Raw genomic sequence first — 72,089 nt, forward strand, 5'->3', positions numbered from 1 at the left:
CGCGAAATGCGAATTTTCAGTATCCCAAATGAGCCAACTTTGCTTGTTGACGAATCCATCCAAATGAAAGTGGCTTCGTCGCAAAATCAAAATATACTTACTGCGCATACTAATTCCCATCGTGCCCCGCGGCCAACCGTGCAGTTTCAACATCCTAACGCGAACCGTTCAGAAGTTTGACGATTTTATTTGATCATCATAATCACGGCTGTTGATATACTTTCCGGGATGTGAGGTCGTGGTCCAAGAACTTTTCTGCTCCTTACGTTTCGTTCAGGACTGCGCTGGACTTCCTCAGAGGCGCTGCTCCGCTGAGAGTCGGCAAGACTCAGCGGAGCAGCGCCTCTGAGGAAGTCCAGCGCAGTCCTGGACGAAACGTAAGGAGCAGAAAAGTTCTTGGACCACGACCTCACATCCCGGAAAGTATATCAATAGCCATGTCATCCGGTCGTGAAAGCCTTCATTCTACCATCATAATCACCATCTGTTTTCTGCTATTTTAGCAGGTCTTTTGCCTCTCCACTTTCTGCTATCCATCGCTTCCTTCTTAAGGCCGCTGTATGTTGTACCATCCATCACGTCATCCAGTATCTGAAATCTTTTCCTTCCTCGCTTCCTTTTTCCTTCTACACAACCGTCTAAAACTGTTTTTATCAGTCCATCGTTCTTTCTTAAAATATGCCCAATCCAATTTCTTTTTCTTCTTTTTATTACATCTAGTAAGTGTCTTTTCTTTCCTCTCTTCTCATTACGTCATCATTTTTTACTCTGTCCATCCAACTTATTCTTTCCATCCTCTGCCATGTCCACATCTCAAAAGCCTCCAGGTTTTCTCTGTCTTTCTTCCCCAAAGTCCATGTTTCAGCGTCGTACAGAAGAACACTCCATACAAGCCATTTTACGAGTCTCTTCCTGAGTTCTATGTCCAGACGGCTGCAGAGAATTCTCCTTTTCTTATAAAATGCCTCTTTTGCCATTGCTATCCTTGTTTTAATTTCTGTGGTGCACTTCCAGTCGGTGTCTACCGTGCTTCCAGGATACTTAAAATTTTGCATCTGTTCTGATATTTCTGCATTCAGCATAATTTTTATTTCTTAATTTCCTCCTAGTGCCAATAGTTAGCTTCAATGGTGTCCACCAAATCCTGTAATTCTTTTTCCCTTGTGGCTAGAAGGACCATGTAAACCTCAAACACCCTACTCTTCTTCCTCCAATTTCTACTCCTTTGTCATCTAATGAGCATTGGTCAATCACATTTTCCCACTAGAGGTTGAAAAGGGTAGGTTATAGACAGCATCCTTGTCTTACTGCTTTTCCGAGTCCGATCCAGTTTGTACTTTCTCCTCTCACTTTAACTGAAGCTTATTGATTGAGATATAATGAGTTTACAAGTCTTCTGCTTTTCCAGTTCACTCTATTTTCCCTCATTATAGTCGCCAGCTTGTCCCAAACCACATTGTCAAGTGCGTTTTCTATATCGATGAAGCACATAAATAGGTCTCTTCCTTTTTGAATGAACCTTTCTCTCAAGATTCTTGGGAGCCCTATTGCATCTCTGGTGCCAGTATTCCGTCTAAAGCTAAACTGCTCCTCGCCAATATTCTCCTCCATTACTTTTTCAAGTCTCTTATTAATTACTCTTAACATCACTTTGTCTGCATGTGAAATGAGGTTGATTGTCCTGTGCTCACTGCATTTCTTGATTCCTCGTTTTTTCGGTAATATAATCATTGCTGTTGTCAGAAAGTCCTCAGGCCATTCACCACTGTCATATATTTTATTACATAACCTCAATATTTCTCTTATTCTATCTATAGTGAAGTTCGGTGGCAGGAGGAACAAGACTTCTAGTCAGGTGACTACAGGGTTATAAACACAAAGTCAAATAGGGGTAATGCAAGAGTAGGTTTAATAATGAATAGGAAAATAGGAATGCGGGTAAGCTACTACAAACAGCATAGTGAACGCATTATTGTGGCCAAGATACATACGAAGCCCACGCCTACTACAGTAGTACAAGTTTATATGCCAACTAGCTCTGCAGAGGATGAAGAAATTGAAGAAATGTATGATGATATAAAAGAAATTATTCAGATAGTGAAGGGAGACGAAAATTTAATAGTCATGGGTGACTGGAATTCGAGTGTAGGAAAAGGGAGAGAAGGAAACGTAGTAGGAGAATATGGATTGGGGCTAAGAAATGAAAGAGGAAGCCGCCTGGTAGAATTTTGCACAGAGCAGAACTTAATCATAGCTAACACTTGGTTTAAGAATCATGATAGAAGGTTGTATACATGGAAGAACCCTGGAGATACTAAAAGGTATCAGATAGATTATATAATGGTAAGACAGAGATTTAGGAACCAGGTTTTAAATTGTAAGACATTTCTAGGGGCAGATGTGGACTCTGACCACAATCTATTGGTTATTACCTGTAGATTAAAACTGAATAAACTGCAAAAAGGTGGGAATTTAAGGAGATGGGACCTGGATAAACTGAAAGAACCAGAGGTTGTACAGAGTTTCAGGGAGAGCATAAGGGAACAATTGACAGGAATGGGGGAAAGAAATACAGTAGAAGAAGAATGGGTAGCTTTGAGGGATGAAGTAGTGAAGGCAGCAGAGGATCAAGTAGGTAAAAAGACGAGGGCTAGTAGAAATCCTTGGGAAACAGAAGAAATATTGAATTTAATTGATGAAAGGAGAAAATATAAAAATGCAGTAAATGAAGCAAGCAAAAAGGAATACAAACGTCTCAAAAATGAGATCGACAGGAAGTGCAAAATGGCTAAGCAGGGATGGCTAGAGGACAAATGTAAGGATGTAGAGGCTTATCTCACTAGGGGTAAGATAGATACTGCCTACAGGAAAATTAAAGAGACCTTTGGAGATAAGAGGACCACTTGTATGGACATCAAGAGCTCAGATAGAAACCCAGTTCTAAGCAAAGAAGGGAAAGCAGAAAGGTGGAAGGAGTATATAGAGGGTCTATACAAGGGCGATGTACTTGAGGACAATATTATGGAAATGGAAGAGGATGTAGATGAAGATGAAATGGGAGATACGATACTGCGCGAAGAGTTTGACAGAGCACTGAAAGACCTGAGCCGAAACAAGGCCCCCGGAGTAGACAACATTCCATTGGAACTACTGACGGCCTTGGGAGAACCTGTTCTGACAAAACTCTACCATCTGGTGAGCAAGATGTATGAAACAGGGGAAATACCCTCAGACTTCAAGAAGAATATAATAATTCCAATCCCAAAGAAAGCAGGTGTTGACAGATGTGAAAATTACCGAACAATCAGTTCAATAAGCCACAGCTGCAAAATACTAACACGAATTCTTTACAGACGAATGGAAAAACTAGTAGAAGCCGACCTCGGGGAAGATCAGTTTGGATTCCGTAGAAATACTGGAACACGTGAGGCAATACTGACCTTACGACTTATCTTAGAAGAAAGATTCAGGAAAGGCAAACCTACGTTTCTAGCATTTGTAGACTTAGAGAAAGCTTTTGACAATGTTGGCTGGAATACTCTCTTTCAAATTCTAAAGGTGGCAGGGGTAAAATACAGGGAGCGAAAGGCTATTTACAATTTGTACAGAAACCAGATGGCAGTTATAAGAGTCGAGGGACATGAAAGGGAAGCAATGGCTGGGAAGGGAGTAAGACAGGGTTGTAGCCTCCCCCCGATGTTATTCAATCTGTATATTGAGCAAGCAGTAAAGGAAACAAAAGAAAAATTCAGAGTAGGTATTAAAATCCATAGAGAAGAAATAAAAACTTTGAGGTTCGCCGATGACATTGTAATTCTGTCAGAGACAGCAAAGGACTTGGAAGAGCAGTTGAACGGAATGGATGGTGTCTTGAAGGGAGGATATAAGATGAACATCAACAAAAGCAAAACGAGGATAATGGAATGTAGTCGAATTAAGTCAGGTGATGCTGAGGGAATTAGATTAGGAAATGAGACACTTAAAGTAGTAAATGAGTTTTGCTATTTGGGGAGCAAAATAACTGAAGATTGTCGAAGTAGAGAGGATATAAAATGCAGACTGGCAGTGGCAAGGTAAGCGTTTCTGAAGAAGAGAAATTTGTTAACATCGAGTATAGATTTAAGTGTCAGGAAGTCATTTCTGAAAGTATTTTGTATGGAGTGTAGCCATGTATGAAAGTGAAACATGGACGGTAAATAGTTTGGACAAGAAGAGAATAGAAGCTTTCGAAATGTGGTGCTACAGAAGAATGCTGAAGATTAGATGGGTAGATCACATAACTAGTAAGGAAGTATTGAACAGGATTGGGGATAAGAGGAGTTTGTGGCACAACTTGACCAGAAGAAGGGATCAGTTGGTAGGACATGTTCTGAGGCATCAAGGGATCACCAATTTAGTATTGGAGGCCAGTGTGGCGGGTAAAAATCGTAGGGGGAGACCAAGAGATGAATACACTAAGCAGATTCAGAAGGATGTAGGTTGCAGTAGGTACTGGGCGATGTAGAAGCTTGCACAGGATAGAGTAGCCTGGAGAGCTGCATCAAACCAGTCTCAGGACTGAAGACCACAACAACAACAACATCTTGGTTCAAGCATTTTAATATTTCTCTGGGTATCGTATCTGTACCTACCGCTTTGCCATTTTTCATTGCAGGTATGGCAGACTTTACTTCTTCCATTATGATGGTTGGTCCTTTCTCGTCATCACTTACAGTGTTGAGTTATTCAAGTTCAAGAGTTTCTGGTTTGCGATCTGTGTCATATAGCTCCTTTAAATATTCTTCCCATCTGTGGAGGACATCGTGGCGATCTTTGTACACTATCTCTTCGTCTTTTCTCAAAATTTCCATAGTAGCATTTCCTGATCTGTTTTGATCCCATGTCATAGTCATCACTCTATTGTATAGCAAGTCGTATCATCCCTTCCTGTCCAGTTCTTCAATTGCATCACATTTCTCTTGTAGCCATTTTTTCCTAGCCTACTCTGTTTCTCATCACAATCCATTATTTAACCTTCGGTACATATTTCCTGCATCTTCAGTGTTCTTGTTTTTAAAATTTTCTTCCCTCCTCTATCTTGGATATCATTTCTTGTGTGACACATGGTGTTTTTTCCCTTTTCCCTTTTACATACCATATATTTTGCTGTCTTGCTTTAATGATTACTTCTTTCAGCATATTCCGGTACTCGTTACCATTATCAGGTGGTTCTTTGTCTCGTAATGCGTTTAGAAATTCCCGAGACAGCATTTCTGTAATTTTTCTTTGTTGGATCTTATCTTCTCTAGATCCCACTTTTCCACCATGATCGCCTTCTTCAGTTTTTTCATTCTTATTTCTTTTTCTGCCATAAGTAAGTTGTGGTCGCTATTAATACCTGCACCTGGTAATGTGTGCACCTTCTTGGTTCCATTCCTGTATCTTTCTTCTACCAGTATAAAATCGATTTGGTTTCTGTATTTATCCCCTGGTGATTTCTTCAACCATGTATTCGTCACTATCAGCTTCCTTTCCCTGAAGAAGTCAATTAGCTATTCATCTCGATCATTTCTCTTTCCAAGACCATGACTGCCTACTATGCTTCCCTCTTTCCGTTCTCCCACAATGGCGTTCCATTCTCCCATTACTATTTTGCAGCATTTTTTATTTTCGTCCATTATTCTCTCTATTACATTGTACGTTTCCTCTACAATTTGGTCGTCATGTTCTGAAGTTGGCATATACACTTGAACAATCAGTAAATCATTTTGTGCTCCTTTCAGTCTTACACCAGATTGTTTTGCATAGTCATCATTTGCATAGTCCACATATTCCACACATTTAGTCAATTCCTTTGTCATAATCATTTCTGCTCCATTCATTCCTTTTACTTCTCCACCTGAGTAGTACAGTACATATTCATCTGTCTGTCTCTCTCCACATCCATTTCATCTTACCTCAGCATATCCTACGAGGTCCATATGATTCTTGTCCATCTCTCTTTTAAGGTTTTCTAGTTTTCTAGCTTGTAGCAGAGTTCTAACAACCCAGGTACCAATTCTCGTTTTGATTTTTTGCCTCTTTTCAAGTTGTCCCCCCAGGAGACCCGATTGGGGGACTATTTTTTTGTGCATCAAATGGAGACTGCATTATGCATTCATTCATGGCTGTGTGCTCAGCAGTATATGCGGGTGACCTTGAACGAGTTTCAGTCAGCTGCCACTAGGGCGCGGAGGATCGCGCTAGAGTTCTAACTAAGCGCGATCCGCAGAATTGCTCCGTTTCCGGTGCCGCCATTGCGGTTTATCGGCGCTCTACTTCCTGCCGCGCCCACTTTATCAGTTGCTACATCCGCTTGGGGCTTAACGAGGCAGCTGCATCTCATTCGACTTGAGGCAGCCGCACGTTGCACACAGCCATGCCTTACAGGAGGAGAAGAGCATATCGTCGTTCCAGAATGCCTGTCTACAAGACTGTTAGCAGCTTTGATATTACACCTAACGACGTTTCTCAACAAGAATTACTTACTGGTCCACTCCCTTTTTTAGGGTGTAAGATTAATTTTTCTTGCACTACAAATGTGGTGATTACTGGTAATTCATGGATGACTTTGGCTGTAGTCAGAGGTGATGAGAAGCCACTGGCTGGGCTTGAGTCATACTACGACAGAGACATAATTGCCTACAGGACATTTGCTACTGGAGTTCTTGGTGACAGGAATTAGGGAACATGTGTTGTTATAACAGACAAGCCGTTTTCATTGTACACCAGGAACAGAAGAAGAATTAATGCAAATGAGAGGGTCAATATTTGGTGCAAGGTAGAAGGTGTATTGATGAAATATATTGTTGTACGAGGAGTTGTAACTGTATACTATCATCCTTAATAAACTAACCATCCTTATCTATCCCGTGAGATTAAAAAAAAAATAAAAAGCTCTTCTCATCATTATATTGAAGGGTGCGGAAGTTACGACTCCCGGGGAGGTGGGTGGGTATTCATTGATGGCTGTGTGCTCAGCAGTATATGCGGGTGACCTTGAACGAGTTTCAGTCAGCCGCCACTAGGGCGTGGAGGATCGCGCTAGAGTTCTAACTAAGCGCGATCCGCAGAATTGCTCCGTTTCCGGTGCCGCCATTGCGGTTTATCGGCGCTCTACTTCCTGCCGCGCCCACTTTATCAGTTGCTACATCCGCTTGGGGCTTAGCGAGGCAGCTGCATCTCATTCGACTCGAGGCAGCCGCACGTTGCACACAGCCATGCCTTACAGGAGGAGAAGAGCATATCGTCGTTCCAGAATGCCTGTCTACAAGACTGTTAGCAGCTTTGATATTACACCTAACGACGTTTCTCAACAAGAATTACTTACTGCTGCACTCACTTTTGTAGGATGTAAGATTAATTTTTCTTGCACTACAAATGAGGTGGTTACTGGTAATTCATGGATGACTTTGGCTGTAGTCAGAGGTGATGAGAAGCCACTTGCTGGGCTTGAGTCATACTACGACAGAGACATAATTGCCTACAGGACATTTGCTATTGGAGTTCTTGGTGACAGGAATTATGGAACATGTGTTGTTATAACAGACAAGCCGTTTTTATTGTACACCAAATTGGCTGTAGTCTGCGGTGGTATTCCGTTGCCTTCCGCAGTTCTGGAGGCGGCCCCTAACATGGGAAACAGACGCCTTTCGCACCACCCGCTCTGGGTCAGACGCTGCATGCGAAGTATAGGCTGGAAAATGAAAGACCCCTAGCCCTCGAAACCTAATAGCGTCAGGGTCGGAAAAGAACAAGAGCTGGCCGAGGGTGGCCAGATAGGAAAGGTAAAAGTGAGGAGCCTGGCATAAGTAAGTGGAAGCAATGCCAGGACTCGGATGGGCCCTGTGTTCGCCAGCGACGTACTCACTAGGTGTGAGTCCCTGAGGTGTTCAATAATTGTCACCCTGTACATAACACTGCACGTGCAAAATATCTGAACATTTCCCACTGATGTCCATTACACGTCACTTCCTCTTCATAGTTTAATTTCCATGCATCCGTTCATTTTATTTCAATGTGTGTTAGTCATTTTATTCATGCAAAAGACTATCACAGGAATCGAGTGCTGAGTTTGCAGCTGCGACACTCAGACAAAAGTTCAGTCATCACACTGGGTTGCTAAAGGAAATTCGTGGCATCTACGGGTCAGAAATGAACGGCTCTCGTGGTCCAGTGTCGGAAAGATGCTCAAAGTTTTTGCCATGTCGATGGAACTATGCATGAAAAAACTTTAGTCCCAAGGCGAAATACTCAATCGTTATTCACAAGCAATTGTTTTCAAAAGCTATCTGTGAAAAGTAAGCACAGGCAACTAATAGCTTTTTCACCATGACATAGCATCTGTCCTCAACTTCATCTGTTCGCTAGTTCACAGTCGATTGTCAGAACGTTGTAGGTAGGATAAAATATTCTTATAAAATTTCGGTTAGTTTCGAGGATGACCTCATATATCCCGAATTATAGCTATACAAAAAATAACTGAAATTGTTTTTAAATGTTTTAAGTTGCTTCTTTATAGTTACACTGTTGTAAATTAGTTTACTAATGTAGGTCAATACTGATATTTAATATAATAGATGCATATTCGAGGCCGGTGCAGGGTAAGAGTTTCATTATTCTAACCCCGAGGGACATAAACAATGATACGGAGTTGGCGGAAGACATTCACATGGTAAGAGTGTCGACTCACTCGGATAGTACCTTTGCACTCCCTTCAAGCCTCAGACGCTTGGAATACGTGGGCATTCCGTAGCTGAAGGCCGAGGAACCTGCCTGGTCCCACAGTTCGCTTCTATTTATCAAGCTGTCTTTGGTCTATACGCGCGGCTAACACTGTGAGATGGGGTTCTCTCTCTCTCTCTCTCTCTCTCTCTCTCTCCCTCTCTCTCTCTCTCTCTCCTTCACACACACACACACACACACACACAGACACACACACTCCCTCTCTCTCTCTCTCTCTCTCTCTCTCTCTCTCTCTCACACACACACACACACACACACACACACACACACACACACACAAACACATTCTTCTCCCTCTCTTCCTCTGCGTCTCTCTAACTGTCTTCTGCCTGGTTTGATTCGACACGCGACAAATTCCTGTGTAAACCTCTTCATCTCAGAGTAGCACATGCAAGCCAAGTCCGCAGTTATATGTCAGACACATTCCAGTCTAAGCCGTCCTGTACAGTTTCTGCTCTCTACTACTTAGTAAACTACGATCGAACATATTCCCCGACGTCTTAACATATGTATCCTATCAACTTTTCATTTTTCTTGTCAATATTTTACACCTGCTCCTGTCCTCGTCAATCCAGCAGAGAAACTCCTCAAAATGGATCTGAGCACTATGGGACTTAACTTCTGAGGTCATCAGTCCCGTAGAACTTAGAACTACTTAAACCTAACTAACCTAAGGACATCACACACATCCATGCCCGAGGTAGGATTCGAACCTGCTTCCGTAACGGTCGCGCGGTTCCAGAGTGTAGCGTCTAGAACCGCTCGGCCACTCCGGCCGGCGAAACACCTCATTTATTATGTTATCAGTCCACCTAATTTGCCACACTTTTGTGTAGCATCACAAGTGAAACGCACTGACTGTCTCTCTACGTAGTTTTCGCAATCAACTGTTAACTTCCATTCAATGCTGTGCTCCGAACGTACGTTTTCCCTCAAATTTACTCCAATGTTTGATACAAGTAGGCTTGTGTTCGCCAGGAATGCAAACCTGACCTACGCTAGTATACATTTTTGTCCCCCTTGTTTCTTACATCGTACGTTATTTTTTTTAATCGCGATAGCAGAATGCTTCCATTTCGTTATGTACGTGGCCCTCAACTTGATGTTAAGTTTACTGCTTATCTCATTTATGCTGGCCCTCATTGCTTTCGTCTTTCTTCGGTTTACTGCCAATCAAGATTGTGTGTTTACTAGATAATTCATTCAATTGAACAAATTATGCAGATATTTCTCGCACTCCGTGATTGTTATCACTGGCTTCCTTTCAGTCTGATTTTTAATTCCACTCCTGAACCTTTGTTTTCTTTCCATCACTGCTTCTTCGACGTGTACATTAGACATTAGAGGTGAAAGACGGCATTCCTGCCTACTACCCTACCTAATCTGTGCACTTCACTCATGATTTTCCATTCTTATAGCTTCCTTTCTTGTATATTACCAGTCTCCCATTTCCCTTATAATTTCGAGCATCTTGCAACATTTTACATCTTTGAACACTTTTTGCGGGCCTGTAAATCTTATAAACATGCCTTGAGTTTTGTTAATTGCTACTTCCTTTATCGGGTGCAACGTCAGAATCCGTCTCTGGTGTCTTTAGCTTTCCTGAAACCATGCTGATAGTGATCTAATAGACCCTCAATTTCCTTTTCCATTCTTCTGTGTATTTTTGCTGTCAACGACTTAGATGCTTGAGCTGTTAAGCTGACTGTGTGACAATCCTCGCACTTAATAGCTCATGCTATCTTCAGAATTGTGTGGGTGACGTTTCCCTGAAAGCCTGCTGGTGTTTCTCCAGACTCATAGTTTCTGCAAAGTAACTTGGATATTCTTATCACCAGCACTTCCGCCAATGATTTTACAAATTCCGCTGGCCGGGGTGGCCGAGCGGTTCTAGGCGCTACAGTTTGGATCCGCGCGACCGCTACGGTCGCAGGTTCGAATCCTGCCTCGGGCATGGATGTGTGCGATGTCCTTAGGTTGGTTAGGTTTAAGTAGTTCTAAGTTCTACGGGACTGATGACCTCAGAAGTTAAGTCCCATAGTGCTCAGAGCCGTTTCAGCCGTTTAGAAATTCCGAAGGAACTAATCTGTGTCACTCACCTTATTTACATCTTTATGTTTCCGCATTTGTTAGTGTCTATGTGTTTGAGGAAACTCTTTGCACCTGTAAACTTGTAACAGCGCTGTCGGGGATCTTCTTTCGCCATGTGGAGTACAGTGCACGCCATAAGTATCTGGTACTAACGACCCTCCTTCTGTGTCAGATTATTCTTTGGATATTACTGGACCATTTCCGTTAGCCATAAAAACCTTGGCTTTCGCACACTTCCTTTGAAACTTCTAGATGCGGAATAGACTGCACTTCCACTGCAATCTCGTATGTGATCCGCAAAGGATGGTATTGTGGTGTTCCTAAGAGACACAAGGGACATTCAACGAGTAACGCACCACTTTTTCTCAGATAAAAAATGTAAATGTCTTGTGACTAGGGCCTCCCTTCGAGTAGACCGTTCGCCGGGATTTGACGCCACTTCGGCGACTTGCGCGTCGATGGGGATGAAGTGATGGTGATTGGGACAACACCAAGTTCCTGAGCGGAGACAATCTCTGACCCAGCCGGGAATCGAGCCCGGGCCCTAAGGATTGACATTCGGCCGCGCTGACCACTAAGCTACCGGGGGCGGACTTTTTCTCAGATATCAGGTCGCGTTTATTCAAGATTCCAATACGCCTTCCTATTCCCCATTCTTTTGGCTACAAAACACTATTTTAGAACATAATGTATGTTCAGTGCGGCAGCCTTACGCAATCTTAATGGGAGGTCCAATTATGTCCTCATGGTAGCACTCTACTGGTCGAGGTAGGAGCCAACCTCTTAGTGCCTCAGTTGCCTCTGTATCAGTCATGTACTGCACCTTCATTGTGTCAAACAGATGTAAGTCGGAAGGTGGGATATCGGGGCTGTAGGGTGGGCGAGGAAGAAGAGTCCAATGAAATTTTGTGACCTCCTCTCGAGTGCGCAGACTTGTCTGAGGCCTTACGATGTCGGTCAAGGGAGAAGTGTGTTTGCGTTTTTGTGGCGACGAATACGTTGAAGTAGTTTCTTCAATCTCCTGAGGGTAACACTCTACACTTCAGAGTTGATCATTGAACTATCAGAGATGTCATGACAGAATAATCCCTTCAGAGACCCAAAAGACTGTGAGGTGGATTGGTGTTTGGCTTACTCGAAGTGAAAGACCCATGTTTCATCGCCTGTGAAAATTATCAAGAAAATTTTTCACGATAAATTTCATAACACGCATGCAACTCTCTACACACTGTATTTCGTTACTCCTTCTGGTCTCTTCTGTAGGGGACGAGGAACCCAGCGAGTACACACCTTCGAGTACTCCAAATGGGGAACGAGTGTATCACCACTACTAACAGAGCCATCCAAAGGTGCACCGATGTGTTTGACTGTGATCCATCTATCACCTCGAATGAGAGTGTCCATACGTTCCAACGTGCAGAAGTCACAGCTGTGTGCGGCCGTCCGGGGACGTGGGAGATCGGGCAGGTTTGTGCAACCTTGCTGTGACATTGACAGACGCCTCGTCCAACGATTGATCGTAGTTTTGTGCACTGCCAGGTCTCCGGAGACATACTGCAAGCGCCTATGAACGACTTAGATGCTCTGGATTTCCGCCAAAGGAAACTCTGTGACAGCTCTCTGCTCGGAACGGTTACAGACGCTACTTTTAGGGCTACGTATAGCGCCGCCCACAATAGGGGCTGAAGCGAGACTATTCGAAGATGTCGCACCATAAATTACGCATCGTTTCAACAGGACCTCGTCCCTTGTACGAAACTGTAATGAAGGAAGACGATAGAAGCCGGTAGATAACGTGCGCCTCAAGAATTGTCCAAAGGAAATCTCGAAGCTTGATGTGTTTCGCGTTAAAGAATGCCATAAAGAAATTTTTTCTTAATACTGACGCTGCAAAAGAAGTGTAAAAATGAGACGGGGCCGCCAGCAGGCTAGCACGGCGACTGCGGCGCCTCCGTCTCCAGCCCGAGCTTTCAAAGCGTGCGAAGATCCGCGTGTCAGACCAAAATGAGTTTCATTAAGTCCGCTCCGGGCCGCTTGTTCATTACATTTTATCATCCCGGCACTCTCTTTCTTTGCTCTCGCTCTCTCTCTCTTTCACCCTTTTTTTATCCTCCTAACTGCCGCTATAAAGATCGATTGTTGTTTGCGCTACTTAAATGAGGCCGAGCGCCGAACCCCTTTTTCGCGTATTTTAATTACGCAGCTGGTGCAGCGGCCCGCGCCACAATAAAGCCGGCAAATATGAGCCGCGGGCAGCGGGTGGGCCCCGGGCGGGCGCTAATATACCGCGCCGCGCCGGCCTGCGACTCTGGACGTAGCAGCGCCGCCGGGCGCCACGCTGCAGCCACTCTGCCCACCTGTCCTCACCTCACGAGCGCACTGCGAGGAATCATCAACAGGGGATACGGTAGTGGAAGCCAGTGTAGAGGCAGGGTTCCTACGAAAGTAATACACAACGGCCTGCCGTGGTGACCTAGCGGTTCTAGGCGCTTCAGTCTGGAACCGCGCGACTGCTACGGTCGCAGGTTCGAATCCTGCCTCGGGCATGGATGTGTGTGACGTCCTTAGGTTAGTTAGGCTTAAGTAGTACTAAGTTCTACGGGACTGATGACCTCAGATGTTAAGTCCCATAGTGCTCAGAGCCATTTGAACCATTTAATAATGCCTGAAGCATAGATGTGTCTGATTTATTATGAAAGTAGTAAATACATATAAGACACAAACAATTATGACAGAATTACATAGTTTCAAATGCAGATCAAAACACCTTCAGCCGTCTAAAATTCTAGCTGTTATTTTTTTTGAGAAACAAGTTTCAACGCTACATTACACCATCTTCAGGAGCCCTGGTTGGCGTGTAGGAAAAATCCCGTCTCTGGACCAGTTAAAATAGGGGCCAGTGAGTAATACCCGTCGATTTCTTCTTGACACAACGATCTCTCCGATTGTCACTTACCGTATACACTACTGGCCATTAAAATTGCTACACCAAGAAGAAATGCAGATGATAAACGGGTATTCATCGGACAAATATATTACACTAACACTGACATGTGATTACATTTTAACGCAATTTGGGTGCATAGATCCTGAGAAATCAGTACCCAGAACAACCACCTCTGGTCGTAATAACGGACGTTATACGACTGGGCATTTAGTCAAACAGAGCTTGGATGGCGTGTACAGGTACAGCTGCCCATGCAGTTTCAACACTATACAACAGTTCATCAAAAGTAGTGACTGGCGTATTGTGACGAGCCAGTTGGTGAGAGATCTGGAGAATGTGCTGGCCAGGGCTGCAGTCGAACATTTTCTGTATCCAGAAAGGCCAGTAAAGGCCCTGCAACATGCGGTCGTGCATTATCCTGCTGAAATGTAGGGTTTCGCAGGGATAGAATGGAGGGTAGAGCCACGGGTCGTAACACATCTGAAACGTAACGTCCACCGTTCAAAGTGTCGTCAATGAGAACAAGAGGTGACCGAGACCTGTAACCAATGGCACCCCATACCATCACGCATGGTAATACGCCAGTATGGCGATGACGAATACACGCTTCGAATGTGCGTTCACAGCGATGTCACCAAACACGGATGCGACCATCATGATGCTGTAAACAGAACCTGGATTCATCCGAAAAAATGACGTTTTGCCATTCGTGCACCCAGGTTCGTCGTTGAGTACACCATCGCAGGCACTCCTGTCTGTGATGCAGCATCAAAGGTAACTGCAGCCGTGGTCTCCGAGCTGATAGTCCACGCTGCTGCAAACGCCATCTAACTGTTCATGCAGATGGTTGTTGTCTTGCAAACGTCCGCATCTGTTGACTCAGGGATCTAGACGTGGCTGCACGATCCGTTACAGCCATGCGAATAAGATGCCTCTCATCTCGACTGCTAGTGGTACGAGGCCGTTGGGATCCAGCACGGCGTTCCATATTACCCTCCTGAACCCACCCATTCCATATTCTGCTAACAGTCATTGTATCTCGACCAACGCGAGCAGCAATGTCGCCATACGATAAACCGCAAACGCGATAGGCTTCAATCCGACCTCTATCAAAGTCGGAAACGTCATGGTACGCATTTCTCCTCCTTACACGAGGCATCACAACAACGTTTCACCAGGCAACGCCGGTCGACTGCTGTTTGTGTATGAGAAATCGGTTGGAAACTTTCGTCATGTCAGCACGTTGTAGGTGTCGCCACCGGCGCCAACCTTATGTGAATGCTCTGAAAAGCTAATCATTTGCATATCACAGCATCTTATTCCTGTCGGTTAAATTTCACATCTGTAGCATGTCGTCTTCGTGGTGTAGCAATTTTAATGGCCAGTAGTGTCTTTACAAAATGGACACAACAGCTTCAACGAGATATTCAAGATAAAAACCTAAAGCGAGATTTTTGTTAATTGTGTGCAAACACTATGGAGGACTTACAATAAATTATTATTATAAAACTGGTTATAAGAATACTGGACGTAAGGCACACATGGTGCTGATGATGAGGTCCCATACTCCGAGGAGCGTAGGGGACGATGCGGGAAACCTGCACCGCCGTACTAGGCAAGGTGCTAGTGGAGGTGGTTTGCCATTGCCTTCTTCCGAAGGCACACATACTGCAGGAAAAACATAGAATGGAAGTTTACAACAAATGCCTGTAATAGTATTAATTTCTATAATTTTATTCTAAGGCTGTGAAGAAAACTTTATATAACGCCGTCTTTAAAATCCACACCAATGGCAGAGATAGGATTTGAATCCAAGATCCTTGCTTCCAGATAGTGAGGGAATCCCGATAGCCTTTGAGATTGAATAGCCTGTCGTAGAAACTGTACCTGATGCTAACTGGGTAGCACAGAAACTATCCACCCTTGTTGTTTTTTAATAGCTTTTGTGTTCCAGAGCTTCTTAATGCGAGAGTCCTACATCTGCCACCGCATCCCAAATCTCTGTCGCCAAACGCCTCCATCTTTCATTCTTCCTCATTCTCTTCTACTCCTCTTCTCTCTATTGTTTCTTGGATACCCCTTAATCACCCTTTTTGTGGTCTTCTTGTCCTTCTCCTTCCAGACCGTTGCTACGAAAGTACCCTACTGGGCAGTGTCCCTTCTTCTACTTCTATCACACGTCCTTATCATCCTAGCTGCTTTTCTATTCTAACCGTAATACTATAATGAGTTTGCGTCCTTTCTCTTATTTTATTATGTAGGAAAATTATACATGCTCTTCCCAAGTGGTCCATCTCTAAAGCTCTAACTCTCTTTTTATTTCTTTCTGTGAGTAGCCGGCGCTCACTCCAGTATCTTATTACTGGTTCCAAAATTAATTATATGAAACGATCCTACTGTTTAAACAATTTTTGAGGACCAAAGTATAGGAATTAATTTCTGGATAGCCGCTCTACTATGCCTAATATGTTGTTGCATATCCCCCGTATAAAACTGTAGGTTAAAAATTATACATGTTCAAGAAGATCGTAAACTGAGTACTTTAGGCAAGGAATTAAATATCGAAATCTAATACTTAGATCTGAGAAATCACAATGGCACCTTTAATTATGAACGAAACAAGTTATTTCCGGGTTCTTTTCGGAATGTGAAGTTAGCTCTCAAGGATAGGATTCGCTAATGAAATTTCTATACAAAGTTTAAGATTGTTTAAGGTATGTTCATGGCTGCCACGTATGAAAGGCAGTGAAGTGTACTGCTGTCTGCGCCGCTCGCTGCCGACAAGTAAGATAACTCTCGTTCTATCTGGATTGACCTTCACCAATCAAACTCTCCCTATGCCTTGATGAAGTCAAGGACTCCTATTCGCCCCTAGTCTAACTATTGGCGTGGTACACTGGTCAGATAACCAGTCCACTGCGATGCCACTCAAAAATTCGCTCGCAGGCGTTAAACTATAACTCTGTCCGTTCACACCGCACGATAAGTGTGGCGGCCAACACAGTGAACAACGCTTAATCGCAAGGACTCAATATAGAGTCGCACTGTGATTCGCTCTCGACAGAGGTGGTCTCCCAGTGAAGTTATGAGGAGAGACTTGTTCCTCGCTCTTTGAGTACACATACGTAACACACTCTCGTTACGTGTTCACGCTCCAAGAGCGACAACGGAACGGCTCCTCTCCACGCCAGACGTGAAGGGGAATATCTTTCAGTCTCTTCCATTAACCCTTCAGCTGAAGGCGTCAGAAATATCGTCTGCCAATCAGCATTGCTCTTCTAAAACGGGAGAATGACGTTTCGTTTAAGGCGAACAATCCGGAAATATGTAGCATCGGCGTTTGGCGTTTGCTGTCTCCTTGTGAAAATCTCTGAAACTGCATGACATATTTGTAAAGATTGCGTAGGTTGAGCGCTCCCACACAATGTATCGGAATTTGCTTTAAAGCCGAACATGGGGTTGTTCCCCCTTTCACTCAGACACATGCTGTCCACTCCACGGGCAGTCACCGGCCGATGTAGATAGGTTGGGACCGGCCTCCTGGCGTGCGGTTGCTCTCCCGAACTAAAAGCTCCTGTGACCGTCGTGTCTGGAATGTATGTGTGTACGCCAGCCTGGAGTATTTCAATCACAGTGCGCTTACTTGTTATTTGCATATCGTTAACATGAATTCATACAACACTGACTTTATCTTATCGAGTCTGGGTTCGAATGAAGCGTCTTGATGTGCGGAATATGATTCTGAGGGCGGAATATGTAAGCAATGAAGGTCAGGAGACCACGACGTCTTACACTAATTGATAGCGGATCGTTCGTGATGATAACTCCGTTGCTAGCACACGTTGGCCATGATAGAGATGTAATTTCTGTTGTGTCAGTACGCTGCACAGTGTATACTTCGAGGTGTGCATCTTACAGACAAGTTCACGGATCCTTATTGTTGAACCTTCTCCCAAAAGAGCCAACATTCTCAAAGTCTGCTATGCGAACAATTCTATGCCCTCAATCTAGGGCAAGTCTTTGTGGTGTGAATGACGCAGTTTGTCATACGTCGCAATCTACCGTGATAAACTGTTTCGTTAGTATGACATGTGTTGCGGAAGTTTGCACTACACATTAGCTCTGTTTTTCGGGCATTACTTAATACAGTAATGTGCATTAAATGCATGTCTGTAAATTCATGTGATAAGTACTCCAGCTTTGACAACTATTCATGAACTGAACTGTAAACAATGGCAAGTGTAATCATGGACACACGACAGACAAACCAGAGACAAAAGTAACGTCAGAAAAGTGTGACAGGACCGTTCCTGTTCTCCGTGTACATAACCGATCTATTGGATGGGGTGTCTAGCAATCTAAGAGATAATTTGTTGATGATTCTGTTGTGTATGGCAAGCGTCCCCTTTGAGTGACTTTAGGGTTGGATTAACAACTAGTAGTTGCACAGAATTACTATATGGTGCAATGAAAGGTAAGTTGTCCTAATTGTGATAAACATGAGTTAATTCAGACTGGAAAGATCAAACGAAGTGGTGCTGTGGTTTGCGCACTGGACTCACATTCGGGAGGACGACGATTCATGTCCCCGTACAGCCATCTAGATTTAGATTTTCCATGATTTCCCTACAGAAGCAAAAGAGCTGAAGAATCAATTGGGTGGGACATGTAAGCCATATAATAAAAGAAAAACAGGTGAAGAAGGCACTTTTAGGGAAAGCAAACATCAGACGCCCCATAGGACGACAGAGGCAGTGCTGGATGAACGACCTGGAGAAGGAGCTGGCAGTCTTGAAGGTTGAAGGCACCTGGAGAAACTGCGTACAAAATAGAAAGGAATGGAGGCAGTTTGTGGAAGCAGCACGTGTTGTGCAGGGTCTGTGATTGCTGGATGTGTGTGTGTGTGTGTGTGTGTGTGTGTGTGTGTGTGTGTGTGTGTGTGCGTGTGTGTGTGGTGTGTGTGTCTGCGTGTATATGCATGTGTGTGCGTGCAATTTCTCTAAATCAGTCCAAGCAAACACAGGGATGGTTCCTTTGAAAAGGGCAGAACCGTTTTTCTTCCCCAGTCTTTGGTAAACTGAGTGTGTGCTCCGTCTCAAATGTCAACTCTTTCCACATGAAGTTAAATTCTAATCTTCCTTCCTTCCATCGAAATGGTAGGATAAATATCCCTGTAGTGTTTAAAGAGGATATTAATGCTATGTTACCTGAGTCAGTCACATCGATTTAAGGTCTAACCTAACATTGCGAAACGTCACGAAATGGAAGTTTCGCATAAGAATAATCGAAGGGAAAATCATTGTTCTACTACAGTTTATTGGTGGATCTCTTGGGATGTATAGCGCGCTATTAAGAAGGCAGTTCACTTGACGCTTGAGCTACGTACTGTCGAGGATTGCGCGAGTGTTGGGATCCGCACCAGGTGAGATAATAAACCATATCGACACAGTTCAGAAATGTGTTGTTCGATTTATTACAGGTTGCTTCAAACAGTGCAACCCTGTTACTGACATGCTTCGTGATTCTACCGAGATCGTATCCTTACAAAGAAGAAAATGGTAATTTCGGGAAAAGTTACGGAGTAAGATTAGAAAACCAGTATTTACGTCAGACTGCAGATTGAGTTTGCTGCATTCAACGTTATTCCGTGTAAGATTGTTAACGAAGACGTATGTGAGTTTAAAGTTCGTGCAACAGCAGACTCTCAATAATTTGTCCTTCGTCTCATTAGCTGACAGAACAAGAAAGGAACTCACTAGTAATGGTATATTTACTGCAGAGTGCTTTATGGAGTATGTATAACGAACTTCGACGCGGTCGACATTTATTTCTTACTAGCTGAGTATCCGGGGTTGCCTGGGTATTACCTATTCCAATTTTTCGTCCATATCTTCCTACATTTCTGTTCATCTCTTCCACCTCCTATCTCCTAGCACCTCCTCCACACATTCCTCCCACCCCTTCAGCCTCTGCCCATCTCCTCCTGCCCCTATCTCTGTTCATCTGCACTTCTTCCATCTGTCAGTCTGCTCCTTCCCCTCTGTCAATCTCCTCCTTGCCACCTCTCGTCTCCTCTTCCCCACCATCTCCTACTCCCACCTTTCTCCGCCTATCTCCTCCTCTCCTTCTATCTGTGCATCTCCTCCTCCCACATCACTGTCCATCTCTTCCTTCCTCGTCTCTCTGTCTATCTCCTCCTCTTTCCTTTCTTTGCCCATCACTTCCTCTCACCTGTCTTTGGTCATCTTCTCCTCTCCCCTCTTTGTGTATGTTTGCTGCTCCCCCCTGACCACCTGCTCCTCTTTCCTTTCTCTGTCCATCTCCTCTTCCCTCTCTATATCCATTTCCCCGTGGCCTCACCATTTCACCCTACCCCTCTCTCTGTCCATCTCTTCCTCCCCTCTATCTTTGTCCAACTCCTCCTTTATTCTCTGCTTGTGCATTTCAGCCTCTCCCCTTGCCCCTCCACCTTACTATCCCCAACGAAGCTAACCCCCACAGCGACTCTTTCCAGACAGTAAATGATGTGTCTACCAAGTTTGACTGAAATCGGTCCAGTGGTTTAGGAGGAGATGTGGAACACACACGGTCCATTGATTGTGACCGGGGCCAAATATCTCACGAAATAAGCGTCAAACGAAAAAACTACAAAGAACGAAACTTGTCTAGCTTGAAGGGGGAAACCAGATGGTGCTATGGTTGGCCCGCTAGATGGCGCTGCCATAGGTCAAACGCATATCAACTGCGTTTTTTTAAAATAGAAACCCCCATTTTTATTACATATTCGTGTAGTACGTAAGGAAATATGAATGTTTTAGTTGGATCACTTTTTTCGCTATGTGATAGATGGCGCTGTAATAGTCACAAACATATAGCTCACCATTTTAGACGAACAGTTGGTAACAGTTAGGTTTTTTAAAAAAAATACAGAACATAGGTACGTTTGAACATTTTATTTCGGTTGTTCCAATGTGATACATGTACCTTTGTGAACTTATCATTTCTGAGAACGCATGCTGTTACAGCGTGATTACCTGTAAATGCCACACAATGCAATAAATGCTCAAAATGATGTCCGTCAGCCTCCATGCATTTGGCAATACGTGTAACGACATTCCTCTCAACAGCGAGTAGTTCGCCTTCCGTAATGTTCGCACATGCATTGACAACGCGCTGACGCATGTTGTCAGGCGTTGTCGGTGGTTCACGGTAGCAAATATCCTTCAACTTTCCCCACAGAAAGAAATCCGGGGACGTCAGACCCGGTGAACGTGCGGGCCATGGTATGGTGCTTCGACGACCAATCCACCTATGATGAAATATGCTATTCAATACCACTTCAACCGCACGCGAGCTATGTGCTGGACATCAATCATGTTTTAAGTACATCGCCAGTCTGTCATGCAGTGAAACAGCTTGTGGTAACAACGGTAGAACATTAAGTAGGAAATCTGCATACATTGCACCATTTAGATTGCCATCGATAAAATGGGGGCCAATTATCCTTCCTCCCATAATGCCGCACCTTACATTAACCCGTCAAGGTCGCTGATATTCCACTTGTCGCAGCCATCGTGGATTTTCAGTTGCCCTAATAGTGGATATTATGCCGGTTTACGTTACCGCTGTTGGTGAATGACACTTCGTCGCTAAATAGAACGCGTGCAAAAAATCTGTCATCGTCCCGTAATTTCTCTTGTGCCCAGTGGCAGAACTGTACACGATGTTAAAAGTCGTCGCCATGCAATTCCTGATGCATCGAAATATGGTACGGGTGCAATCGATGTTGATGTAGCATTCTCAACACCGACGTTTTGTTTGAACTTCTTTTGTTTGATGCTTATTTCGTGAGATATTTCGCCCGGTCACTATCAACAGGCCATCATATATATATATATATATATATATATATATATATATATATATATATATATATATATATAGGGTGTCACAGCTATCTTGTCCACCCAAAATATCTCTGGAACAATAACAGCTTTTGGACAACGACTTTCACCGGTATCAATGTAGGGCTGGGGCTCATGAATGTACATATTTGGAAACATTCTAAAACGAAAGCATATGTGTTTTTTAACACAAACTTATGTTTTTTTAAATGGACCTCCTATATTTTTTCTTCAGCAATCCATATCATGACAAAGCACATCCACAATGGTGTTGATTGCATCGCAATATTCCCATTACATCCCGAGATATTGAGACGCGAAGTTGACGCCTGAAACACCCGACATGCGCTGCTAGCGCACGTCCTGACGCTCAGGCGTGAACCCCATGCTGCCCGTAATCGCGATGTGAGTGACATGTATAATCACACCTCCATACTTATCAAGAGGTCCGAAACGAATAATACGGTCTGCTACCATCAACTCTCATAAGCACATAATGGTTTCCCTCTTGCATGTTTTGCGTATACAATATGAACCAGTACCGATCGGTGTACACCCGTCAGGTTGTCTTATTTATCCTGCACACCCAAAATAAGGTTTATCTAATGCGTTATATGACCCATTGTGCCTGTCGCGCAGGGCCTGGCTCTACCTAATCAAGTGTCCAACGTAGTTCCCACTACTGTACTCCACCACCCTCCAAGCATCCCATTTGTTGTTGCTTTGGCGTGCAGTACACCGCTTGCCAGTGTAGTCGTGCATCAAAGTAATCTAGTGACGGCACGAAGGTAGTACACATTGTGAATAAACGTTGTGTTGTGGAACTTATACTGTACAGTATAATGTACACACATGAAGATATGGTAGAAATGCTGCTGATCTATGGAGAATGTACGTTGACGGGAAATACGTTATGAGATTGCTTGTTTGTTGATAGTACTGTTAGCGAACGTTATGATTATTAAGTTAATATGTCTGTTTTCTACCCTACTCTACATACCTGTACTGTACCCTGTTGTAGGTGGACGAAATGCTGTTCAGGCATAACGACTGTACAGAAGACGATTCCCTGACAAGCGATCGCCTTCGCGCCGGATGTTTGGTCGTCTCACATCTCGTCTACGTGAAACGGGAAGCTTAAATCCAAGACCTCGACATCGTCCTAGAACACGCATGGATGAACGTGCTGAAGTTGCTGTGCTCGCTACCATAGCTGTGAATCCTCAAATCAGCACACGTCAAATTGAACGTGAAGTTGGTGTGTCGAAATCAAGTGCACAGCGTATTCTTAAACGTCATAAATTTCATCGTTACCATGTTCATTTACACCAGGATCTTCATGGAAATGACTTCCGCAATAGGATAACATTTTGTCGGTGGGCTCAGCAAAAACTTCTGACTAATCCAAATTTTTTTGCAGATGTTCTCTTTACCGACGAGGCATCATTCTCAAACAAAGGAATGGTCAAATGAGGAATATGCATTATTGGTCCGCAGATAATCCAAAATGGGTCCGTCAGGTAGAGCATCAACGTCCGTGGAAAGTTAATGTTTGGTGTGGGATTATTGGAGATACTATTATCGGACCTTTCTTTATAAATGGCATCCAAAATGGCAGACAATACTCCAGATTTATACGACACAATCTTGCTGTTCTCTTGGACACCGTACATCTGAACCGGAGAATGGTCATGTGGTATCAGACTGACGGATGCCCTGCACATAACGCCTTACGAGGACGACGACTTCTGAACCGCAAGTTCCCTAGTAGGTGGATTGGACGAGGTGGCCCAGTTAGGTGGCTTGCCCGATCTCCGGACCTTACACCGCTGGATTATTTTCTTTGGGGAGTAGTGAAGGATGCTGTTTACCAACATGAACCAACAACACCAGATGACATGAAGCAACGCATTATTGATGCTTGTACAGGCATCAAAGAGGAAACAGTAGCACGAAGTAGGGCATCCTTCATCCGCAGAGTGACCCTATGTATGCAAGCCAATGGGCATCACTTTAAGCATGAGATGTGAACGCTATGTTTAGTATGTAGTGCTGGTATCACAGTGGAAGTTTCTACAAAGGGCCATTTTACCCAGCGACGTTAAGAAACATTTGTTTGTAACAATTTGTCATTTAACGCATTTGATAAACATAACATTGATAATTATGTGATAATAAAACTAATTGGTTCAACATGTTTACATTCATCTTCTATGTCCTGCCTGAACTTCCCAAATCAAAACATTTTTACCTAAACAACGGTAAAACTTTTAGTCCACTTGCTCGTTTCTCTAAAACCATCAACATGAATTTTACTATTACGAGTGAATGATTAACTGTCACTTGCGCTAGATCTACAGTAAAGTAAAGTTTTAACGTTGAACGGCATTACCTTTTTAGTAACGGATTAACGATAAGCGAAGTTAACTTTGTGACTAACGTTGCGGTACACAGATATGTTACAGAACCGCATCACCCCTAGCCTATGGGATAAATACCTGCTGGAATGTACGACGTTAATGCAGGATGGCAGCAGACCGTATCATTCGTTTCGGACCTCTTGATAAGTATGGAGGTGTGACTACGCATTTCAATCAAATCGCGATTACGGGCAGCATGGGGTTCACGCCTCAGCCTCAGGACGTGCGCTAGCAGCGCATGCCGGGTGTTTCAAGCGTCAACTTCGCGTCTTAATATTTTGGGATGTAATGGGAATATTGCGATGCAATCAACGCCATTGTGTATGTGCTTTGTCATGCTATGAATTGCTGAAGAAAAAATATAGAAGGTCCATTTAAAAAAACATAAGTTTGTGTTAAAAAACACATATGCTTTCGTTTTAGAATGTTTCCAAATATGTACATTCATGGGCCCCAGCCCTACATTGATACTGGTGAAAGTCGTTTTCCAATAGCTGTTATTGTTCCAGAGATATATTGGGTGGACAAGATAGCTGGGACACCCTGTATATATATATATGCAGATTCCCGATGACGAACCTTAGGAAGCCTCTTAGTGTTTAGAGAATTCGTTTTCGATCATTGATTCCACATCGCCAAGTACTCACTGCAAACCCCCCCGGTTGTCTGTACATTGTTTACGTTGTTGACCATAAAGGTTTGCGACACTCTCTATTGGATATGTTCACCACAGTTCAATTATATATTCGGTCATCCGTATTTAGGGTTTTAAGTGGTATCCTTGGATATCTTGAGGAAAATGTCGGGATGATTGCTATCTTGCCAATGCAAGACGTTTCTTTTGAGAAGGAGACGGCCTGTTTATTTCCCCCGTCTGTAATGACGTAGATATTGCCACGGAGTGCAGCCATCAGCAATCTAGCTTGCCTATCGCCTAGCAGTGACGGCTCGCGACACAGTCCCCCGGCGTGGCCGCAGAAGGCGGTGCGGCGCAGCCAGCCGCAGCTCCGGCAAGGGGCCAGTGCGACGCTGCGCGGCGCGGTGGGGGCGACGTATTTGCATGGCGTGGCCGGGGCGGGCCTTTTGTTTCGAGCCGCCAGCCGCGCCGGCAGGCGCCGCTATTGTATCGACGGCGGGCATCAAATATTGAGCGCTGTTTGCTCGCGCCCTGTTTGCACACAAAATATCGCCGATTGGAAACAATAAAAGAATAAAGAGGCGCTGGAATTGCGGCGCGGGTCATGAGTTTTGCAAAGTGCACCGCCTGCCGCCGCAGGCGGTTATCGGCTGCTCTGTCCGCCAAAGTGTGGAAAAACGGTTCCGTCTGCTTGCCATCGTATTCCATGAACTAGCGTTCCGAAGGCGCTGTTCGCAGAGATGGTTGACCCATACCGCTTCCCTTTTATTTTGCCAGCCCACTGAATGAAGCGCTTTTGACGCAGTCCTTTAGCACACAATATCGGTAAAACTCTGCATATCTGTCAAGATACGCGACGTACAGAATATCGTGATAGAACAGCGTAAATGATCTTTGTAGCTGGTTTTATAAAGGAACTATACAAAGTTAGACTTTCGTGTCGTCGGCATCAAAGCCAATAAATACGACGCACAGTCGCAAATTGGGAGAGACTGCAAGGGAAATAAATCATTTCCTTTTCGAACTACCCTCTTGGACATTAGAGTCAAGCGAATTGCGAAAACCAAAAAGGCCGACGAGGATCTGAACACTTGCTACCTCGAAAGTGACTCAGTGACTCGTTGGTTAAGCGCTAGCCTATGAACTGGAGGGTCCGAAGTTCGATATCCAACTCCCTAAGTATTTTGTGGTCACTAATCATGTCTTTCACACCTTTCAATCGCTTATTAATGTTAAAAACGACAAGTCGAACATTTGTTTGGACGGTTGCTCAGCTTATAACCAGCTTGTTCACATGCTGAAAGCTCTGATGAAGGGAACGGCATATCACCTCCAAAAGGACGATGCCTACTAACTTCAAAAACAATCTTAGAGTTATAGAAAACTTAGTTAAAACCTCACATACGTATATATAACAGGTTTTTCAAACTTGTGATTTCTCGCTCTACACTGCTGGTAAAAGTTTTCGACAACCCATAATAAAAAAAAAATGGTTCAAATGGCTCTGAGCACTATGGGACTTAACATCTTAGGTTATCAGTCCCCTAGAACTTAGAACTACTTAAACCTAACTAACCTAAGGACACCACACTCATCCATGCCCGAGGCAGGATTCGAACCTGCGACCGTAGCAGGCCCGCGGTTCCGGACTGCAGCGCCTAGAACCACACGGCCACCGCGGCCGGCCAATAATAAAAACCAAATACTTTATTTAAATGTACAAACACGTCGTCGAAACTATATAGACCAATAAAATAAATATTTTCTCTTTTATCATTAATGGCAATATGCCCGCCCGGTTAGCCGGACGGCCTTCCGGATTGGGAAGGAGCGCCTGGTCCCCGGCACGAATCCTCCCGGCGGACTTGTGTCGAGGTCCGGTGAGCAGGCCAGTCTGTAGATGGTTTTTAGGCGGTTTTCCATCTGCCTCGACGAATGCGGGCTGGTTCCCCTTATTTCGCCTCAGCTACACTATGTCGGCGATTGCTGCGCAAACAAATTCTCCATGTACGGTGTACACTACCATTACTCTACCACGCGAACGTAGGGGTTACACTCGTCTGGTGTGAGAGGTTCCCTGGGGTGGTCCACCGGGCACCGAACCGCACAATAACTCTGAAAGAGTGGTTTGGTGTGGGGCGGCGGTGGGGTGAAGTGGATTGCGGTAGTCTTCGTGGGGTTGTGGACCACTGCGGCTGCAGCGGGGACGGAGCCTCTCCGTCGCTTCTAGGACCCCTGCAAACATACAGTACAATACAATATAATACAAGGGCAATATAATGTGGTATAAATTTTAGTCTCTTCAAAGTATCTCCCTCTGCCCTCTGAAGAGCTGCAAACACCCAAGACTTCAAAAATGGTTCAAATGGCTCTGGGCACTATGGGACTTAACATCTGAGGTCATCAGTCCCCTAGATCTTAGAACTACTTAAACCTAACTAACCTAAGGACATCACACACATCCATGCCCGAGGCAGGATTCGAACCTGAGCCGTAGCGGTCGCGCGGTTCCAGACTGAAGTGCCTAGGACCGCTCGGCTACCGAGGCCGGCCACTCAAGGCTTCCTACAGATAAAATTTGCTGTGTTTTTGCAGATTTGCAGTGCAACAGGTCTGTAAATTATTCCATAAATTTTCAGCATTAGATGACCTCACATTTCCGACCTTCCTGTCGAGTTCATATCTTACGCGTCCAATGGGATTTAGAAGTATGTTTGGAGTCATTGTCCTGCTGTGTAACAAACCCACGACGAATGTGTTTCTTGCCAGACAGAAGTGTATTGTTGACCAGTAACCTGTGAGATTCTTCCTTCTTTAATGTTCCATTGATTATCACTGGTTCATCGACTCCATAAAACGCAAAACATTCCCACTCATGACCGGCTATCCTCCGTGATTTACCGATGGTGTCACATAATGAATCTCCGTACGTTCTCCGCGAAGTCGGCGAACAAAGATTCGAAGATGGCATCCAAATACTTCAAACTTGAATTCGTCCGTGAATAGCACCTTGGATCATTGTTGCATGCTCCAGTGCTTATGTTACTGTACCAATTGCAATCTCTTCGCCTTATTTTGTTTGACCTGTCCGCTATGTACCCATTTAAATCTTTCTCACGAAGATGTGTTGAGTCAGATATTGGAGCTGCTCGCATGCTAGTTAAGTCCGTGCAAATATCACGTGCAGTCCGTCACCTCTGACGTTTACTCCGTCTGATCTCCTCTGTATAATGTTACTCGGGGACTTGAGATCGCGGCACACTTGCACCGATGCCAGTTTTTGAACTGCTGCAACGTATGCATCATTGTAAATAGAGCTGCGCCAACTTTTGTTGCTATTGTCTTAGAAGAACAGCCTTCCTGATGCAGAGCTACATTGCAGTTCGATTTTCAATTCCAGGCTCCTGCTTCGGCCTCATTAGGAAGTAATGTGGAATGATCCTGATGAGGTATAAAATCACACTGCTATATGGACGCAATGTACTGTAAACTAATGTGAACTGATAGCTACACAGACGGCTGACGGCATGAGGCCTGTTCGTATGGAACAGTTTTAGGTAAAGGGACGACAGTGTTGTTGAGGATAGCCTTCAGCGGCCCTCTAGGCGAACAACCAGACACATACACAACCGAGACACATAGTATTTATATGTTTATACTTGTCTTATTACCGGAACGCAGGTGCGATGGAATACTCAAAACGAAATCCCTGTTTTAGCCACAAATCAATTGTAGTGATAGATGATCGTAAACGTTTGACAAGTCGCGTAGTCAGATGACATGTAGTGCTTGGGTTACATCGAACTGCGAGAGAACGTTTTAATTAAACGAGAAAGGATGAAAGATGTCGTGTTACGTTCCCATCTATGCAGAGGTCACTGAAGTCGAAGCACAAGCTCAAAGTATGGTGAAGGAAACCGGTCGTATCACCTCCATTGGAACCATGCAGTCATTTGGCTCAGGTGATATACTAAAGCCCCCGAATACCAAATATAGGTGGCTAGATATATACTTGATCTGATGACCTCTGGAACGTGACTAGAGTCTCTTTCCAGGGTGACCTCTCACTGAGTATTACTGAAGTACAGCTTTACAATTAAATCTTTACCTGGATTTAACATAGCGGCGAAACACGCAGCTGGGAGAATAACTTCGTCGCCTAGCGCGCTCAGTTGATGGGCAATTTGAACTTTTCTTGCTTTTGGATAAGAAGGAAGACGCAAGTGACAGCTTTGACACGATGTCAGTGCAATAAATTCTTCCCGTGATTCTTGTCGCTTCAATTTGATATGAGTCTTCTCCGTTCCAGAAGGTACATATAGTCTTACGTATTGTGTGGAAATGATAGTTTCTCTTTTCTAGGCGCTACAGTCCGGAACTGCGCGACTGCTACGGTCGTAGGTTCGAATCATGCCTCGGGCATGGATGTATGTGATGTCCTTAGGATGGTTAGGTTTAAGTAGTTCTAAGTACTAGGGGACTGATGACGTCAGATGTTAAGTCCCATAGTGCTCAGAGCCATTTCTTTTCTCTTTTCTTCTTTATTTGTATATCGGAAAAATGTTTTTATTACATAACACAATTTAAATAAATTCTCTTTTAAAATGTACTCTGAAGAATATTTTTCTAAGATAAAAAAATATTAACGGTGTTCAACGAATGTATACTACTGTCAAAAGCTTTTGAACCACGTATAACAACAATGGATTTATGGTTAAGAAAGGGATTTCGTTTTGAATATTCCATCACATCCACGTTGTGACAGTAAAACAAATATAAACATGTAAAGAGTAATCGCCTTTGTTTGTATTTAAGTGGTTGTTCGAATTGAGGGGCACTGACGATTATCCACAAAACCACTGACGTGCGTTTATTTGAATAGGCCTCATTCCTTCAGCTGCCTGTGTAGCAATCAGTTCGCATTACTTTGCAGTACATTTTTTGCACCTACAATTGCGTTTTTATGCTTCATCAGGTTCGTACCATATTACCTTATAATGGGACGGAAGCATGATATTGGAATTGAAAAACGTGCTGTAATTGTAGCTCTGCACCAGGAGGACTATTCTACTACGTGAATAGCAACAAAGCGTAGCCCATTCTACAGTGGTGTATACGTTGTAACGGTTCAAAAACTGATGGCATGCAAACGTTTCGCTATCTGTAAGACCTCGAGTTGCATCATAAAAACAAGATCAGTTCATAAGTGTACAGAGTAAACATCAGAAGAGTCGGACTGCACGTGAAATTGGCAAGGACTTAACTACTATGAGAGCAGCTCCAATCTTTGTCTCAACAGCGCAACATCGTCTTCGGGAACACGTTTTAAAGGGTGTATAGCGGCCAAAAAGCCTTTATTATGTAAACAAAATAAGGTGAATATTAAAAGATTGCAGAGGGCACAGCACCATAAAAACTGGAACGTGCAGCACTGGTCAAAGGTGTTATTCGCGGATGAATCTAAGTTTGAAGTATTTAGAAGCCATCGTCGAATGCTTGTTCGTAGACTTTGGGAGAATGTGTGAAGAATCAGTATAGTGAGGATTAATGGAAGATTAAATAAGAAAGAACATCTTAGGATACTGATCAACAATGCAGTTCTAACTGGAAAGAGACTTATTGTTCGTAGGTTAGTTCTGAAAGAGGACAATGATTGCAAACATGGTTCTAAATTGCGCAGAGAGTACGTCAATAGAAAAGAGAAATATGGGAAACTAAAGAGCATGATATGGTCACGTCACTCACCTGACTTATATCCCATTCAACTCTTATGGGATGAACCTGACAAGGAAGTCAGAAGACAGAGGTCATCTATTATTGAAGATCTAAGGAATAATTTACAGATGTTTTGGACAGAAATCTCTGGAAAAACACTACAAAATCGTAACTGCAAAAACGTATCTCCAGAATAACAGGAGTCTGTGCAACTGTTCTGAGGACAAAGGATGGATACTTTCAAGAGGCTAAAATCTAAATCATATTGCATTGTACATAATTGTAGAGAAAGAGAACATTTATTTTGTTGGTCTATTAGGCTGTACGATATGTTTGTACAGTGAATTACACTATATAGTGTTTATCATGGATGATCAAAAACTTTCGACCAGTAGTGTAGTCGGGGCTGATCAATTGATGCTGTTGTTACGTAATGGCTTTAGTGAATTAAGTTGACAATATTCATCATGGAAGTAGAATTCTTAGTACTATAAGGTTATTGGGAAGTGCCCTTGGGGTTTCGGAAGACGACTACACAAAAATTACGAGACATGTAGAAAATAAACATGTGTCAGTGGACAGAGCATCTGTTCACGTCTTAACTCATGTTTGTGACGTAGATAAATGTTGATGTGCGAGTGCAGTTATCTGAAGCCGTGGCTCCTGTTGCCTGGGAAGGCGCTACGACAGCAACCCGCTTTGGAAATGTCTTCATTCGGTTGGCTGTTGGCAAGCGCATATTAATTCGGCAATACTGAGCAGATGATTTGTCTACATATTCTTACATACATGCCTAGTATAGGTGCCCTCTGCAGCTTTGCCAGCGCGCGTAATATGAATCGAAACCTGGAAAGACGCTCTCTCCACTGATATGATCTTTTTCTTGGTATGCCTTGTGGTTTCTGTGCAGCCATCTTATGAAAAGCCAGAGGTACTTGTGAATAACCTTGTATATTGGATCATGTGATATAGTATGAAGCAGCTATCTGTCATTTATGGGGTGGGTAAAGGATGGATGAAACAGAAGCATAGTTTGAGGAGATATGATAGTGTGTATAACTGATAGGAGAGAAGGGTATATTTCAGGATAATTTCCATTGTTGGGTGGCGGTTCGTTGACGGTGAGATGGGAAAGTCAGGATAAAGTGTAGTTAGTATAAAGTACACAAGTGTATGGAAGGTGGGCTTCGAATGTCTAATGGTTCAGAAGGTACCTGCATTAATGATTAATCGGTTGGATAGCGGGTGCTGGGACTGGGTCGACAGGTTAATGTAAAAGTTTCGAACGTGCTCCAAGTAGGGAAGAAGGTGTGATACACTGATGAGTTGCTATAAGATGTGAGTTGGGATATGTTGGCAGATGCGGGAGTCTACGCAAAATTCACACCATTCTAGGTTTCATAATACTTGTTGTACGTAGGAAAGGAGGAGATCCTGGAAACAATGGCATACGTTAAGACGAGGCAGATGAGGGATTTACGGATGAGGATAACGTCAGAAGGATGTAGACCGCAGCTGTGACCTGGTAGTAATTTTAATCGGTTTTATACTTCATCTTGTACGATAAGGAGCTGTACATTCCATTTTGTGTCAAGAGTCAGTCGTAAATACTTTACAGAGGTAGAGAGAGAGAGAGAGAGAGAGAGAGAGAGAGAGAGAGAGTGTTGTTTATAGATGGAGAATCAGTGTCTCGCAGTCCGTCTGATCATTAATATATCGTCAGTGGTCGTGATTTAAACTTCCCTCAGCAAAACCCTATCTTTACGTGGCTGGCAGTTCGCACACTGGTGTCCCACATAATGAAGCGTGTTGCACTCATGTCTTATTGCTTCCAACGCTACTTGCCAAATTGCAAAGGTGAAATCGAAATTCACAGTTTTTTCTTGTCACACATATTTGGCTTCAAATCGTACTAGTGCTGTCACAGAAGCAAATAGCTCAACAGATAATGAACATCTTCTTCAAATCGAATGTTTCTCCGTTAAATTGATGTCAGACAGTGACGATTTACCTCCCTGACCATTTCTTAAGTTGCATGTACCATCTGTGAAATGTAATCGCTGTGTCTTTTCCAGCCGACCGAAGTGGCCGTGCGGTTCTAGGCGCTACAGTCTGGAGCCGAGCGACCGCTCCGGTCGCAGGTTCGAATCCTGCCTCGGGCATGGATGTGTGTGATGTCCTTAGGTTAGTTAGGTTTAATTAGTTCTACGTTCTGGGTGACTGATGACCTCAGAAGTTAAGTCGTATAGCGTTCAGAGCCAAGCCATTTGTCTTTTCAATGTAAGACGATCCCCACTCGCAATGTGCGCAATAAACCTCGCATGTACGAACCTGAAGGTTAAATTTCACGCAACCCAAAATATTTCGGTTCTTACGAAGTAAGATTTCACTTGCACGTCCAGCAACCCCCTGGTGGTGTACTGACAGGATGTCACATTGGGAGATGGGGAGATCATGGGACAAAGTAGAGAGCGCTTGCCAATGAAATCTAAAGGCCCATTTGTGTACATTCTGCACGTGTGTACTCTCCATTTTCCTATGTTATAAAATACGTAGACTATATAAGCAGAATACGCTGAAGAGATAATACCTTGCAATAGTCATGAAATTACCAATAAACTTTAGATCGCTCGTCCAGCGGAGCTAATGCAGCAAGGAAAATCCGTGTGGAAATCGGAAAACTAGAGTAAATTCTTGACGGCCTGGATAATGCTTGGTAGTCTAATGTCTGTCCGCCTTGGACGCAAATCGCGCTCCTCGCGAACAAATTAATACATTAAAATAACGGTGAGAAATAATCAGATAGAGTCACATCTAGATGTACCGTACAGATAATTTCATTACAATAAGTTTGGTGAAAACAGCATCGTGATCTGAGTTGAGAATCACGAGATATTTGAATTTTAATTGAGTTGAGTTCATGAGCGCCATTGTAAAGTAGAAGGACGGTGTAGAACACATAATGGCAGGTCGCCTGTAATATGAACGGCCAATGCCTTCAGGAAGGTTCAGTTGCTGGTGGAGTTATATTAAGATTATCCAAAAGAAAAATGCTTCTTAGTTTGTTCAAGTGGACAGCCATTCGGCAAGATCCGGTGGAGGAGACGAAGGTAGCGTAGAAGGACAGAGGAACAACAGGGAAAAATAAAGTTACACGTTGTCATAATTATGAGGTAGAAGAAATTCTGTCAGACATCATTCTGAGTGTGTCTTCAAGGGCTCAGTAGATCTAAGTCATTACAATATTTACAGTTCTTAAAGTGGATCGTGTGACGTCACTGGTGCTCAAGACGGACAGCAGCGGAGAGCGACGCGCCATAATTTTAAAGAATACGACTGGCTGTTGGAGCGAGCTGACGTGCATAATAAGCTCTGTTTATGCGCCCATTTAGACAGTAACGTCGCAGCAAGTAAACCCACATAAGAAGTGCATTTTTTTGGTGTCGAGAAAGTATATTTCGATTGGTGACAGCTGCCGCACACTGCCGATGTCAGACAATATGAAACGCTTACCCCAGGCGCGACGCTATCACGACAGTTCATGTCAAAATTGGATGTTTTCACTATTTCAGTTTTTCCTCCCACAGTGCTGCGAGTTTATAGTCGCTGATGACCACTTGGTTGCGACATTGAGATTATTTTACACACCAAAAAATGTCTTGCATCACCCCGGTTCCCAGAACTCCGGAAGATAGTCGTTGACTGAGGGGATTGTATCACAGACACAGTCCCTTTGACTGTTCAGAGATGTCACTAAAGTCACCCATAGATGTAAACAACCATGCATGAGCTGCGTCTTTTAGACGGAGGGGGCCCGACGGCCGATCAGTTCCAGTCCTTTCACCAGGAAGGAGGTGCACGGCTCTTGTTGTCTGTAGTTCAACCATGCCTAAACGGTCAATACCGCGGTTCGATCGCGTCCACATTGTTACTTTGTGTCAGGACGGGCTCTCAACAAGGGAAGTGTCCGGGCGTCTCGGAGTGAACCAGAGCAATGTTGTTCGGACTTGGAGGAGATACAGAGAGACAGGAACTGTCGATGACGTGCTTCGCTCAGGCCGGCCAAGGGCTACTACTGCAGTGGATGACCGCTACCTACGGACTATGGCTCGGAGGAACCCCGACAGCAAAGCCACCATGTTGAATACTGATTTTCATGCAGCCACAGGACGCCGTGTTACGAATCCAAACTGTGTGCAGTAGGCTGCATGATGGGCAACTTCACTCCCGACGTTCATGGCGAGGTCCATCTTTGCAACCACGGCACCATTCAGCGCGGCACAGTTGGGCCCAACAATATGCCGAACGGACAGCTCAGGATTGGCAACACATTCCCTTCGCCGATGAGTGTCGCATATGTCTTCAACCAGACAATCGTTGGGGACGTGTTTGGAGGCAACCCGGTCAGTCTGAACGTCTTATACACACTGTCCAGCGAGTGCAGCAAGGTGGATGTTCCCTGCTGTTTTGGGGTGGAATTATGTGGGGCTGACGTACGCCGCTGGTGGTCATGTAAGGCGATGTGACGGCTATACCATACGTCAATGCCAGCCTCCGACCGATAGTGCAGCCATATCGGCAGCATATTGGCGATGAATTTGTCTTCGTGGACAACAGTTCGCGGTCTCGTCATGCAGATCTTCTGAATGACTTCCTTCAGGATAACGACTTCGCTCGACTAGAGTGGCCAACATGTTTTCCAAACATGAGCCCTATCGAACATGCCTGGGATAGACTGAAAAGGACAGTTTATGGGCGACGTGACCCAGCAACCACTCTAAGGGATCTGCGCCGAATCGCCGTTGAGGAACGGGACAATCTGGACCAACGGTGCCTTGATGAACTTGTGGATAGTATGCCACAATGACTACAGGCATGCATCAATGCAAGAGGACGTGCTATTGGGTATTAGAGGTACCGGTGTGTACAGCAGTCTCGACCACCACCTCCAAATAGATCGCTATATGGTGATACAACATGCAATGTGTAGTTTTCACGAGGAATAAAAAGGGCGGAGATGATGTTTATGTTGATCTCTATTCCTATTTACTCTACAGGTTGCGGAACTTTCGGAACCGAGGTGATGCAAAACTTTTTTTGATATGTGTCTTAAAGAAAAAAATGGCTCTAAGCACTATGGGACTTGACATCTCAGGTCATCAGTGCCCTAGACTTAGAACTACTTAAACCTAACTAACCTAATCCTTGCCCGAGGCAGGATTCGAGCCTGCGAACGTAGCTGTCTGGGAGAATAACGGATTCTCAAATACCAATAATTCCTAAACAATCCTGGCCTTGTAGTAGGAAGTCTCGTATGGCAGGTACCAACAATCATATGCCGCAAGACACTACAGTGTTGTGGCAGCGTAACACTGTAAATTCGAGCCTGAGTAACATTGTGTTGAGTATTGGTATTGGTGGGTAGAAAATGAGAAGTTTCAGTCACTTGAGCTTCGTAAATTCTCAAAGCATTTGCAACTTTGTGCAGTTGCTGTAACGAATGAACACCAACAAAATTGGAGGATGCTGGGCTCCAACTATATATTACGTTTTCACCAGATTTATCTGTTGTTCATTTACTGGTTCAAATGGCTCTGAGCACTATGGGACTCAACTGCTGAGGTCATTAGTCCCCTAGAACTTAGAACTAGTTAAACCTAACTAACCTAAGGACAACACAAACAACCATGCCCGAGGCAGGATTCGAACCTGCGACCGTAGCGGTCTTGCGGTTCCAGACTGCAGCGCCTTTAACCGCACGGCCACTTCGGCCGGCCATTTACTGGTGTACTAACTTCCCAGAGAGGGATGTTATTGTAGCACAATTTGTTATCATTCCATATGATGCAGTGCTACAGGCTGGCAGCTGTCCTGTAGGTAAGATGGGGCGAGTTTGGCAGGTCGATGTTGTGCAGTTGGACTTCAGATAATGCAGAACCGACAGTTAGGTCTGCTTTTCGTAAGAGCCACACGCCTTTCAGATTTCCACTTTATGATACAGACAGTTTGTTTACGGTGCTGTGCTTGTTGGGGTTTGTTCATCAGTTATTTTATTTAATTGTCAGTTGATGTATTTTTTCCATTTAACACTAAAACGTGAATCCAAACTAACTTAAAATACAAGAGGAAGCAGCACAGAATGTTCCCAGGCCGTGAGGCCTGCCTGGATGTGTACGAAGAAACAATCATTTTTGTCACTGTTGTCTGTAAGATGAAATTAACGTTTAGATGAACAAAAAAAGATAGAAAAGTAAGTTTCAAAATCATCATCAGAACTTTTAGTCAGCTAAATAGGATGTTCAAAGAGAATAATTCGACGTGTCTAAAATGTAAAGTTCTGATTTGTTGTATTTGGTGATAGACTTTTAATAATTACATTAGACACATAGTTCGGCAGCATCATTTTGACATATTCTTGCTTTTCATTTTCTGGTTTATTTTCGGCATTCTTATTGTTTGACTATTCAGGACTATGACAAAGTGGGAGAGCGGTAACAGGCGTACGATGCTCGGAGCACAGACAGAAACTATTAGGAGCTGTAAACATGACAGCAGATTAAATTAAAAACTTGTTTCGAGTTAATTTATGACAGCGAAAAGAAGTGGCTGGAAGAGGCGTAATTACTCTCTGAAGAAGTTTCTTTCCAGCGCGCTGCCTGCTTTGATTAAAGGCAGGGCTGTCTAGGTATAGTCCTGTGGAAACAAAGTGTTCTGTAGCCCCTCTGCTTTTACATGTTTTGCACTGCACAGCTAATGTATAGGTATATGTCATCCATACATTTAAAAAATTTATAAGTGAACAGCTCTAAAGAAGCTATGTAGAAACGCTATATTTGCTTGAAGCACTTATAAATGATTTTAGAGGCACAAATTCCAAACACGAGTCGCCACTCTAATTTAAAAATGCTGATTCCATAAAAAGATCAAGAGAAAATTAGAAAGATTCGAGACCACAGGGAGGCTTACCAGCAATCGTTCTTTCCGCGAACTTTACCTGACTGGAGCAGGAAGAGGGTGAACTGAAACTGGTAAACAAAGCACCCTCCGCCGCACATCGGGGACTATAGATGTAGATGTAGATGTCCACAGCCACAAGTGAGCAAAAATAATATGACCATCACATGCCACTTTGTATCCCAAGACGGAAGGCATTGCTTTCTCCTTTCTCCTAGCTTCAAATGGAGATAAATAAATACGTTAAAAGTTTATAAAAAACGATTGGAGCATTCAGGAATCTGAAGACTGGGGCAAGTACTGCTCCCAGAGATTCCATTCATGTCACACGAATATTATCACTGGGTTCAGCCAATGCTTTAGAGATGTTCGCAATAACTCACCTTGTCGTAGGTGAAGAGGAAAGGTTTAACAAAGGTGCCGACAGAAACGTCTCACATTTGAGCCGTAAAGAACAGAGCTTCCGAAGACTTGAAGCCGATGGCAGCATTCACGTCCCTTTTCGATACGAATGCACAAATCGGTCTACGTAGTAAGGGTTGAGACAATACCCTCGAAGCCGGCCGAAGTGGCCGTGCGGTTAAAGGCACTGCAGTCTGGAACCGCAAGACCGCTACGGTCGCAGGTTCGAATCCTGCCTCGGGCATGGATGTTTGTGATGTCCTTAGGTTAGTTAGGTTTAACTAGTTCTAAGTTCTAGGGGACTAATGACCTCAGCAGTTGAGTCCCATAGTGCTCAGAGCCATTTGAACCAATACCCTCTAAAGAGTATTTCGCTCTGATAATTACACGGCCACTACCACAAACACTGACTACGCCGGCATGCATCTGCAGACGAACGATGTTCCACCAGGGAGCTCGTACGGCTAGAAACATTTTTCTGTATATATACAAGCACTCGTGGGCTAGGGGCGGTCTGCTTTCAGCAATGGGAGGCGAGGACACCTTGTTTGCGTCTCGCCTGTTGTGCTGCTTGCTAGCGAGCACGCGCTTGTTTACTTCAGTGTAGCGGCTTGTTTTATTTTATTTATTTTTATTTATTTTATTTATTTATTTATTTAACCTGATCAGATTAGGGCCATCAGGCCCTCTCTTACATCGGACCAGTGTTTCACACATGCAGCATTTCATACATCAGAGTTATATCATGACAATACTTTAAATAAGAAAATTAGATTACTCTAGTCACAATATGAATAAAGAATAATGGCTAAAACCTAATAAGGTAAGTACTGGCAGTATTTTTACGACAGGTGCTATACATACAAATTATGATAAAAGTAATAATAGTAACAGTAAAAAAAATTTAATAATAATGATAAACATGAGAAAAATTGGCAATAGTAATGAAGATCTGTGCAGATGTACATTAATATCTTGGTGTGTAAAGTAGATTTTTACTAGTATAGCGAGTTTTGGTGGAGGGAGACTTAAGGAGGGGGAAGAGGGAAGTAATGAGGTGATGTGCATTCGTGTACAAAGGAAAGCATTACTGTTGCTTAAGTAGATACGTCATTAACTGTTTTTTGAAGCTGGACATGTTTTTAAGTTCTCCAACATACCGAGGGAGGTTATTCCAGAGTCGGGTTCCAACTACTGTAAAGGACTTGGAGAAGGCGACTGAGCGATGCAGTGGAACAGAGAGGATTTTATTATGATGGGAACGTGTGTTTCTGCCATGTTGTTCAGACATAAGCGTTAAGGACGAGGAGAGATATGAGGGACAGTGTACATTTATAAGGCAGTAGATGAGACAGAGTGTATGGAAATCTCTGCGTTTGTCTGCACGCAGCCAGGACAATTTTGCATATGCTGGTGAAATGTGATCAAAAAGTCGAAGGTCACAGATATATCGGACACAGGCGTTCATGACCAGTTCCAGACGTCGCGAGTTTTCCTGAGAGAGGCCTTGCAGGATAATATCGCTGCAATCAATGACTGGGAATATAAGCGTTTGTACTAATTTCTTTTTCAGATCGAAAGGGAAGAGTTTTTTTATATTTTTGTAGGACATGAAGGGATGCTGATGCTTTTTTTGCACACTGCAGTTACGTGCTCTGTCCAATTTAGATTTTCATCTATTATTACTCCCAAACTCTTTGCTGAGGGAGAGAAGTTAATATTTGTTCCATTTAGGATAAGAGATGGTACGGATTCCCGATGTTTTGGGCTAATGAGCTTAGAGTGACCAACAAGTACCGCTTGGGTTTTAGATTGGTTTAGTTTTAGTCCTATGTCCTGTGCCCATTTTGATAGTGCACCGAGACCAGTATTGAAGTTTTCAATAGCTTTCTTCAGATTGTTTGGTTCCACACTTAGATACAACTGAAGGTCATCAGCATACATATGATATTTGCAATAAGTCAGAACCGATGACACATCATTGACATACAGAGAGAAGAGTATGGGACCTAGTATTGAGCCTTGGGGAAGGCCTGACACTACCTGCCACCATTGTGATTTTATATTCCCGGACAGGACGCGTTGCTGACGAGACGTCATGTATGAGCGAAACCATTGCACTGCACTTGGTGAGAAATTTAGACCGCTGAGTTTGGCTAGTAAGATGTCGAAGTCGACAGTATCGAATGCTTTGCTGAAATCTAAGAAGCAAATGATAGTCGCTTCTTGTCTGTCCATGGCAAGTTTCAGGTCATCTGTCACCTTTATCAGTGCGGATGCTGTGCTTCGATGTTTACGGAAACCTGACTGGTATTCGTCTAGTAGGTTGTTAGTAGTTAGGTAGTTGGTGAGCTGGTCATGGACTATATATTCTAAGGCCTTTGATAGTGCAGGAAGAAGGCAGATGGGGCGGTAGTCAGAGGGTGCTGTGGCGATGTCTTTTTTAGGCAGTGGCTTAATTTGTCCCAGTTTCCAGGCCTCAGGGAAAACACTTGTGATTAATGAGTCGTTGAAAATGTCTGTTATAGAGGGCAGTAGTTGATCAATAATAAGTTTTACCATCTGGATAGTGATGCCGTCATGTCCAGTAGATGCTGATCTAATCCGCATTATGGCTTTCTTGACAGTATTGCAAGTGACGTGCCGTAGATAGAATTTTTCTTTGCTACAGTCGTTCATCCCCATGAAGTAATCAATGATTTTCTGGTTTTGTTTTGTTTTAGTGTCTCGACTTCACTCACTATCATGTCGTTTTCCTATCGCGAACCACAATTAAATTTCCTTTGGATCATGAACGACCCGAAACGTACGAAGTTGAACGGTTTATACAGGACGAAATGCGTCTCCCGTCGCAAGATGTTTTCAGAATTCATTTTTCGATCCTTAGTACTACTGTGTACATAAAGTTGGCGAATGAAGAGCTGTGCGCCGACGTTGCGTGGCACCATGCTGATGGTTTTAAGTTCCGATATTCTGACGGCCATATAGAGCTGTCGTGGTTGATCATGCTGGTTTTGGCCTCCGAAAGTTGCGAGTTTTAGAACTCAATTTTATTCAATGACAAATATTTTGAACAGGCTGACGGAGTGGCTATGGGGCGCTCGTTGTCTCCAATAGTCGCCAATCTTTTTATGGAAGATTTTGAAGACATGGCGCTGAAGACGGCGTCCTTAAAACCAAACTGTTTCTGGAGGTACGTCAACGATACGTTTATGGTGTGGCCTCATGGGAGAGAAGCTCTTGACCGCCGCCTAGATCATTTTAATTCCCTGCATCCTAGCATTAAATTTACAATGGAGGTGGAAAATGATGGAAAGTGTGGTGTCACCGCCAGACACCACACTTGCTAGGTGGTAGCTTAAATCGGCCGCGGTCCATTAGTATGTGTCGGACCCGCGTGTCGCCACTGTCAGTACTTGCAGACCTAGCGCCACCACATGGCAGGTCTAGAAAGACGGACTAGCACTCGCCCCAGTTGTACGGACGACATTGCTAGCGACTAGACGTACGAAGCCTTCCTCTCATTTGCCGAGAGACAGTTAGAATAGCCTTCAGCTAAGTCCATAGCTACGACCTAGCAAGGCGCAGTTAACCATATCTGGAGAGAGTCTTATTTGTATTCACCATAGAGATGTACCACACAAGAGAATAAAGTTAAGTATACGAGAAGCTCCGTTCTTTTCTTTATAGCATTTATGATGTATCCTGTTTCAGACTTAACGCAAGACGGCGTGAGTTGACGCGTGCCCTATCGGCTACTTCATTGTGGACTGGCTGCTCTTGTCAGTCCACAAAAGAAAGCTTCCGATTCTGGATGTTCTGGTGCACAGAAAGGATGATGGGACACTGGGACACAGTGTTTATCGAAAGCCTTTGCACACGGACCGTTACCTACACGCTTCTAGCTGTCATCCATCGTTCCGGCGTACGGGGGTCCTGCGGACATAGGCGAAAAGAGCTTATGCCATTTGAGATGGAGAAAGCTTGACACAAGAATTTGACCATCTTAAGGTTGTGTTCAAGCAGAATGGCTATACAGATAAACAGATCCGTCGTGCTTTCCAGTTTGCACCTTCGCCTGAACCATCAGAAGATACCTGCAAATCGGTGGCTTTTCTGCCTTTTGCTGGGAGAATTTCCTCGAAGATAGGAAGAATTCTAAAAAGACATCATAACAAAAGTATTTTTGTCCAGCAACCAAGATTAGAGCGCTTATTGGCTCTGTTAAGGATGACTTGGGTTTGAGGAAGCCCGGTGTGTACAAGATCCCTTGCCAATGTGGGAAAGCTTTATTGGCAAGACAATCAGGACCATTCAGGACCGATGTGTTGAGCACCAGCGGCACACACGGTTGCTTCAACCTGAGAAATCTGCAGTGGCGGAGCACTGCCTCACCGCGGGACATAGGATGCTGTATGACGAGGCACAAATGGTTGCCCCTGCATCTTACTATTGGGACTGTGTTTTAAAAGAATCCATAGAGATTCGTTTATCTGACAATCTTATTAATAGAGACAAGGGTTACGTTTTAAGTAAGACTTGGAACCCAGTGTTATCAGACATTAAAAAACAACGGTGTGTGTTTCGATCGTCGGAACAAAATTTTTAATTTTTGATAGCAATATCTTGATTTCGCCTGTTTCCACCACAGGCGGCGCGGTATGTTTACTTGCGCTAGAGGGCAGTTACGGCAGCTTCTCGCGCACGCGTTGTGGGCCTCCTGCGGCCTATATAGGGGACGCCGCTTGCGGTGAGAAGTCAGTTCCGGTGAGATCGTGTACCAGCACTCTCACCTGAAGATGATGGCCAGTTGGACCGCGGAAATATTGTGTCAAGATGATGTTATGATCCGGCTGCACACCCGAAAAGAACATTATCAATTATTACGCCGGGAAAGCCTTCGTAATCACTTTAAAACCCCAGTTAGAGATGCTGTTGGACGTAGTCATGGTTGCCTTTAAGTACTATGCCAACGTTGTCAGTCGCGTTACTGAAACGTAGAAGACGTTCGAAATATAGTGCCCCCTCAATGGTGTCCAGAAGATAAAAATTGAACTGACGAAACACATGCCTTCCTACTTGGTAAGTGGCGGCCCCAGAGCTGTCGTCATGTACGATGGATAGCCGCGCACTTGTTCAGGTTGTGTCCTTCCTGGTTATCTCCGATGTAGAGCAGTTCAGACGACGATCAGGGACGTCGCTCTCCCTGCGGCGTCCACTGTGTTACCTGTAGTAGGTTCAGATGGTTGAAATGGCTCTGAGCACTATGGGACTTAACATCTGAGGTCATCAGTCCCCTAGAACTTAGAACTACTTTAACCTAACTAACCTAAGGACATCACACACATCCATGCCCGAGGCAGGATTCGAATCTGCGACCGTATCGGTCGCGCGGTTCCAGACTGAAGCGCCTAGAACCGCTCGGCCACAGATTCCGAAAAGGTAGTCTTAACAGACGGACGGACAGATAGACAGTCGGACAAAAAACGAAAAAAAGTATACTTTTCTTGTGATGTAATTACTAATTAACAATTTTTTTCGATTTTTTCTTTAATTTTACTGTGGAATCTTGCTTCTTGCCAAATTTCATGATTCTAGGCCGGCTGTAACTTAGGTATCCGCGGTGGGGCCACCTGCTGCATCCACTGTAAATGGCATCCACTCCTATCGACAAGCGATAGACTTCTTGCCTGTCTCACCTACATTGTCGCCGGAGACAGTACCAACGGACGATGGCCGTCAGTAAACGCAAGCCGTCCGTCCCAACGCCATGGATGATGATCACGGAATTTTCCGACCTCCGCTGTTCTGCCGTTTGGCCACATGTCGGACGACAACCGCCTGCCATCCGATATGGAACAACATGTTAGGAAGCAACAGTTGCCTAGGAAACAGAAGAGACAATGCATTGTCCCTTCTGAAGACTGCGTCCGTTGGGTGTTCACTGGATGACGACCCTCCTACTGACGGTGTGCTGTCCTCTGATCCCCTGGCGCCAAACGACGAGACCTTTCTCATCGCCTCAGTCTCTAGTCGGCATCCACCTATGGACACCGACCTTCCCCTGCCTGCGTCTAACGCGGTTGCCTCCCTTTCTGTGTCCGACGCTACCTATGGGTGCACCTCTGATAGTGTTCCACCGCGGCCGGCCTGTGTGGCCGAGCGGTTTTAGGCGCTTCTGTCCGGAACCGCGCGACCGCTACGGTCACAGGTTCGAATCCTGCCTCGGGCATGGATGGGTGTGATTTTCTTAGGTTAGTTAGGTTTGAGTAGTTCTAAGTTCTAGGGGACTGATGACCTCAGATGTTAAGTCCCATAGTGCTCAGAGCCATTTGAACCAATGCTCCACCGCACCGGCGAGCTGACACATCTGTCCCTGAGCCGACGACGCCGATGCAGAAGATGGACATACTGGAGGTGTACAGAGCGATGGACCCCATTGGTGGGATCGACTCCCTCTCCACCGCCGTGTTGTGCCTTTCCACGGTGGCCTGTGCTTCCGCCACGTTTGAATCACCCGTCCTCCTGTCGATTTTTCCTTTCAGACTTATCACATCGCCAATGTCAATGCCGATACCACAAACTGGCCTTACACCGTGATATGCTATATTCTGCGGACGCTGAAGTTGCCCTCCTTCACGAGGGTCACGTTGAAATCTTTTGCGCTCACCATGGTTTTAGAGAACTCTCTCCCACGCTTCTCCACCATTTATCGGGGTGACCATCCTTCTAACTGACAGTATCCTCGCCCATACAGTTGTCTATCTCCCTGATGCCAGAGGTATGGCTCTCAGGATTAGTAATGTCAGTATCATCAACGTCTACCTGCCATCTTGTCGGCTCATCACCGCAAAGTTCCACTTTCTTCTCCGGACAGTCACGCCTCTTTTTCTTCGTGAGCAGGATGCATTGATCATGGAAGGCAATTGAAACTTCACCCAGACACCCAAAGACCTACTAACATGTCACTGTGTGTGCACGGAGCTAGAGACAATCCTCCAGTTTTCTTGGGAGCATGTCCATGGTGATGATATGTGGTTTCCGAATTTCACAAGCCTTTCTTTTAGCCGCTTCGATTGTGTTTACATCTCTCGTGACATCATCGGTGGGGTACAGGCTGCTGGAATCTAGGCCACTGCGTTCTCTGACCATGAAGCATATGTTTGTGCCATCAGTCTCTGCCGCCAAAGGGTGTGACATGGCTGTGGACCATGGAAACTGAACACGATCCACCTTACTGCATCCGACTACTGACAACTCATGGAGACTACGTGGAGAGTTTGTCTTCGACGCCATATTGCATATCAGTCTACCCTGTCATGGTGGGCGTTCTGCGCAAAGCCTGCCCTCCACGAGGCCTCGACTGGTTACGGAAGGAAGGTCGTGGCGTAGCGGCGATGAACCCAGGATTTCTATTTGATAGTTCTCCAGGAACGTACTATGATCTTGTATTCGCCAGAGCGCCAGGCGATAGTGAATCATACCAAGTCACAGCTCACATCGCTCTCTCTCTCACTGTCTCCTTGAAGGAGCTATGGTCAAGGTGCGTATACAGGTCGTGCTAGCGCAGGAGCGTCCACCTACCTATCGTGTGATGGCAGAACGGCGCCACCGTCAGAGGATTTTGATTAATGTTCTTAGAATGCTAACTGGCGACAATTAGATACCCAACGCTATACAGCCCTGCATGCGAATTATGTTATGCTGTACTATGAACAATGCCACCACAATGCCAACATTGCGGCAGTCTCCAAACTCACGTTTCTCTCGGTTCCTGGTTTGGTACCGTGCTGCAGGTTTCGAATCCGCGCTACACGGCATGGACCTCGATTATCACTAGAGGTCTCTGCAGCTGTCGTGCCGTAAGCCATGGCTGTGCGCACACCTGGTCTGCGTATAATGTCAGGGCTCCACTGTGGAGCATGTGGTCCCAGTGACCAATAGCGACCTACACTATCATGTTCGAGGGTCACTCCAAAAGAAATGCACACTACTTTTTTAAAATCCATCTTTTATTCTACATGTTTGAAAGTTTTACAGTGTGTAGATACATCCTTTAGGAACAATATTTACATTTCTCTACATAATTTTCCATCCCTCTCATCTGCCTTACGCCATCTTGGAACCAGCACCTGTATACCCGCACGGTAAAATTCTAAAGCAACCTGTTGGAGCCACTGTTTGGCAGCGTGCACAAGGGAGTCACTATCTTCAAACCTTGTTCCACGAAGAGAGTCTTTCAGTTTCCCAAAGAGATGACAGTCACATGGAGCCAGGTCATGACTGTAAGGCGAGTGTTTCAGTGTTGTCCATGCAAGGTTTGTGATCGCTTCCTTGGTTTTTTGACTGACATGTGGCCGTGCAGTGCCGTGCAACAGCAAAACATTCTGCTTTTGCCGATGTGGTCGAACACGACTCAGTCGATCTTGAAGTTTCTTCTGTGTCGTCACATATGCATCAGAATTTATGGTGGTTCCACTTGGCATGATGTGCAGAAGCAAGAGACCTTCGGAATCGACAAACACCGTAGCCATAACTTTTACAGCAGAAGGTGTGGTTTTGAATTTATTTTCTTGGGTGAATTTGCATGATGCCACTCCATTGACTGCCTCTTCGTCTCTGGTGAAAAATGATGGAGCCATGTTTCAACACCTGTCACGATTCTTCCAAGAAATTCATCTCCACCATTCTCGTACTGTTCCAAAAGTTCTCTGCATACCGTTTTTCTTGCCGGCCGGAGTAGCCGAGCGGTTCTAGGCGCTTCAGTCTGGAACCGCGCGACCGCTACGGTCGCAGGTTCGAACCTGCCTCGGGCATGGGTGTGTGTGATGTCCTTAGGTTAGTTAGGTTTAACTAGTTCTGAGTTCTAGGGGACTGATGACCTCAGATGTTAAGTCCCATAGTGCTCAGAGCCATTTGAACCATTTTTGCACCGTTTTTCTTGTTTCTTTGTGAGCCACTGTCAACATACTGGGAACCCACCTGGCACAAACATTTTTTAACGCCAACACTTTCAGTATTCTGCAAACACTTCCTTCCCCTATCCCAACGTAGCGTGACAATTCGTTCACAGTGATGCGTCTGTCAGGAGTCACCAGTTCGTTAACTCTCTGCACACTGTCTGTAGTGTGTGCAGTACGAGGCCTGCGCTGCGAGGACAATCCTCAATATAGCCGTGCCCGCTTTCATCACGTAACCTGCTTGCCCACCGACTAACTGTACCGCGATCGACAGCAGCATCTCCGTACACCTTTTTCAACCTCTTATGGATGTTTCCCACTGTCTCGTTTTCACAGCACAGGAATTCTATGACAGCACTTTGCTTCTGACGAACGTCAAGTGTAGCAGCCATCTTGAAGACATGCTGTGACGCCGCCACTCAAGGGAACAAGTTGAACTAAGTTTGAAAACAAGCGGGTAGGATGTATCTACACACTGTAAAACATTCACACATGCAGAATGAAAACTGTATTTTTACAAAAATTGTATGCATTTCTTTTGGAGTGACCCTCGTATTTAAGCACCTCTAACTCAGCGAGGTGGTCTGATATGCGCATGAGTCTCTAGATATCTCGCTTACGGATATCGTGTTTACTTTGCTTACTTCCGTCTAGTAGTGGACGTTGTTGACTTCGTGAGGTTTTCACTTGTGACCCCATTGCTTCTGGCGTGTTGTTCTTGGTGTCTTACTCGGTCGTCTGTCGTTGTGCGTGTCCATCCTTTCCCGTTCACCTGTCTTGTTTGTTCGCAGGCCGCTCCTATTCGGTTCTGCTGCGCTTTCGTTCACGGCCACACCGCGACAGGAACGCTCGTGGTTACAACATTTTGGCGATGATGTAAACAGTGGTAGTTGTTAGCACGGAGGCGAAGTTGGTCTGTCTTCTGGAGCAATAGCAACAGCTCATGCAGCAGCAGCAGCTGCAGTTAGACATCTTACAGCAGTCGCTGCAGTTGCTGACAGACAAAGTTGATGCAAGGGACGCACTACTAAAACAGCTTCCGAGTCCTCGGATGTCCGATGCTTTCCCACGTCCGCCGTCGTTCCCCCCTTTTAACAACGTTAAAGAAGGATGGGGAACATACTTACATCGGATGAAACAACATTTCACGGATTTCAAGTCACGGATGACTCCTTGCAGCGGTCGTTGTTTTTGTTCTGGGCCTCCCCAGACACGTTCTTTCTTCTCCGCAAATTGACACTGTTGTCTGATCCTGTGGCTCTCTCTTTCAGGAAATTGCTTTTTGCTGAAAAACTATTATTCACAACGCTACCATGTGGTTGCCTCTTGGCTGGAGTTCTACCAGTACCATAAACAGCCTTGTCAATCGTATCGTTCCTGAGTCACGGACTTGCAGGTTCTCAGCCGTCAATGCGATTTTACATGCACCCCCCATGAACCATGGACCTTGCCGCTGGTGGGGAGGCTTGCGTGCCTCAGCGATACAGATGGCCGTACCGTAGGTGCAACCACAACGGAGGGGTATCTGTTGAGAGGCCAGACAAACATGTGGTTCCTGAAGAGGGGCAGCAGCCTTTTCAGTAGTTGCAGGGGCAACAGTCTGGATGATTGACTGATCTGGCCTTGTAACATTAACCAAAACGGCCTTGCTGTGCTGGTACTGCGAACGGCTGAAAGCAAGGGGAAACTACAGCCGTAATTTTTCCCGAGGACATGCAGCTCTACTGTATGATTAAATGATGATGGCGTCCTCTTGGGTAAAATATTCCGGAGGTAAAATAGTCCCCCATTCGGATCTCCGGGCGGGGACTACTCAGGAGGACGTCGTTGTCAGGAGAAAGAAAACTGGCGTTTTACGGATCGGAGCGTGGAATGTCAGATCCCTTAATCGGGCAGGTAGGTTAGAAAATTTAAAAAGGGAAATGGATAGGTTAAAGTTAGATATAGTGGGAATTAGTGAAGTTCGGTGGCAGGAGGAACAAGACTTTTGGTCAGGTGATTACAGGGTTATAAATACAAAATCAAATAGGGGTAATGCAGGAGTAGGTTTAATAATGAATAAAAAAATAGGAGTGCGGGTTAGCTACTACAAACAGCATAGTGAACGCATTATTGTGGCCAAGATAGACACAAAGCCCATGCCTACTACAGTAGTACAAGTTTATATGCCAACTACCTCTGCAGATGATGAAGAAATAGATGAAATGTATGACGAGATAAAAGAAATTATTCAGGTAGTGAAAGTAGACGAAAATTTAATAGTCATGGGTGACTGGAATTCGTCAGTAGGAAAAGGGAGAGAAGGAAACATAGTAGGTGAATATGGCTTGCGGCTAAGAAATGAAAGAGGAAGCCGTCTGGTAGAATTTTGCACAGAGCATAACTTAATCATAGCTAACACTTGGTTCAAGAATCATAAAAGAAGGTTGTATACATGGAAGAATCCTGGAGATACTAAAAGGTATCAGATAGATTATATAATGGTAGACAGAGATTTAGGAACCTGGTTTTAAATTGTAAGACATTTCCTGGGGCAGATGTGGATTCTGACCACAATCTATTGGTTATGAACTGCAGATTGAAACTGAAGAAACTGCAAAAAGGTGGGAATTTAAGGAGATGGGACCTGGATAAATTGAAAGAACCAGAGGTTGTAGAGAGTTTCAGGGAGAGCATAAGGGAACAATTGACAGGAATGGGGGAAATAAATACAGTAGAAGAAGAATGGGTAGCTCTGAGGGATGAAGTAGTGAAGGCAGCAGAGGATCAAGTAGGTAAAAAGACGAGGGCTAATAGAAATCCTTGGGTAACAGAAGAAATATTGAATTTAATTGATGAAAGGAGAAAATACAAAAATGCAGTAAATGAAGCAGGCAAAAAGGAATACAGACGTCTCAAAAATGATATCGACAGGAAGTGCAAAATGGCTAAGCAGGGATGGCTAGAGGACAAATGTAAGGATGTAGAGGCTTATCTCACTAGGGGTAAGATAGATACTGCCTACAGGAAAATTAAAGAGACCTTTGGAGAGAAGAGAACCACTTGTATGAATATCAAGAGCTCAGATGGCAACCCAGTTCTAAGCAAAGAAGGGAAGGCAGAAAGGTGGAAGGAGTATATAGAGGGTTTATACAAGGGCGATGTACTGGAGGACAATATTATGGAAATGGAAGAGGATGTAGATGAAGACGAAATGGGAGATAAGATACTGCGTGAAGAGTTTGACAGAGCACTGAAAGACCTGAGTCGAAACAAGGCCCCGGGAGTAGACAACATTCCATTTGAACTACTGATGGCCTCGGGAGAGCCAGTCATGACAAAACTCTACCATCTGGTGAGCACGATGTATGAGACAGGCGAAATACCCTCAGACTTCAAGAAGAATATAATAATTCCAATCCCAAAGAAAGCAGGTGTTGACAGATGTGAAAATTACCGAACTATCAGTTTAATAAGTCACAGCTGCAAAATACTAACGCGAATTCTTTACAGACGAATGGAGAAACTGGTAGAAGCCGACCTCGGGGAAGATCAGTTTGGATTCCGTAGAAATGTTGGAACACGTGAGGCAATACTGACCTTACGACTTATCTTAGAAGAAAGAATAAGAAAAGGCAAACCTACGTTTCTAGCATTTGTAGACTTAGAGAAAGCTTTTGACAATGTTAACTGGAATACTCTCTTTCAAATTCTGAAGGTGGCAGGGGTAAAATACAGGGAGCGAAAGGCTATTTACAGTTTGTACAGAAACCAGATGGCAGTTATAAGAGTCGAGGGGCATGAAAGGGAAGCAGTGGTTGGGAAAGGAGTAAGACAGGGTTGTAGCCTCTCCCCGATGTTATTCAATCTGTATATTGAGCAAGCAGTAAAGGAAACAAAAGAAAAATTCGGAGTAGGTATTAAAATTCATGGAGAAGAAGTAAAAACTTTGAGGTTCGCCGATGACATTGTAATTCTGTCAGAGACAGCAAAGGACTTGGAAGAGCAGTTGAACGGAATGGACAGTGTCTTGAAGGGAGGATATAAGATGAACATCAACAAAAGCAAAACGAGGATAATGGAATGTAGTCAAATTAAGTCGGGTGATGCTGAGGGAATTAGATTAGGAAATGAGACACTTAAAGTAGTAAAGGAGTTTTGCTATTTAGGGAGTAAAATAACCGATGATGGTCGAAGTAGAGAGGATATAAAATGTAGACTGGCAATGGCAAGGAAAGCGTTTCTCAAGAAGAGGAATTTGTTAACATCGAGTATAGATTTAAGTGTCAGGAAGTCGTTTCTGAAAGTATTTGTATGGAGTGTAGCCATGTATGGAAGTGAAACATGGACGATAACTAGTTTGGACAAGAAGAGAATAGAAGCTTTCGAAATGTGGTGCTACAGAAGAATGCTGAAGATAAGGTGGGTAGATCACGTAACTAATGAGGAGGTACTGAATAGGATTGGGGAGAAGAGAAGTTTGTGGCACAACTTGACTAGAAGAAGGGATCGGTTGGTAGGACATGTTTTGAGGCATCAAGGGATCACAAATTTAGCATTGGAGGGCAGTGTGGAGGGTAAAAATCGTAGAGGGAGACCAAGAGATGAATACACTAAGCAGATTCAGAAGGATGTAGGTTGCAGTAGATACTGGGAGATGAAGAAGCTTGCACAGGATAGAGTAGCATGGAGAGCTGCATCAAACCAGTCTCAGGACTGAAGACCACAACAACAACAACAATGCACCAGTTAGCAGTGTAAGGCTTCGTATGCGGACTCCCTCCTATCCTGAGATCCACACTGCGGCGTTGAAACTCGATAACCCCTCCTTGGACGAGATTCTCCGCATTGCCCACTCATTTGAAACTGCTCAGGCGGCTAACGAGCGTCTCATAGGTCGGCCACAATTGGCGGCGTCCGATGCGTTTCAGCGGGTTCCACCCTCGCGACGTCGACGTGGCCCAGCTGACAGAGGCCAGCTCTGTCAGACTCCTCTTTGTCCAACGTCTCTATGGCATCGGCGCCTCCAGTCACTCCTCGTCGCAGGTCGCGCGGCCTACTCCCATCTTGCCCACAGTGCTTTACTGCACATTCTCGAGCTGATTGTCTCCACCGCCGGAAAACGTGCACGCTGTGTGCCAAGGAGGGCCATATCTGATTGGTTTCGTCGTAGTCGCTCTACTCGCTACAGTTCTGCCCCTCCTTGGCCTCAAGATACCGTACATGCTCTGCAATCGGTCGTCCCACTGGATGACCTATCGGCGCAGAAGCTTTTCCTCACGCTCCGACTTTTCACTGAGGATGTCAGTTTTCAGGTCAACACTGATTAATATGGTGACATATACCCGACTGGGCTCTCCTGAGTTGTCACCTCCCTCTCGGCGTCTGGTCGCCTATGGCGTCGGTTCCATTCCCCCTTCGTGGGCAGTTCATCGTGCAGGCGACGTACAAACATGTTCCCGACTCCTTACCAAATTTGTCGTCGACCATCCGTCATCTTCGAATATTTTTGTCCTGGATGGCTTTCCAATTTCCGATGAAATTTAGGTCGATTCCACGGCTGTTCCTTTTCGGACTGGTATGATCTGTGCACAGCCTTTGCATCATTGTTTGTAACGGATCTCAGATGTGCTTCAGATTTTCAGGCGCACATCACACTTTGGCCGGATGTGCAGCCTCGTTTTTTCCATGCCCGACCCCTTCTGCTAGCCTTACGGCCAGCAGGCCAGCAGGAACTTGATTGGCTACAGGTTACTGGCGTTCTGAAGCCTGTAACATACAGTGCCTAGGCGACACCATTGGTGGTCATATGGAAACCCAATGTTTCCCTTCACCTGTGTGGGGACCTCGGCGCTACTGTCAATGCTCAGTCCTTTGTAGACACTTACCGCATTCCCCGACAGGAAGACCTTCTCGGCAAGCTTGCTGGGGGAGAGTACTTTTCAAAGATCGACATGGCTGAGGCGTTACACCAGTTACCCTTGGATGCTGATTCCGAGAACATCTTGGTTATCAACACGCCTTTCGGATTATACAAGTACAAGTGTCTTCCATTTGGTGTCTCTTCGGCGCTGGCCATTTTCCAGCGGTTCCTGGAGCAGTTTATGCAGCCTATCCCCCCCCCCCCCCCCCCCGTGCGTGAATTATCTGGATGACGTCTTGGTCTCCAGTCGTTCCCACAAGGAACATTAGCAAAACCTCAACGCCTTATTTCACGCTCTGCAATATGCAGGTTTACATTGTTGGCTGGGCAAGTGTTTTTTTCAACCGGAAGTGGAATACTTAGGCCACTTGCTTAGCAAAGATGGCTGTCGCCCTTCAGGTCGTAATGTCACGGCATTTGATGCCCTTCCTCGTTCCAAGGACTTATCTGAACTCCAGGTGTTGCTGGGCAAGGTTACTTATTACTTAAGTTCTTAACCCAGGCTGCCTCCGTTGCTCCACCCCTCAATCATTTGCGTTGCAAAAGGGTACCTTTCGATTGGACTCCTGCCTGTGACCAGGCTTTTCTCCGTTTAAAGGTGATGCTGAAGTCTGCCCCTTGCTTTACTCCCTTCTCTCCAGACCGCCCCTTGGTGGTGGCGGCTCATGGGTCGGCATACGGCATTGGGGCCGTCCTCACACATCAGAATGCCGATAGCTCTAAACAACCCATCGCTTATGCACCTACGACTTTGACACCAGTACAACGGAACCACTCCCAGATTGAAAAGGAGGCCCTGGCGATAGTGTTCGCCGTCCAAAAACTTCACACCTATCTCTTTTGGGGCAAAGTTCACCCTCCTGACGGACCATAAACCCTTAGTTACACTTTTTGGGCCCCACTCTCATCTTCCAGAGCGGACGATTCAATGTCTCCAGTGCTAGGCGTTATATTTACACAATTATGCTTACACCATCCTGTACAAGCCCACTGCCCACCATGCTAATGGGGACACTTTGTCACGTCTCCCAGTAGACCCCACCCTGTCTTTGACCAACAGGAGGTCTTATGCTTTCACACTGATTCCGCCCGCCAGGATGTGCTGGACGGTCTGCTTCTTATGGCTGCTCAGATTGCCACGGCTACGCACCAAGACACTATCTTGTGGCAGGTTCTCCACTACATGGTCCACGGATGGCCCTCCTATATTACTCGTTGGATATGGACTGACTTCAGCCCCTGGTGCCACCTGTCCCATGGTCTCTCTGTGGTCTATGATGTCCTTCTGTTGGCCAAGGAGTCAGATGCCCATTGGGTGGTAATCCCTCGGGATTTGTGGCAACAAGTGGTCAGATTGTACACCGCGGGCACTGGTGTATGTCCCGCGTGAAAGGTTTCGCTCCCCAGCACGTGTATTGGCCCAGCATCGATGACGATATTGACTGCCTGGTCTGTGGGTGCACTGTGTGTGCGCATCACCAGGCAAGTCCCCCTCAGTCGTTCACACCCTGGCCTGTGCCACGCCGGCCCTGGGATCGCATCCATCTCAATTTTTCAGGCCTGTTTTTGGGGTCCATGTGGTTACTTATCGTTGATGCCTACTCCAAATACCCATATGTCGTCTGCATGACGTCCGCTACCATAGAGGCCACTCTCACAGGCCTGGCCCAGGTTCTCGCCATTCAAGGCTTGCCTCACACACTGGTCTCCGATAATGGCCCACAATTCATGGCATCCTCCTTCCACAACTTCTGTCAGGCCAACGGTATCAAACATATCCCTAGCCCGCCTTTCTACCCTTCCTCCAATGGCCCGGCAGAGAGGCTTGTCCACAAACTTAAGCAACAGTTGACAAAGGCAGTCGAAACATCTCCACCCACGTCGCCTCTCAACCTGTCCTTGAGCACATACCGCACCAAGCCAATTGACAGCTCTAGTTTGGTGGAGCTCCTCCACAGACGCTGCTCCAATTGCTGATGCCATCCCCATCCCATCCCCACTCCTGGCCCTCTGTGTGTTATGTCCCCAGCGCTACTGTTTGGGCCAGCAAGTACGGGAGCAAGGTTGGTTGGACGCTCGCCACGGTTGTCATGGTTCATGGCCAGCCTGTGACGTCAGTGCAGATGTCGAAAGGATTGCAGCGCCGCCATGATAACCAGCTCCGCCCGTATACTGCTGCGGGACTCCCGCCACCGCCTCCTCATCCTCTACCTTCTTTGGGTGCAGACATGGTCATCGAGTCACCGCCACTGCTCCCAGTTGCTGCCTACCCGCAAGCCTGCCGCCGGCCCTCCCATCCCTCAGGTAGATCGGCGCTTCCCTCCGCCGCCCTGGCCTCTGAGTCGGCATTCCTGGACACGTCGGATGTCCCCCCCTCCCCACCAATGGCGGTTGATGACCCCAGGTCTTCTCCCATCTCCCGACCACCGCGGCACCATCCACAAGTTACAGGGGAGAGGGACCTGGTACCGAGCGCCGCGGTTTTCGAATCCGCGCCATACGGCATGGATCTCGATTACCTCTAGAGGCGTCTGCAGCCGTCGCGTCATAAGCCATGGCTGCGTGCGCTCCTGGACCGTGTATAATGTGAGGGCGCCACTGTGGAGCACGTGGTCCCAGTGGCCAATAGCAACGTACTCTATGATATACACTCCTGGAAATGGAAAAAAGAACACATTGACACCGGTGTGTCAGACCCACCATACTTGCTCCGGACACTGCGAGAGGGCTGTACAAGCAATGATCACACGCACGGCACAGCGGACACACCAGGAACCGCGGTGTTGGCCGTCGAATGGCGCTAGCTGCGCAGCATTTGTGCACCGCCGCCGTCAGTGTCAGCCAGTTTGCCGTGGCATACGGAGCTCCATCGCAGTCTTTAACACTGGTAGCATGCCGCGACAGCGTGGACGTGAACCGTATGTGCAGTTGACGGACTTTGAGCGAGGGCGTATAGTGGGCATGCGGGAGGCCGAGTGGACGTACCGCCGAATTGCTCAACACGTGGGGCGTGAGGTCTCCACAGTACATCGATGTTGTCGCCAGTGGTCGGCGGAAGGTGCACGTGCCCGTCGACCTGGGACCGAACCGCAGCGACGCACGGATGCACGCCAAGACCGTAGGATCCTACGCAGTGCCGTAGGGGACCGCACCGCCACATCCCAGCAAATTAGGGACACTGTTGCTCCTGGGGTATCGGCGAGGACCATTCGCAACCGTCTCCATGAAGCTGGGCTACGGTCCCGCACACCGTTAGGCCGTCTTCCGCTCACGCCCCAACATCGTGCAGCCCGCCTCCAGTGGTGTCGCGACAGGCGTGAATGGAAGGACGAATGGAGACGTGTCGTCTTCAGCTATGAGAGTCGCTTCTGCCTTGGTGCCAGTGATGGTCGTATGCGTGTTTGGCGCCGTGCAGGTGAGCGCCACAATCAGGACTGCATACGACCGAGGCACATAGGGCCAACACCCATCATGGTGTGGGGAGCGATCTCCTACACTGGCCGTACACCACTGGTGATCGTCGAGGGGACACTGAATAGTGCACGGTACATCCAAACCGTCATCGAACCCATCGTTCTACCATTCCTAGACCGGCAAGGGAACTTGCTGTTCCACCAGGACAATGCACGTCCGCATGTATCCCGTGCCACCCAACGTGCTCTAGAAGGTGTAAGTCAACTACCCTGGCCAGCAAGATCTCCGGATCTGTCCCCCATTGAGCATGTTTGGGACTGGATGAAGTGTCGTCTCACGCGGTCTGCACGTCCAGCACGAACGCTGGTCCAACTGAGGCGCCAGGTGGAAATGGCATGGCAAGCCGTTCCACAGGACTACATCCAGCATCTCTACGATCGTCTCCATGGGAGAATAGCAGCCTGCATTGCTGCGAATGGTGGATATACACTGTACTAGTGCCGACATTGTGCATGCTCTGTTGCCTGTGTTTATGTGCCTGTGGTTCTGTCAGTGTTATCATGTGATGTATCTGACCCCAGGAATGTGTCAATAAAGTTTCCCCTTCCTGGGACAATGAATTCACGGTGTTCTTATTTCAATTTCCAGGAGTGTATTTAAGCGCCTGCCTCCAGCTGAGCGAGGCAGTCTGATATGTGCGTGAGTCCCTCGATATCTCGCTTACGGATATCGTGTTTACGTTGCTTATTTCTGTGTGCTAGTGGACATTGTTGATTTCGTGTGGTTTTCGCTTGTGACCCTGTTGCTTCTTGCGTGTTGTTGTTCTTGGTGACTTGCTCGGTCATCTGTCGTTGTTCGTGTCCATCCTTTCTCGTTCGTCCATCTTGGTAGTTCGCGGGCCACTACCATTCGGCCCTGCCGCGCAATCGTTCACGGCCACCCCGCGACGGTTATGGTCACGTTTACAACACCTGGAGATATAAGAATGGATCTGCTTGCCGAAACCACGGAGGACGAAGTTGATGATGCTGTCCAGGCGGGTTGTACCAATGAGTCGCCTTGCACTGACACCATCCCCCTGGAGTTTTATCGCATATTATGTCCCCTATTTGTGCCAGTGTGGACGAAAATTTGTCAGGACCTCTCACGCCGATCTCAGAAGGTTTCCTGGATGGTCTCCTCATTCCCATCTACAAGCGTCAGGGTATCTCACGCGTTTGCGATTAACACCTCTTGACGTTGCTCAACATCGACACAGAGATCTTTAACCGCCTGTTGGCTGCACGGCTTAGATGGACTGGCCGGTACTTGATTTCCCCTGATAAAACTTCTTTGGGAGGTGTTAATAACATCCGCACTGTCGCTATAGGAATATAATCAGTCATGTTCACGCTCGTAATATGCCTGAACTATGGCAGCCCTTGACTTCAGCATGTCTTCGATCTGGTCGATAATGGCTACATGGACGAGGTGCTCCACAATATGGGCTACCCTTCGACGTCGTGACGCGTCTCCTTCGTGGAGCTACGTCCAGCTACAATGGTCATCTGATTTCTCTCATTTTGATCCACTGTTCGGTGCATCAAGGCTGTGTGCTTTCAGCACTGTTGTATGCATTCGCAATGGAACCAATGCTCTCGGTCTCCATCAGTGCCTGTCAGGGCTGTCTCTTGGTAGCCACGTATTCAGCTACCCTGCTTATGTGGACGATCTCGTCATCGTTCTTTGTAGTCGTGCCGAGGTCACGGAGTCTTTAGCATGGGTTACTATTTATGGCGAAGCTCCTGGTAGCTGCCTTAATGTCAGAAAATCGAGAATGATGGATTCAGGCACGGGGCTTCCTGTGGGTAGTGCTGCTCCGCTGAGTATAATTGCTACTATCCGATGCTTTTGACTCCATTTCGCAAGTGATCTGCAGCACACGATTGTTCTCAACTGTAGGCGTCTATTGTCCCAACTACGATCTGGGATCCAGGATTATCCTTTACGAGCCCTTGATCTGCAGTGGACACAACGCCTAAATGTATATTCGGCGTTACGGATACCCCACATGACACAGACATTTCCTATTACGCTATCCACGGCCTCTCACATGCTATCGGCATTGGGTTCATGTGTTTGCCAAGACTTGCTGTTCAGGGTAAGGTACAAGACCCTCACCCTCACCCGTGCTGCAGGTGCGGTTTAGGTCTGTATCACGTACCTGACGGAGCGATAGCCCTTTTCATCAGCGCTCACATGGCATCGTGCCGCCGTTGCCCTATTGACCTTACGAGCCAGTTACTGGAGGCCCTTGCACCACGTGATCTCTCAGATATATCCAGCTTCCGGACGGCCCGACGCCATTCTTTTACTTCCACCCCTTTTCCATGAACTGAGCTACGTCCGTACTGCAATGCTGCCAACGCACTTGGTATCCACAGAGGCGATCTATGGCTTTCACAAGCAACAGAGATTTCCGAATGTCGTTGAGAGAAAGCATTCCCACGCGTACTGGTGTGTCCTTTGGCGATCGGTGTGCGCTTCTTAGCTTAACATTGACGTTCAATCTGCATGGTACTTAAGTGTCAATGGGAAGCAAGTATGAAAGTCACGCCTTCACAGGATTCACCTCGCAGACATTCCGTTGTGTGTCACCTGTGATTTTTTGGACACAAGCGAGCATTGCATGGTGTGTAGACCAGTGAGAGGTGCCTGGTTCTTGTGCGACCGATCAGATACCTACTCAACTCCTCTTTTTGGATGCGCAATATTTTCCACATGGGAAGCGAAGTCTGTGAAATGCATTTGTGAGCACGCAGTACGCTGCTTGTTTGGTGATGGAGAGGAAAATATCCTTGAATATTGGAACTTCCTTAATTAAAACCATTTTGCAGCTGTTCCCAATCCCAAATTCTCCAGTTTCCTTTGTAATGTGTTTCTTAAACCATCCCACATTCGGGATGTCACTGCAATGAGGTGTTTCTCGAGGGCGTTAATAATAATCTACAAAAAAATAATTGATTTCTTTGTACCTGTACTCCACGTACCATTCACTTATCTTGGTTCCTGGACGAAGGGAATGGGACGTGGGAGCGAGGCCTCGGGTTGCGACCCTGCCCACTTTGCCTCCACCCTTCCCTCTGGGCACCAGGAAGGTAGGCTCCCTAAAGAAAAGGCGGTGTAGAGTCTTTGATTAGCGATCCAAATGTCCTCGGTCCCGGGTTCGAGCCCCGCCACAGGTTGAATTTTGAATAAAAATCATAAGCATAGGCGGCCGAAGACTTCCGGCATAGGAAGTCAGCCTCATTCTGCCAAAGGTCTTGTCAAAGAGAGAGGAGGAGCGGACAAAAGTCCAGGGCACTCCTTTGCCGTTAAGGTTGGAAACAGGCACAAAAAGCGGAAGAATCAGCAATGATCTACGGCATGAATATGTATAAGGCAATGAAAACCAGTCCATTAAAGACACATAACACGTATCCACAGGACATGTTGCCCATAATTGAAAAAGTGTCATGATTATCTCTCCATTGGCAAAAGATTCCGGAATAGCCCCTTCCGGATCTCTGGGAGGGAACTGCCAAGGAGTAGGTGACCGTGAGGAAAAGCAGGAATAACCAACGGAAGGATAACGTTCCAAGAGCCGAGGCGTGGAATGTCAGAAGTTTGAACGTGGAAGGGCTGCTCTAAAATCCGGAAAGAGACATGCAAAGTTTCGATCTAAATATAGTGGGGGTCAGTCAAGTAAAATTTGAAAGAAGGCAAGGTATTTTTGTCAGAGGACTATAGGATAATATCAACAGCAGTAGAAAATGGTATAACAGGAATAGGATTCGTTATGAATAGGAATATGGCAGAGAGTTACCGTGAAATGGTTACTGTTCAATGAAATGGTTATTCTCATCAGAATCGACAGTAAACAAGCACCAACGACGGTAGTTCAGGCTATATGATGATGTCGTATGCTTAAAATTAAGAAACAGAGAAAGTATATCACGATATTGAACTGGTAATTGAAGAAATATGCTTGAAATTCTCTAAGGCTACAGATACTGCGATAAGGAATAGCTGAGTAGGCAGTTCAATTGAAGAGGAGTGGACGTCTCTTAAAAAAGAGAAAGAAGAAAGAGAGAAAGAAACATAGGAGCAAATAATGCAACTCCGAAGAAACCATGGATAACACATGAAATACTTCAGCTGATCGACAAAAGAAGGAAATACAAAAATTTTCAAGGAAAATCAGCATTACAGAAATGCAAGCCACTTAGGAATGAAATAAACAGGAAGCGCAGGGAAGCTAAGGCGAAGTGACTGGATAAAATATGAGAAGAAATTGAAAAAGAAATGATTGATGATTGTGGGAAGGACTGACATAGCATACAGAGAAGTCAAAACAACTGTCGGTGAAATGAAAAGCAAGGATGGTAATATTAGACGAGAGAGCGTGTAGTTGGGGGTACACTGAGGGCCTCTGTGAGAGGGAAGACCTTTCCAATGACTTAATTATAGGAGGAACAGTGGTCGATATGGAAGAGTTAGGGGATCCAATATTAAAATTAGAATTTAAAAGAGTTTTTGGAAGACTTCAGATTAAATAATTCTATCAGAATTTCTGAAATCATTGAGGGAACTGGTGTAAGTGAGTTGCCTTTACTTCTGTGTGTGTTTTCGTAAATACAAATCTGGGAGCGAGAACTGACAACCTGAATGTGCTGCTGAGCTCAGAGCCACATAACTTTTATGAAATAGAAAAGAATTATGTGTGTGTGAAAACCGATCTCATTCATAAGGGAATAAATAAGGAAACCAATAATAGCACTCTCAGTAGAATGTTTGAAAAAATGTAACTTGAAATACACGAAATTTTCTGCACTGATATGGCCCTGGTAAAATACACAAACTGACAGAATCTACGTTGCTCAACGGGCACTAAACGATCACGTATTATGAATCTCACCTGTAAAATTATGTACTGGCAGAAACAGCTAAAAAAGTACTACTAAAAACTAACTTCAGTTGATTTAGGGAAATTGGGTTCATAATCTTGACACAGAATGCCAATGAAACACCTGAATCAACCTTTAAATTCTGAAATTTCAGTTAGGAAGGAATTTATCAAAGAAAACAATTATAGAGTCTAATATGAAAATTCATTTAATCTAGTAACTTCCATGGTGCAGCAAATTAACTCAGGGTGGACTGGACCAACAATACAAGTCTACAAAAGTAAAAATAAACATTTTACCTCATCATATAATACCGTGTTCTTCATTTCAGCATAGTTTCAAAAGTGCTCCATGCATTACAGTGCACACTTAACGAAACCCGCGTGGTGCACACCGCAGCTTTCCACTACTGATTGTCTAAGATTCTCGCAGACTCAGATACTGTTGCCCAACAACTGTTTTTCTGACCACAATTCTTGAAATATAGCATTTTCCTTTACAAACAGTAACACATCCCAGAATATCATCAAAAATAGCCACCTTATAGTGGTAATAACGGGACTATTCACGTTGGAGTGTAGAATTTATGAGTCTGGCGTCATACCTCTGACTTTCTGAAAAATGTCTTTACACAATTCCGAAGATTGCAAGAGCTGACAAGTGCGAAAATTATCTCAAAATCAGCTAACAGATCATGCATCATTCTTCCTGACAAGAAAAATATACAGAAGATCGGGAAAGAAAATTGACTATGTGTTATATGACGGTCAGTTTTGCTTTGAGAAAATTAAGCTTATTGGAAAGGCAATTCTGACATTACGATTGATAATAGAAGCAAGACTAAGGAAAACCCAAGACACGTTCATAAGCTTTGTCGACCTGGACAAAGCGTTTGGCAATGTCGAATAGTGCAAGATGTCCGAAATTCTGAGGAAAATAGGGGTAAAATGTGGGGAGAGACGGGTAATATACAACATGTGCAAGAGCCAACAGGGAATAATAAGTCTGGAAGACCAACAACGAAGCGCTCGGATTAAAATGGATGTAAGACAAGGACGTAGTCTTTCGCCTTGTTATTCATTCTATATATCGAAGAAGCAATGACGGAAATAAAAGAAAGATTCAAGAGTGGATTTAAAATTCGAGTTGAAAGGATATCAATGACAGGATTCGCTGATGGCATTGCTATCCTCGGTGAAAGTGATGACGAATTACATGATCTGCTGAATGGAATGGACAGTCTAATGAGTACAGAATATGAATTGAGAGTCAATCGAAGAAACACGAAAGTAATGAGAAGTAGCAGAAATGAGAACAGCGGGAAACTTAACATCAGGATTCATGGTCATGAAGTAGATGAAGTTAAGGAATTATGCTACCTATGCAGCAAAAAACCCATGACGAACGCTCCAAGGAGGACATAAAATGCAGACTAGCACTGGAAAAAAAGCATTTGTGACCAAGAGAAGTCTACTAGTATCAAATATGGGCCATGAGGATGAAATTTTTGAGAATCTGCGTTTATAGCACAGCATTGCATGGTATAGAAACATGGTTTAGGAAAATCGGAACAGAAGAGAATCGAAGCGCTTGAGATGTGGTGCTACAGACGAATGTTGAAAATTAAGTGGACTGATAAGGTAAGGAATGAGGTGGTTTTGCGCAAAATCGGAGAGGGCATTAATACGTGGAAAGCTGACAAGGAGAATTGAGAGGATAATTGGACATGTGTTAAGACATCATGGAATAATTTCCGTGGTACTGAAGGGAGCAGTGGAGGGTAAAAGTCGTAGAGGAAGACAGAGATTGGAATACACCCAGGAAATGACTGAGGATGTAGGTTGCAAATGCTGCGCTGAGATGATGATGGTGCAAGAGAGCAGTTCGTGGCGGGCTGTTTGGAACCAGTTAAAAGACTGATAACACACAGACACACACACACACACACACACGAACAAACCCATGTACAATAGAAAAAGATACAAAGCTCGATGTGTATGATGTATCTGTGGGGCCTCCAGGATTCAGTGGTCTCCGACGATCATGGACGTACAGTGTTGATGATGGGAGTAATTTTTGCATACTGTTACAGAGAGTTAGCAAGCCCTTCAGCTCTGATCTAGGCTACAGCTACACTAGCATTTGAGGGATTTTTTCATGCGAGTTTGTGTGGATATTCACGTTGACAATATAGGGCGCTGTTTGTTGAATGGTGCAGGCCACACGATGCATTTTAGTATGTTGAACACCCGGGGACTGCTACGTTCAAGTTGTGTGAACGCACTGGGGCGCATTTGTTCTCCATTTTTTTCCTTTTTCTTTTTTTATATTTTTCTTTTCATTTCACAGTACAGGCACCGACCTAACATGCGGGAAATGCGCTGCGTTTTTATGATCTGGGGAGCGAGTAGCGCTACCGGAAGTGGCGTTTCCAAAAAGAACGTCACTACCTGTCTAGCAGGGCAATACAGCGATCGGTGATTTTGTGTGTGCGTGTGCATGCGCCCGCGCATGTGTGTGTGTGTGTGTGTGTGTGTGTGTGTGTGTGTGTGACAGAGAGAGAGGGAGAGGTAGGAGGGGTGGAAGTTGAACCTATTGTAGTTCAGCCCCGTATATTTACTCCTACGTATGTTACGGCTGATACTGTTTCCAGCGGTTTGTCGTCAATACTGTAGTTGAACAGTAGTGGGCTTCTTTTCCTATGTAAGCGCAATATGTTGCACTGCGAGAGCCTGTACCGTTCATCAGTTCTCAAGAGGTCATTCTGCAAATCGTTAATATCTTCTGGCGTCTCTACTTTGTTATAGACAGTCGCACCATCTGCGAAAAGCCTTAGAGAGCATCCGATGCTTTCTACTAGATCATTTATATAGGTGGTAAACAGTAACAGTCCTATGACACTTGCACTCTACTCGTATTCGGGGGACGACGATTCAAACCCACGTCCGGCCATCCCAATTTAGGTTTTCTGCGATTTCCCTAAATCGCTTCAGGCAAATGCCAGAATGGTTGCTTTGATAATACAAGGCCGATTTCCTTCCCTAAACCGATGGGGCAGATGACCTCGCTGTTTGGTCTCCTCCCCCAAATCAACCAAACAGGCAACCAACCTATCACACTTCCTGGTTATACGTTGGAAATTACCTTTACACCTGTCGATTTTGTTCCGTTAACAACGACTAGTTGACTTCTGGTAGGTATTTATAATGCCTTCTTTTCGTTTTTCAAGTAAATCATTTAATCACTACCATTTCCAATCAGATTCCAGTACTCTGGCTAGGGCAGTTCTGGCACAGACCACAATGCTGCAACATTGCTCCACCTCTCCTCTCCTGATGTTGTCTTGTTACCCTACATATAGAATGAAGGAAAATTCAAAACTTGGTTGGAAATTCAAAGTAGCCTGGGTTTTTCCCCCACCCATATGATGTCACTGTTGAATACTTGTCATCAATGTAAATTGGTGGTAAATAAAACTATCCAAAATGTACAATTATCCTGTTGGTTGGAAATCCAACATGGTGGACCTTGGGGCACGGCAAAGCCCTACGTCGTCACTCTCCTATATGATGGACATGGGGATACTTCTACAGTAACATGACGTCATAAACCAAGATGGCTATCCAGTGTGGTGAACCTAGAGATACTGACACCGCCCTATTATGTGGGAATCGAAGATGATGGACATAGGGATACTGGTATAGCCCTATGATGTCAGAATACAAGCTTATGAACTTGCTGGATAGTGCCCCACGCTACATGACCATCAGATCACTATATGGTGCGTCTAATCAATACTGGAAAAGCCTGATTTGCTGCCAGTTCAGTCATGTTGTAAGTTTATAATCATTTACTGGAAAGAAGTTCAAAAATCATTAGCTCTCTCCATGTGCACAATGTTGCATTTCACTTGCTCTAAGTTTAAAATGTTGTTAGCCCCATTGTCCCAAGACAGAGCAGTTCCCACAAAATATCTGATATCACAGTTTAAACAATTCAACTCACCCCAGTTACCTTACGTTTGAAACCCAATGCTGCACTTAAGCTAATTTTAATATAGTTTCAAATTAAAGAAAGAGTTTGCCTGTCTTAAGTTCAAAATCATAACCCACTTACACTAAATTTAAAATGATGGTAATCCTGATGGTTATCAGAACTAGAGCGCTTGTGCTAACTTTAAAATTACATATCTCTCTGAGGCAGCCAGTATGGTTGTCAAACACTCGTTGTCAAGTGTATTAGGATTGGAATACTAAACTATGTACTTGAATTTTATTTGTTCAAGATGCAGCACTCATACACTCAGAGAACTTTACCAGCGTCACTCAGTGCCAGTCAACATAAATTTTGCACTCTACCAGACTTTGCTGACAAGAGAAACACACCATTAACCATGAGTCCAATTGTCTGCAAGCCATGTGCTCAGGTAGGTTACTATGCTTATCTGACTCCTACTACAACTGTGTGGTTTTTATAACTGACTATGAGCAGCAGAGTGCAGTGCCACTAGCTACCCTCCCTCACCCCAAACAACAACAATAACCGTATAAGCTTCTTTGTTCCATCCAATAGATTTCCCTAGTGCATGTCGGAGCTTCTAAGGTATTTGTGTTGCTGTGTCATGTCATCAGTTAGGAGTGCAGGCAGTTATTCATCACCTATTGCACACTACATATTGCACACCCCCTTCACAGCCACGAATATGAATTCTCACTTGGCCTTGCTCTAAGTTAAGAACTGAATAGCATTTTATTGCACTAAAGAGAGCGTGACATTTAAGGAAGCATTCTGTCGATGTTTATGGCCTCACCTGACAGATACCAACACAGTCGCTGCTCTGCAGATAGAGCAGTGCATAAATCTAATTTGAAACCTGGACTCTCTTCACCTTTACGTAAAATATTATCAATCTGATCATAAATCGAGCCCTATATTTCGCATTATGTTCATAGGCTGACGACGTGAAACTATATTGAACATGTTGTCAACCGAGAGACTTGTATCTACTGTCTTCAAAGTCTCGTGAACAAACAGAGTTACGCACAATCATTGTACATGAAATGTTTGTTGCTATACTGTCTCGGATAAGGTTATAAGATGTGTTCCATTATTCTTCAGTCCACTGATGATAATGATACACACCTTCTTAGTGTGGTCACCTTGATGATGCAAATGGTTGCTTAATGGTGAGTTACTCGGCCTTCTTCAAATAATACAGGAGAAACACTGCATGACACAAGCCCTTGGTATGCTTATTGGAGGTAAAGGATATTAACAGTTGTTTACGAAATTTCCGTCAGATTCCAGCATGCAGTTGTGATTTTTCCAATCATTCAGACAAAATGCACAGTAACTGCAAAAAGCTAGAAAATGGATGTAAGTGAAATGTATTTCTTGGACAGTAACTCAGATAGCAGAACATATGGAAATGTAAGTATTAGTTGTGACACGTGGCAGTACTATCCATTGAATTATCATGTTAAGGGTGTACCAATATCCAGCACAGACTCAAAACTACCCCAACTAGGAAGCTGACAGTTTCACGTGTGTTCCTGATGAACGTGGGCCTTAGGTTCTTTGGTCTGCTGGATACGCGTATACAATAATAGTATAAATATCTCATGTTATCACAAAATTTCTGAATCACTTCTGATGAAAGTATGTGTGATTCGTTCAACAAGGTGCTTATGTGGAAAGTCTTTTGGTGATCACTGTTGTGAATGGCTACGATAGAGAGGTCTGCTCTTATGATTTACTTTACACTCTACACGACAGCTTACAGTCATCAGAGGATTGATCGTGGTAGTAAAACAATTTTGCAATGGATTTTTCCAAGCTTCCAGAGGAATATGACATCATATGTTTCACGCGAAGTCTGACAATACAGCACATTAGACTAAACTATGCCAGAAGAGGCAACATGTGAGAGAGTGCGAAAGAACTAAACAGTTTGAGAAGTAGCTGGCAATATTAGATAATTTGCATGTTTAGCAGTACTTAATCTCAAGTGCAGTGCATTTATGCATTTCACTGTTACTCGTACCCTTCGAAGCACTGAAAATTTCATGAATGGTAGGCCGTTTCAACCACACAAGTTTGATGAATTTCAAACCAAATTTTGTTTTAACCAGTGCTTGCATTTGGATGCCACCTTATGACAGATCATTCTTGGTTATGCATACAAAAAACAGACTACTGTCAACACATATCTCACAGGCTAACACGATGAAAGCGAGCACCTTCCTGAAAATGGACGACAGCCAGGCATCAGCATTTGAGGTCTGAACTTAGCAATGTGATATTGTACTAGTATCACATTTGCGTAATTTGTGCCTTACACCACCGTCAGTTGTAAGGTGTTTGTTCACGAAAATGTGCTTTAATAATCCATAAAGACATGTGTTTGGATGGTGCAGTTAGTAGAGTACTAGGTTTTTTTAGCAGTACATTCATTTGACAGATTGAAACAATAGGTTGCATGTTGAATTCAATAAGGTAAAACAGCAAATTCATACTATAAATTCAAGTACTTTACGAATTAGATGTAGTAGTAGTAGATTCATACCACAGATTTTCAACTAGCTGTACTGCAATGAATCTAACCATTCCAGTGTATTTATGGTTGGTGACAGCCGAGGAATTTAAAGTTGTGAGTGGTATTTGGCAGATTTTTGTGATCGTAATGTATATATGTCATTGAGGAGAGGCTTTATGATGTCATTACAAATGATCGAATTGTTTGTGCTCTTCCTGAGTCATCAGCGGTCTTCAGTTCCGCTACATCTGCTTAACGAATTGGTTACAGGGCCTTTACTGCTTACTGAAACTCTCATTAGCCATTGTTACATCCCGTCTAGAGTCTCTAGTGTAACGTTATGGAAGTAACGAAAGTTGTTCTGTCTGGACTGTTTTAATAGTTTTCTGCTCAATTACTCGCAGTCTCTCTTGAGAGTGGCGGTGTGGCTGTTTTGCCCGGCTCAGTAATAGGGTTGAAATGCTTCTCAACTGGCGGCTGGCGACACACCTGCATGACTGAGTAATTCTGGCTGTTTTGAACTTAGAGAAAATAGTTACTTTTGCATTCCCTAACTAATTTTGTCACATGAAACTATGTTGAAGGGATATGGCCCACTTTTTACTTAAAATGAAACTCAAAATCTCAGCTATTGTAATGTCAGCGGGATAGACTTCAAAGTTACAGCGAAATACCCGCAAACAAGAAAACCACATTTGTTAGCCTGCCTTTCCTAGGGAAGATTTCTCACCAAATTGCTAACCTCTTCAAGACATACAACATAAAAATAAGTTTCTTCACCAACAACAAAGTACAAAATAAAATCATACACAGTACCAAAACCACTATACAAAAATATCAAAAGTCAGGTGTGTACAAGCTCACTTGCAACTCATGTCCAAGCTTCTACATTGGACAAACTGGTAGAAGCTCCACAACAAGATTTAAAGAACACATGGATGCACTCCGTCTTAACAACCTGAACAAGTCCAGCTTTGCCTCACATCTTGCCCAACACAATCATTCTGCAAACAACATACAACAGAATCTCTGAATACTACATTTTGCCAACAAAGGCACAATACTTGACCTTCTTGAAGAAATTGAAATATTTGTCTACACAAATACAGCACCTGACAACCTACTCAATGACCAAACTGAACTGAGAAACAAATTCTTCCTTCAGAACTTTGAAGATCTACTAGTTCAAAACAAGTAACCACCCAATAAACCCTACACCGGCTCCCCAACCGCCCCCCTCCCAATGACTCACCCCCCTCTCCTTACATCCTAACCACACTGGTGTCAATGTAATACACTACCACAGAATAAGACATGTACCATATCTCTAAATGTTAAAGCCCTCCATTGCTAACATAAATCAGTACTTTATACATATTAATTCTAGCTGGAACAAACATAAGCTGCCTTTACCAATATCCCAGATCACTCTAATGTTAGAATAAAAATAAGTCAACAGTTAAAGAATTTTTTGTTCATGGTTTTTTTAAAATATTAAATGTGCAGCCATTCAAACAGCTTTAATTCATTACAATCACTTTAACTATTATACATATAGCTTTAGCTAAAATAAACAGAATCTGCTCTTGATAATACTCCAGATCACGTTAACGTAACAACAGAAATAAGCCAACATTTCATCTGAAGATTTGTTATTAATTTAAATATACAGGTCCTAGTCATACAGACAACTGCACCTCACTGCAGAATCAATAACTCTGTATTATTGATTCCTTGGGATTCATGTAAAAATAATAAAAAAAAATTAACATAACAGATCACCTGAAATTTATTCTTGCAGTAGTTTATTATTATTTTCTCTAGTGCTCTCATGTTATCAACATTCTAATGAAAAAACTTGCCCTTATATCGACTTTAACACATGTAAAGAACAACAAATTACATCTCTGTACAAAGTAGGCTTATGCCATATCTCTCTGTCAAGATCTTTGTTATAAGCAACAGTTGTAAAGCGCATGCTGGATGCTGGTAAAGTGTCACTGTTAAAGTGTGAACTAATATAGTTCGTGTGAAAGTGTTCTGGACATCAAAATCGAGGCAGACAGATACGAAAAAAGCCGCCTATACCGTCGCAGTAAGTAAAAACTAAATTTACATCGATATCGACAGATAATGTATAGTCATGGCGATACATTAAAGTGTGACCCATCTTTCTGCCATAGAACCAGCACCCAGCATTATGCTACTACCAGTAATGATGTAACTTCCCGGATTCTCCCGAAATCATCTGAAGATGAACCTGAATGGGTTCCAAAACCGGTTAATGTAATAAAGCATTATTAATGAAAAAGTGACTGGTTGCAGTTGTGTATAATTTATTTACAATCAAGATCAGTTTGGATAATGGGGATGAAATCATCTTCCAGAACCTTCAGGTACCGTTCGGTACTCCCTGTGCCATCAAGGAATATCGCACCGATTATTCGTTGAGGGTGAAGAGACTTCTCGATGGCGAAATTCGGATTCTCAATCCCCCGAATACGTCAGTTTTGCTTATTGACGAACCCATCCAAATCCAAGCGGGCTTCGTCGCTAAACAAAACCATACAATTACCATCATGTTCCGAGGCAAGCCGTCCAGTCTGAAAATCCTAACGCAAATCGTTCAGAAGTTATGAAGATTTTATTTCACATAGTTGAAAAATCATCGCCCTGTGTGTATACATGCATGTATGTTCCATATCTCTTAAATTAGTTGACCGATTTCAACCAGATTTGGTACACATATCACACTTCATTCATCTACACTCCTGGAAATTGAAATAAGAACACCGTGAATTCATTGTCCCAGGAAGGGGAAACTTTATTGACACATTCCTGGGGTCAGATACATCACATGATCACACTGACAGAACCACAGGCACATAGACACAGGCAACAGAGCATGCACAATGTCGGCACTAGTACAGTGTATATCCACCTTTCGCAGCAATGCAGGCTGCTATTCTCCCATGGAGACGATCGTAGAGATGCTGGATGTAGTCCTGTGGAACGGCTTGCCATGCCATTTCCACCTGGCGCCTCAGTTGGACCAGCGTTCGTGCTGGACGTGCAGACCGCGTGAGACGACGCTTCATCCAGTCCCAAACATGCTCAATGGGGGACAGATCCGGAGATCTTGCTGGCCAGGGTAGTTGACTTACACCTTCTAGAGCACGTTGGGTGGCACGGGATACATGCGGACGTGCATTGTCCTGTTGGAACAGCAAGTTCCCTTGCCGGTCTAGGAATGGTAGAACGATGGGTTCGATGACGGTTTGGATGTACCGTGCACTATTCAGTGTCCCCTCGACGATCACCAGTGGTGTACGGCCAGTGTAGGAGATCGCTCCCCACACCATGATGCCGGGTGTTGGCCCTGTGTGCCTCGGTCGTATGCAGTCCTGATTGTGGCGCTCACCTGCACGGCGCCAAACACGCATACGACCATCATTGGCACCAAGGCAGAAGCGACTCTCATCGCTGAAGACGACACGTCTCCATTCGTCCCTCCATTCACGCCTGTCGCGACACCACTGGAGGCGGGCTGCACGATGTTGGGGCGTGAGCGGAAGACGGCCTAACGGTGTGCGGGACCGTAGCCCAGCTTCATGGAGACGGTTGCGAATGGTCCTCGCCGATACCCCAGGAGCAACAGTGTCCCTAATTTGCTGGGAAGTGGCGGTGCGGTCCCCTACGGCACTGCGTAGGATCCTACGGTCTTGGCGTGCATCCGTGCATCGCTGCGGTCCGGTCCCAGGTCGACGGGCACGTGCACCTTCCGCCGACCACTGGCGACAACATCGATGTACTGTGGAGACCTCACGCCCCACGTGTTGAGCAATTCGGCGGTACGTCCACCCGGCCTCCCGCATGCCCACTATACGCCCTCGCTCAAAGTCCGTCAACTGCACATACGGTTCACGTCCACGCTGTCGCGGCATGCTACCAGTGTTAAAGACTGCGATGGAGCTCCGTATGCCACGGCAAACTGGCTGACACTGACGGCGGCGGTGCACAAATGCTGCGCAGCTAGCGCCATTCGACGGCCAACACCGCGGTTCCTGGTGTGTCCGCTGTGCCGTGCGTGTGATCATTGCTTGTACAGCCCTCTCGCAGTGTCCGGAGCAAGTATGGTGGGTCTGACACATCGGTGTCAATGTGTTCTTTTTTCCATTTCCAGGAGTGTAATATTTGAGAATCAGAGCACTTACTGAATTGCAACAAACTGTACACATGATTTCAAACACTTAAGAAACTTCTTGTCGCTGATAACTGCCAAAACATTATCGTATGAAAATAGTTTATCGTCTACCACATTTCCGCTCTTCATGCAGTCAAACAGCCACGTGGAGGATGACGTTTTAATTTATTACGTCTGTATGACTAACGATATTCACGAGACATTTCGCAGACAGTATTCACATATACCGCTGAATGTAGCTACAAAATTACTACATCCTTGTACGAAACATCGTTCAGGAGATACGACGTAGTACCACTGAGCGTGAAAATGAAAC

Source organism: Schistocerca cancellata, chromosome 1, assembly GCF_023864275.1.
Source record: "Schistocerca cancellata isolate TAMUIC-IGC-003103 chromosome 1, iqSchCanc2.1, whole genome shotgun sequence".
NCBI classification, from domain to species: Eukaryota; Metazoa; Arthropoda; class Insecta; order Orthoptera; family Acrididae; genus Schistocerca; species Schistocerca cancellata.